The 72,089-nt window shown below is 45.2% G+C and overlaps 1 protein-coding gene and 1 long non-coding RNA gene across 2 annotated transcripts; one reads left to right on the forward strand and one right to left on the reverse strand.

The window, feature by feature from the left end:
- Positions 1-343: 343 nt before the first annotated feature.
- On the reverse strand, positions 344-8,240 carry LOC141983234 (uncharacterized). Its single transcript, XR_012638319.1, has 4 exons — positions 8,124-8,240; positions 4,635-4,728; positions 1,823-1,929; positions 344-580 (listed from the first exon to the last, which is right to left on the reverse strand). It is a non-coding gene; the product is annotated as an uncharacterized LOC141983234 (long non-coding RNA).
- A 12-nt stretch (positions 8,241-8,252) lies between these two features.
- Positions 8,253-41,745, forward strand: RAB18 (RAB18, member RAS oncogene family). Its single transcript, XM_074946137.1, has 7 exons — positions 8,253-8,412; positions 21,861-21,916; positions 34,690-34,751; positions 37,169-37,241; positions 38,371-38,489; positions 38,566-38,632; positions 40,645-41,745. The coding sequence occupies exons 1-7, from the start codon at positions 8,345-8,347 to the stop codon at positions 40,818-40,820; spliced, it is 621 nt and encodes a 206-aa protein (XP_074802238.1). The 5' UTR covers positions 8,253-8,344; the 3' UTR covers positions 40,821-41,745.
- The last annotated feature ends 30,344 nt before the right edge of the window (positions 41,746-72,089 follow it).

The raw sequence follows: 72,089 nt of genomic DNA on the forward strand, positions 1-72,089 counted from the left end.
CAAAAATTTTGTTCCTGTTGAAGTCACTGGAAGATTTTCTATTAGCTTCAATAGGAGGAATCTCAAGCACTGTGTAAGTAGATAGAGACTGAAAATAAGGAGCTCTATACTGGGAATGTTAGGTGCTGAAATTCCCTGATTTCTGGTTTGTAGACCCAGATGTTAAAAAAAAACCAAACCAAAAAAAAAACCAAACCCCATGAACAAGTTCAGGCATCTGTAATTCTACCAAAAAACCACTAAGCAATCCAGATCACCATGTGAAAAAATAAGAACTGAGTTTTTGTTCTAATATGGAGCATTCAACAGCAAGCATATATTATTCTTCAGACACAAACACTGTACAATTGTGTTTTATTTCTTTATTGAGGTATTGTAAACCCAGAACCAATACTGCAACTAAAAAACTGGATTAGGGCCTTGTCTTGCTGACAGTGAAGTCAGAGATTTGTCCCATTGACCTCAATGGAAGCTGGATCAAGCTCGAAATGTGGAACCAGTATAACTCATGATGATCACTAATAACACAGTGGTGCTTTTTCATCTTTGACAGCCTCCAAATAAATGAACAACCGCAAAGCTGAAATTAAGTTAAAAAATAAGGTAATAGATTGCCGAGGGAAAATTCTGGAAACAAATTTGTTCAAATACAATAGGAATGAGTATTTATATATTGGCAAATCTCAGTAAAGCTATGTTGTATAACCCAAAAAGTTGATAAGGAAATGTTCTGTATGAGGAAGGCATCAGACTGTTAAAAGTTTAGAGACAGCAGGAAATGATTCATATCACAGTACTGTGGAATCTAGAATCACTTATATTGGTGAACATACTGTGCCTCACCAGCTCAGATTATCATGAAGAATAGTTTATGTTTAAATCATCTTGTTAAAACAATTGCTAATAGCTAAAGATACTTAAGAGTCCCCTAGAAATTAGGGATCAAACAAAGGCATGAAGATCTGCAAAAGTGCTTCCAAAGTTCAGTATGCTCTAAGCACTCTATGTACAAAAGCTCAAATGACAAATGAAAACCAGAGTCTTTTGAAGTCCATAACAAATACTTCATATTGACACATAATTGAAATACTCATCGAAAAGCTATCCAGACACAATGGATTGCATGTGATATGAACAGGAGAAGTTAAAAACAGAATACAAGACTCTGGGGACTATAGTGAAGACTATCCAAAGGCTAAATGACAAATCTAAAAAACTCTAACTGCATTCAAGTTACCAGATGCTTCATAAACAGACAATTGAGCAACGGAATCCAGAGAATCAAGGGGGAATACTACCAAGATGCAGGAAACCCAGTGGAAAAGTAATCTTTGCAAATTAACAAGACACAAAAAAAGTACATGTAACTATATATACTTATAACAGGGATGGAATAGGTAAAACAGAGAATAATCCTCTCAATGCCAGGAAAACTCAGTCACCTAATTCAAACTCCTGATACAGAAGAAATGTCTTGGTTTATTTGTAAGCATTTTGGCTTACATGTTGTTATGAAAAGATGAAATTGCATATGTTGTTCTTGAAATTAGTACTGTGCATTGTATCACCACCAGGATTGTGACTGGGAATGTGAATGGGGGACAGGGAATGGATCACTTGATTACCTGTTCTGTTCATTCCCTGTAGGACACCTGACATTGGCCACGATTGGAAGACAGAATACTGGGCAAGATGGACCTTTGGTCTGACCCAGGATGGCTGTTCTTATCTCATGAGTTAAAGAGGGTCAAAGCCTGGTCAGTATTTGAAGGAGCAGTTCACCAAGAAAACTCAAGGTGGCATAGGCAATATTATTCCCTACCTAATAGATGGTGCTTTTCTCTCTGGATCAGCTCTTCAGGACATAGACCTGTGGCCATACAGCACCTAAACACAGTAGGGTCCAATCCCGATGCAGGCCTCTGAACACTAAAGCAATAGAAATATTAAAAATAATAGTAAACCAATATCCCAGCATGGTGTGAAAAAGGATTGTTTAATTAGTAGGTATTTTACATCAAATAAAATGCAAAAACAAGGCTTTGAACATTAGTTGTGACTAAGGCTACATTTTAGTCACAGTATTTTTAGTAAAAGTAATGGACAGGTCACGGGCCATAAATAAAATAACAAAATAATTCCTGTCCATGACTTGTACTATACCCCTGACTAAATCTTGAGAGTGCCGCGGGTGCTTGTGGGGTGGGAACGGTGGTGGTGGGGGGGGTTGTATTTTTCTTTGCTCCCTGTCCTAAATGGTACTGCAGTGTGCTGTTAAACAGCTGCTTTCCTCTACAGCGGGGATAGCTTCACAACAAGCAGTTGTTAAAAAGATTCCTAAGGAGTTTGCAAATCACTTTGGGATTAAAGGCATTATGTAACTGTGAGACACTATAATAATAACTACAACTATAATAGACTTCATTTTGAAGGGTGAACACTCCCACTTCCCATTGAAAGGGAGTTGCAGCTGCTAAGAATGCTCCAGCATAAGCCCCCAAAATAATAAAATATTATAAATGAAAAAGTAACATGATGAAACAGAAAACATAGATACTCAATAGCTATATAGAAGGAAATCTTTTCAAGACTCTTCATTGCTGCAATTTTTATAGGGGAAGATGTAAGAAAGGATATACAATATGTGCTGTTATGCTGCCATGGCTACTTAGTGATGAAAGGGCATAGGAGAGAATTGAATAATGGCAGCTGACTTGGGCCAGCCTCGGCATCTAGTATTGGCCTTTTACATAATACACAGAAACTTGGGTTCCAATTCCCAGTCCTTGCTGTCTAAGCCTGGAAATATATGGATGCAGCATTATCTGCAACTACAGGAGAGAGAAGATATATTACTCAGGCATCCTTGCTTACGCTACACCTTCCATCCAGCACCTGAACTTTAGGGGCACTGCATTCAGACTCTCAACCTGTCAGACACAGCACTGCCAGACAGATGGCCCATTCCCTCTTGTATCATGGGCCCTCGTCACTTCCTCACTTTCTCACATCCATATTCCTGTGCCAGAAAAGGATCTCTTCACTTGGTTGGTTGTATTCCTAACTTACCAGATGGCTTGTATGCTATGGCAGCCTTTGAACCATATTTTGCAGACATATATGAGGGCAAAGGCTCTTGTGAGGTGCTGCATTATCCTTATTAAGACATGAGACCAACTGGTAAATGAGGGTATTTGTTCTCAGGCCCATTGCTGACTTTCCTCCTTTTAAAAACCTCTAGTCCAGGGTCAATCTATTTTTTAAAAAAGTGGTGTATTTCTCTTCTTTCCCAGAACAATTGCTCTCTAAGAAATGACTTGATTTGGTTTGCTTGCAGACACATACCAGCCTCATCTGCACCCACAAGCAAGGGTTTCCTATAGTCAGAAAAATATTCTCCACCCACAAGCAAGAGTTTCCTATATTCAGAAAAATATCTCTTGCTCTACCACCACCATTATAAATCTGCAGGAAGTCTTGAGTTAGCCTTTCAGAAATGAATGCAGGGAGGTGGAGATAGTAAGCTTTGGAAATGTGTTACTAATTCTTTTTATAACTCATCAAAACCCATGCATATATACGCTATGTGAAATTGACTTGTCATCTTGGTGTGTTCTATGAATAGTTCCTTCTTTAACTTCTACTTTTTTATGGTGTTAGGTAAAATATTTCTAAGATTACTGTACTGGATAAAAATATACTTGCTATGAACAAAGAAATGTCATCACAACCCTAATTGTTTCAGTATGCTTACAAGGTGCACACCTCTGCCTTACTGACATTTGGCTACCGTTCAGAAGTAGCCACGTGTGTCATTGGTCCCTCTGTGATCTTTTACTGATTGTTGCCCCATCCTTTTCACTGTTGGTACTTTTGTTGTAATTAAAAATATAAAAGATATTTTGCTCCTTTTTAAGATGTAATGAATTCACAGCTGAAATTGATGCCTAAACAGAGGTACACTTGTGCATTGCTATGTTTATGCCTTTTTAATGATAGCTTTAGAGATATTTTTAAAAGTGTATTTAGTGCATCCAGTCAGTGTCAAAAGTCAATTCTTGCTTGAGCTGAAAGGTTATTGACACAACGCTGAAAAAGTGACTTTGAGTTTTAAAATTACTGCTTGCACTTGTTGGGATTAAATGATTAATCCATTTATTTGAACAGAATTCAATAGAATGGAGAATTGGTCAGCCTTTTACAAAATCTTCCAGCTGAGATAAAAAGTGTGGTGAGTCGCAAAATGAGCACTGAAGACTAAAATTTAGTTAGTAAATTTGCCACATTTAACAGCACACAACTAAACTTGAACACATGTAAGGTAACCAAATTCCTTTAGCACAAAACCAGGATAGTCTATAAATGATTAATATAGAGTACCTTTTTAATTATCTTAAAAATGGTTGATTTTCACTACCAGCAAGAACTGAGTTTTCCTGAAAAATGTTCAAAGTTATGATGTCACTATCAAAAGCAGCCTTAGCATTTTTGGGTAGGCCTGCAACACAATTTTTCCTGTTACCCACCTACCAAATAGCCAGTTCCTGTCCATCATTATCACAACAGTGTGTAATCCATCTCTTAAAAGTGTGTTGACTATGAGCAGTTTACTTTAATTGCTCAATGTTACATGCCTGGCTCCTTAGTCCTCTGTGCTGGTCACGGAAACTCATTGAGCATGTGTAGGCTTGTGAATCTCTGCAGGAGAGGCAGTGCTCAGTCTGGCTGCTGACAGCAGGGAGAGAAACAGTATTATCATGAATCTCCTTCATAAAAATAGGTTGGAGCCTTCAAAGGAGAGGTCAGCCACAGCAGGCTCATTTTCATTATACTCAGGACTCCAGAAAAGGCCTGGGCCCCAGCTGGGCCTCCTGAATGTTCCTCCACTCCCTCCCGAGGGGAACGCCCCACAATTTGGGGACCTCTGCTTCAGAGGGTTTTGTGTGCAGCCCGGAGCAAATGCATAAATACTACCTAATCAATTGCTGGAACATCCTCTGAGGTAAGTTTTATTATCCCCACTTTACGGATGTAGCAATTAAAACAGAAAGGTTAAGTGATTTGGCAAAACTGTCAAAGGAGTCTGTCACACCCAGGACTAGAATGCAACAGCCCATTGTTGTTAATCCCATACTTTACATTGCATCTCACCTTACTGAGTCACCTATCCTTGTGGCTAGAAGTTACATCTTCTGCTCAGCATAGGAGCTGGTCCAGCTGCAGACAGCTGGCTTAGAGTGCCTCACAGAGTGGCATCAGCATTAAATCAGTAGTGACCTAGATGGCACTTATCCATGCAGCCATCAATCAAGGAGTCCAGTGGCCCTGTTTTTCATAGATCAGCTCTAGGTAAAGGGGTGGAGAGGCTGTCACTGGCTTTCAGAAAAATAAGCAACAAACCTTCAATCCTGGTGATCAGTTTACTTTTTCAAAGATACCTTTGAAAGCAAAACCGCTAGAAACTTTCTTTTATTTAAATGGAAACTGAGATGCAAGGTCTGATTCTGTGAGGTGCTAAGAGCCTTCAACAGGCCCAGACTAACCAATGTGCACTCAGTGCACTGGCATATGGTTCCCATCTCAGTGGAGCCCCCAACCACCGAAGGAAAAAAACACCCTCCCACACCCACACACAAAGCAACTCAGGACCACAAAGGGGATGTGACAGGGCATCACATCACAGGGGGAGTGTCACTCCTGAACAATGTGGAGAAAGCCAACAGGTCAGAGTGAAGAGCCAGGCCAGCCAGGAGCTGCTGTTGGATGAGGGCAGGGAAGGCTTGCTCTCTCACCCTCCGGGAGCTCCCACCCTCCAGAAGCAGGGAAGGGGGGAGGACAACTGCCCCAGTGCACAGGGCCCCAAAATTCTATGGATTTATATACATAATATAATAAAATAATATATAACATCTTCAACACATCTCAGAATATTATTATAAAGAGAGACAGCCATAGTAATCTATTTGCACAGGTTTAAATAAGGGATGTGCCTGTAACATCTAATAGTAAGATAATGATTGTTTTTGTGCTCATACAGTACAGTCATTGGGAGTTATGATCCCTGAGGGAATTACAGAACTTTAGGACTGAAAGGGACCTCAAGAGGTCTTTTAGCCCAGCCCTCTGTGCTGAGGTGAGAGACCAAGTAGACCTAGATCATCCCCCACAGGTATTCGTCTAACCTGTTCTTAAAAACCTCTAATTACAGGGATCCCACAACTTCCCTTAGAAGCCTATTCCAGTGCTTACCTATCCTTATAATTAGAACGTGTCCCCTAATGTCTAAGCTAAATCTCCCTTGCTGCAGATTAAACCCATTACTTCTTATCCCGATCAAGTGTCTCCCAGGGAAGGGCCTGTGTCATCAAGTGTGTCCAGAAGGGGGATGGGTCATGTTAACCTGAAAAAAAAGATATCTCAAAATATACAATATGCGCGACACAGGAGATGGGGGAAGTGAATGGAGAACATTGGGAAACCAATACATTTATTGATATACCTGTAACCAGCCCTGAAAAGCAGATACTGTATAGGCAAAGAGGTACAGTTGGTATAGAAAAGGTATTGATACAATATTGTATCATGTCCATGTAACTTTTATATATGAGCTTGTATGCATTTATATTCATAGATTCCATGGCCAGATGGAACCATTGTGATCATCTAGTCTGACATTCTGTATAACACAGGCCATAGCCCTTCCCCCAAATAATACTTAGAGCATCTCTTTTAGAAAACATCTGATATTGATTTAAAAATTGTCAGTGATGGAGAATCCACCACAATCCTTGGTAAATTGTTCCAGTTAACTACCTCGCTGTTAAAAAGGTACACCTTTTTTCCAGTCTGAATTTGTCTAGCTTTAACTTCCAGTCATTGGACCGTGTTATACCTTTCTCTGTTAGATTAAAGAACCCATTGTTAAATATTTGTTCTCTATGTACATACTTATAGACTGTAAACAAGTCACCCCTTAATGTTTTCTTTGTTAAACTAAATAGATTGAGCTAAATACTGTCTATCACTGTAAGGCAGGTTTTCTAATCCTTTAATCATTCTTGTGGCTCTTCTCTGAACCCTTTCCAATTTTTCAATATCCTTCTTGAACTGTGGACAACAAAATTGAATTCAGTATTCAGTATTCCAGCAGTGATTGCATCAATATTAATGTTTGTAAGGATAGGATGACCAAATGCTCCAATTATGTACTGGAATATTTCAGTTTTGAGGGGTAGCATGGGTGCCCCAGCTCTTTGGAAGAGGTTTCATTCTCCATTTCAACATGATTTGCTTGCTAATCTCCATTTGGTAGCCCTGAGAATATCCTCTTGGGAGACTTGTCATCCACCCTTATCCCCAAATTTATCTAAGTAATCTGGGGAGGTGAGAGATCATTTAGACCTTATTTTAAAGCAAGAAAATAATTTATTCTCAGTTTTCAGATGAAACCCTGAAGACAGGCAGGTATGGATGGTAATCCCTCCTCACTTTTAAAGGAATCATGGTGCTAAACTGCTTCTCAGCTGGACCCTGAAACTTCAGCCAGTACAGAATGGCTCTGTGAGAGCAGGATGGAAGGGGTCTGTCTATATATATATATATAAAAAAAGAAAAGGAGTACTTGTGGCACCTTAGAGACTAACCAATTTATTTGAGCATAAGCTTTCGTGAGCTACAGCTCACTTCAGCTGTAGCTCATGAAAGTTTATGCTCAAATAAATTGGTTAGTCTCTAAGGTGCCACAAGTACCCCTTTTCTTTTTGCGAATACAGACTAACACGGCTGCTACGCTGAAACCTATATATATATATATATGCACTTGCCCTCTTGGGTCTGAGTCAGGTGACTAGCCCAAGCTGCCACCCTCGTCATAACACCCATGCTGCAATTTTTGGCATGCTGGAGCGGAGCTAGCGCGAGTTTGTTTATGGAGGGGTGGGGAGGCTGATCCCCCAGCCGCAGCGCAGCCATACCCCCAGGCAGCACCCAGGCCAGGGGCAGAGGGGCAGCAGCCAATGGCCCCAGTCTGTGCGCGGGTGACGCAGCGCACGGGGCTGTTCGCTGAGGAGCTGAGCGGGGCGCGCAGACCCCGCCGCGCAGTAACAGCGCGTCGCCGAACGCACCTGTCTGTAAGCTGCAAAAGACGTTACCGTCAGCCTTCTCTGGCGCATGCGCCGCAAGGGAGGCTTCGGAAATTCGGACTCAGATTGGAGGCGGGTCAAAGCGCATGCGTAGAGGGCTGCAACAGAAAACAAAAAGGGTTGAGGGCGCATGCGCAATCTCGAGCGGAGTAAACTAGGCTGCGCAAGGAGACGAGAGTTGGGGTCGGCCGGGCTCGCTCGGGATGGACGAGGACATACTGACCACGCTGAAGATCCTCATCATCGGCGAGAGCGGCGTCGGCAAGTCCAGGTGAGGCGGCGGCGCCAGTCTCCCGAGCCGGCTTGTCACGACTGGGCCCGGTGCCGTGCTGGCCACCCCCTCCCGAGGGGCCCGGCGAGGCCTCCGGGTGCGGGGCTGCCGGTCTCGGGTTCCGTCTCGACCCCCCCCCCCCCCCGCGGCCTGTTGACAGCCTGCGCGGGGGGGCCCTAAGGTCCGGGCCCCTCCCCTCCGGCCCTGGTGACAGCTAGCGGCCCCCCCCCGCCCCCAGGTCCGGACCGTCTCCCCTTCAGGTCCGGGCCCCTCCCTTGTTTACATTCAACGGGAGGATCCGGGCCCCTCCCCTCCGGCCCTGGCGACAGCCAGCGGCGCCCCCCCCCCGCCCCCCAGGTACGGCCCCTCCCCCCCGGTCCTGGTCACGTCCTGGCCCTGGTCACAGCCTGCCTCAGGTTTGGGACTCTACCCTCTGCCCCTCCTCATTTAGGTGCCTCCTATGCCTTGTCTGGGACCTTCCTCCTTGTTCCTCCTCATAGTCAGGCTATCCTCCCTCCTGCTTATCCTTGAGGGACCCTCTTACCTATCTGTCTCCTCAGTTTCTGTTCAGAGGCAAGCTCCCTCTTCACTTCCCCACCCACGGTGCTTTAGGTGCAACTTGTTAAATTTCTTCTGAACCAGTGCTTCCCAGTACCCGATGATCATACTAGCATGAACCTTCTGGCAGTGAGTGAGTAGGGGTTCTTTGAACAGTCCCCTGACCTAGTTAAAACAGGGATTAAATAAAAATATCAAAACTGTCCTACTCAACAGATCTGTTGATTTCCCCTCCATTTTACTATGCATGCGTCTTTCAAATGAGATCTGAAAAGAGGGTCCTGACCACACTGTGTCGAAAAGATGTATGTGCTGTACAGGTGAGGTTATCATAGTTAGGCTTGGCAGAATTTGATTTTTATTTTTTATCATTTTGGTGGATAATAGTGTTTTTATTGATTTTAATTTATTTTCACAGTTGTGGGAAATTATGTGGGGTTGGACAGTTGCAGGTGTCACAGTAATTACTTAATGACAGTTGACCTTGAGAGATACAATGTTCAAGCTTTAGAATATTCACTTATTGTGAACATTACAAGTCAAAATGTACAAAATCAGAACTGCTTTTGATTTAAGGATATTGAAGCATCATTTTTTCTTCTTTTGCCTATCTGTAAATTTCTGCTATTATCAATTGAAATATTTTTTGGTTTCTGTTTGTTTTAAATTACCGTTTATTGACATTTACTAATAACAAATCTAATCATTCCAAGCCTAACTATTATTACATTTAGAAATAAATGCTTTTAAAAACAATAACTTAATTCTGCTATCTTGCATCAGATAAAAAGGAAAATTCTTGCCTTCTAATAGTTTCAACAAGGTGACAGCTAGTCACTGCTTCTTTCTAATACTCAATGTAAAGGATCTGTAAAGTTTTGCAATAATCCTGTGATGACAGACATGACTTGAGCAAATTTCTTTTAGATTAGGTAATGTCTTGTTCATGTGACTTTGTGAAAGTTTACACTTAGATAAATAACTCCCATGTCTTGGTTACCTATTATATGTATTTAATATCTTAAAACAGACATTTAAAATCTCTTATTTCTATGTCATAAGGATTTTACTATTTTATATCCAAGAATAGCATTAAAGCCACTTAGCATTTAAAGTTCTCTTTATTTATTTGGAAGGTAAACTGCAACTTTGTGTCAAGTAGTGTTATTTTTTTTACACTAAAAACACTTCTTGTGCTCAGACAATTTAACCATTCCTTAATTAAGCTCTTTTTTTTTTTTTTTTGTAGGTAAAAGAAGCAGTTAGGACTTGCAATACACACACACACAACAGATAAAGTTGAGGAAGTACTGTAGTCATATTTCTGGCCATACCAATACTTTAAGTTCAAACTCTCTGTAAAATAAACTTGGCTTCTATATGTGACAGTATCACACTTCAGATGCCCTATATTTTGCTGCACTAGACAGTGAAATTCAATACAGGATGTCCATCGTAGTTATCGGCTGTCTGCCACATGGTTATAAACTCTTGTCACAAACATGTAAAATCACTGATCAGTATCTTAAAAGGAACTTTTTCAGTGTAGTATTATGGTTAGTATGCCAAAATGAGAATCCTTGTACATAGACTTTAAGGCCAGAAGGCACTATCCTGATCGTCTGATCTGACCACCTGCATATTACAGGCCACAGAACCTCACCCTGTAACAGAAACACAACCTCTGGCTGAATTATTGAAGTCCTCAAATCATGATTTAAAGCCTTCAAGTTACAGAGAATCCACCATTTACACTAGTTTAAGTCTGAAAGTGACCCATGCCCCATGTTGCAGAGGAAGGCAAAAAAATCCCAGGGTCTCTGTCAGTCTGACCCAGGGGAAAATTCCCTTCCAACCCCAAATACGGGAATTCGTTAGACCCTGAGCATGTAGGCAAGACCCACCAGCCAGACACCTGGGAAAGAATTCTCTGTAGTAACTTAGAGCCCTCCCCATGTAGTGTTCCATGACCAACCAATGGAGATATTTGCTGCTAGCAGTAACAGATTGGCTACTTGCCAGTGTAAGCAGTCTTATCATACTAGCCCCTCTGTAAACTTATCAAGCTCAGTCTTGAAGCCAATTAGGTTTTTTGCCCCCACCATTTCCCTTGGAAAGCTGTTCCAGAACCATCACTCCTCTGATAGTTAGAAACCTTTGTCTAATTTTAAGCCTAAACTTGTTGATAGCCAGTTTATATCCATTTGTTTTTGTGTGCATGTTGGCACTTAACTTAAATAACCCCTCTTCCTCCCTGGTGTTTATCCCTCTGATGTATTTATAGAGAACAATCATATCTCCCTATAGCTTTCTTTTGGTTAAGCTAAACAAGCCAAGCTCTTTGAGTCTCCTCTCATCGATCATCCTAGTAGCCCTTCTCTTCACCTGTTCCACTTTGAATTAATCTTTCTTAGGCCTTGTCTACACTACGAAATTAGGTTGAATTTATAGAAGTCAGTTTTGTAGAAAGCATTTTTATACAGTCGATTGTGTGTGTGTCCACACAAATGCTCTAAGTGCATGTAGTCGGCGGAGCGCGTCCAACCGAGGCAGCCGTCAGCTTCCAGAGCGTTGCACTGTAGGTAGCTATCCCACAGTCTCTGCTGCCCATTTGAATTCTGGGTAGAAATCCCAATGCCTGACGGGGCTAAAACATTGTCGCGGGTGGTTCTGGGTATGTATCTTCAGGTCCCCCTTTCCTTCCTCCCTCCCTCCGTGAAAGCAACTGCAGACAATTGTTTTGCGCCTTTTTTCTTGGGTTACCCGTGCAGATGCCATACCACAGCAAGCATGGAGCCCACTCAGTTAACTGTCACCGGATGTCTCCTGGGTGCTGGCAGATGCGGTACTGCATTGCTACACGGCAGCAGCTTATTGCCTTTTGGCAGCAGACAGTGCAGTATGACTGGTAGCCGTCATCGACATAGTCCAGGGTGCTCTTTTAACCGACCTCGATGCGGTCGGGGGCGCCTGGGAAAACATGGGAGTGACTCAGCCAGGCCATTTCCCTTTTAAGTTTTGTCTCATGGAGATTCAGTCCTACTGGCAGTGTGCTGTCTTTTTATCAGCAGCCAGGAGAAGACGATGGCCAGCAGTCATACTGCACCGTCTTTTGCCGAGCACCCAGGAGATGACTATGGCTAGCGGTCATACTGCACAGTCTGCTGCCAGCAAGATGTATAAAGATAGATGAAGTGGATTAAAACAAGAAATAGACCAGGTTTGTTTTGTATTCATTTTCTCCTACCTCCCTCCATGAAACACATGGCCTGCTAAACCCAGTTTTATCTATCCTCTGTCCTTGAGGTTTTGAGTTCTATCCTTGAGGGGGCCATTCTGTTTCTCGCAAAACCACCCCCTTTGTTGATTTTAATTCCCTATAAGCCAACCCTGTAAGCCATGTTGTCAGTCGCCCCTCCCTCCATCAGAGCAACGGCAAACAATCGTTTTGCGCCCTTTTCCCTGGATTGCCCAAGCAGGAGCAGACGCCATAGCACAGCAAGCATGGAGCCCGTTCAGCTCACCGCAGCAGTTATGACCATTGTAAACACCTCACGCGTTATCATGCAGTGTATGCAGAACCAGCACCTGAAAAACCAGGCAAGGAGGCGACGGCAGTGTGGTGATGAGGACATGAACACGCTTTTCTCTAAAACCGCGTTCCCCCGCAATTTGAAGATCATGGTGTTAATGGGGCAGGCTCATGCCGTGGAACGCCGATTCTGGGCCCGGGAAACAAGCACAGAGTGGTGGGACTGCATAGTGTTGCAGGTCTGGGGTGGTTCGCAGTGGCTGCGAAACTTTCGCATGCGTAAGGGCACTTTCATAGAACTTTGTGACTTGCTTTCCCCTGCCCTGAAGCACAAGAATAGCAAGATGAGAGCCGCCCTCACAGTTCACAAGCAAGTGGCAATAGACCTGTGGAAGCTTGCAACGCCAGACAGCTACCGGTCAGTCGGTAATCAATTTTGGAGTGGGCAAATCTACTGTGGGGGTTGCTGTGATGCAAGTAGCCAATGCAATCATTGAGCTGCTGCTGCTATCAAAGGTAGTGACTCTGGGAAACGTGCAGGTCATACTAAATGGCTTTGCTGCAAAGGGATTCCCTAACTGTGGTGGGGCTATAGACGGAACGCATATCCCTATCTTGGGACCAGACCACCGGAGCAGCCAGTACATAAACTGCCAGGGGTACTTTTCAATGGTGCTGCAAGCACTGGTGGATCACAAGGGACGTTTCACCAACATCAACGTGGGATGGCCGGGAAAGGTTCATAACGCTCGCATCTTCAAGAACTCTGGTCTGTTTAAGCAGCTGCAGGAAGGGATTTACTTCCCAGACCAGAAAATAACTGTTGGGGATGTTGAAATGCCTATAGTTATCCTTGGTGACCCAGCCCATCCCTTAATGCCATGGCTCATGAAGCCGTACGCAGGTACCCTAGACAGTAGTAAGGAGCTGTTCAACTATAGGCTGAGCAAGTGCAGAATGGTGGTAGAGTGTGCATTTGGACGTTTAAAGGGTTGCTGGCGCAGTTTACTGACTCACTCAGACCTCAGCGAAACCAGTATTCCCATTGTGGAACACACAGCAAGCAGCAATAACAATCTCTGTGAGAGTAAGGGGGAGATGTTTATGGCGGGGTGGGAGGTTGATGGAAATTGCCTGGCAGCTGAATATGCGCAGCCGGACACCAGGGCGGTTAGAAGAGCACAGCAGGAAGCGTTGCACATCAGAGAAGCTTTGAAAACCAGTTTCATGGCTGGCCAGGGTACTGTGTGACACTTCTGTTTGTTTCTCCTTGATGAATTCCCGCCCCCTTGGTTGCCTCTAAATTCCCTGTAAGCCACCTGCCCTCCCCCCTTCGATCACAGCTTGCTTGCAAAGGAAATAAAGTCACTATCGTTTAAAAAAATGTATTCTTTATTAATTGTAAAAATAGGGAGATAACTCACAAGGTAACCCAGGTGGGGTGTGGGAGGAGGGAAGGAAAAGGCCACTTTAAAACTTGTTGAATGCCAGCCTTCTGTTGCTTGGGCTGTCCACTGGGGTGGAGTGGTTGGGTGCCTGGAGCCTCCCACCCCGTGTTCTTGGGCGTCTGGGTGATGAGGCTATGGAACTTGGGGAGGACGGAGGGCAGTTAAGCAGGGGCTGCAGTGGCAGTTTGTGATCCTGCTGCCGTTCATGAACCTCCACGAGACGCCAGAGCATGTCTGTTTGATCCTGCAGTAGCCCCAGCGTTGCCTCATGCCTCCTCTGATCTTCCTGCCGCCACCTCTCCTCACGTTCATTGGCCACTGTCCTGTACTCTGCTATTGTGTCACTCCACACAGCTCTGTCAGTGCCGGACGACTGCATGAGCTCAGAGAACATGTCATCGTGTGTGTGGTTTTTTTCGCCGCCTTATCTGAGAGAGCCTTTGGGACGGAGGAGGGAGGCTTGAAACATTTGCAGCTGCTGGAGGAAAAAAGGGAGTGAAGTATTTAAAAAGATACATTTTACAGAACAATGGCTATACTCTTTCACGGTGAACAATACTATTCACATTACATAGCACATGTGATTTTGGTACAAGGTCGCATTTTGCATCTTATATTGAGTGCCTGCGGCTTTAGTGTTAGAGATCACACACGCAGGGCCGGGCAGCAGAATTCGGCTTGCAGGCGGCCATGGTAAGCTATGGTCTTTTGGCTTCTGCAGTCTTCATAACAGCAGTCCCCTCCTTTCCCATACCAAGCAAAGCCCATTGAATTGGCCATTTAGTGCTGCAGTTTTCCTGTTAACGTGCAGCAGCAAAAACCAAACTAACCCCCTCTCCCCCCCCCCCATCCAATTCTCTGGGATGATTGCTTTTTCCCTCCCCCCACCACCTGGCTGGCATCAGGGAAGATCCCTGCTAGCCAAACGTGAACAGCTCAGGGCCAAAGCGCCTGCCGGCCGCCCACCCTCACCCCGGCGCGTGGCTAACTGCAGGGAGGATTTCTTTTTAGCCAAAGGCAAACAGCCCAGTAGGAACAGGCACCTCTGAATGTCCTCTTAATTAAATTTCCCCTATTTCAACCAGGTGACCATGAACGATATCACTCTCCTGAGGATAACACAGAGATAAAGAACAGATGTTGCTTGAATGCCAGGAAACACCAGGACCATACGCTGCCAGGTTTTGTCATGCAGTGATACCAGATTACTTGCTACTAGCATGATGTGGTAAAGTGTCCTACCATGGAGGACGGAATAAGGCTGCTCTCCCAAAAACCTTCTGCAAAGGGTTTTAGAGTACCTCCGGGAGAGCTTCATGGAGATGTCCCTGGAGGATTTCTGCCCATCCCCAGACACATTAACAGACTTTTCCAGTAGCAGTACTGGCCACGAATGCGTCCCAAGTCCTCAGGGCTACTTAATCATGTTATAAAAGCAAGCGTTTTTTAATGTATTATATTTTAAAAGGTACACTCACCAGAGGTCCCCTCTCTGGCTTCATTGGGTTGGGAGGGTATTTCAGTCAAGGTGATAAAAAGATCCTGGCTGTCAGGGAGAATGGTGTGCTGTGTGCTCTCCCCAAGCTCGTCCTCATCGTCGTCCTCCTCATCTTACCCATCTGCAAAATCCTCAGCCATGGTGGAGAGTACCCCATCATTGGAGTCCACGGACAGGGGTGGGGTAATGGTGGCGGCCCCCCCCCAAGAATTGCATACAGCTCAGCGTAGAAGTGGCATGTTTGCGGCTCCATCCCAGAGCATCAGTTTGATTCTTTGGTTTTCTGGTACGCTTGTCTGAGCTCCTTAAGTTTCACGCGGCACTGTGTTGCGTCCCTGATGTAGCCTTTGTCCCTCATGGCCTCTGAGATTTTTTTGAAATGTTTGGCATTTTGTCTTTTGGAACGTAGTTCTGATAGCACGGATTCCTCTCCCCATACAGTGATCAGATCCAGTACCTCCCACTCGGTCCATGCTGGAGCTCTTTTTCGATTCTGGGACTGCATGGTCACCTGTGCTGATGAGCTTGCCTGGCCAAATAGGAAATGAGATTCAAAAGTTCCCGGGGCTTTTCCTGTACACCTGGCCAGTGCATCAGAGTTCAGAGCGCTCTCCAGAGCGGTCACACTGGTGCACTGTGGGATAGCTCCCGGAGGCCAATATCTTCGAATTGCATCCACACTAACCCTAACTCGAAACGGCGATGTTGATTTCAGCACTAATCCCCTCGTTGAGGAGGAGTACAGAAATTGGTTTTAAGAGCCCTTTATGTTGAAAAAATGGCTTTGTTGTGTGGACGGGTGCAGGGTTAATTTAATGCTGATAAGTCTGACATAAACTTGTAGTGTAGACCAGGCCTTAAACATGGGAGACCAGAATTGCATACAGTATTCCAGATGAAATCTCCCCAGTGCATTGTATAATGATACTAACGCTTCCCTGTCTACGGAAATACCTTGTCTGATGCATCGTAGGACTGCATTAACCTTTTTCACTGCCACATCACATTGGCCGCTCATAGTCATCCTGTAATCAACCAGTACCCCCAGGTCTTTCTCCTCCTCTGTCACTTCCAATGGATACGTCCCTAACTTATAGCAAACATTATTTTTGTTCACTAAGTGCATGACTTTGAACTATTAAATTTCATCCCATTTCTATTAGTCCAGTTTCAAGGTCATCCAGATCTTCTTGTATGATATTCTGGTCCTCCTCCATATTGGCAATACCTCCCAATTTTGTGTAATCCACAAATTTTGTTCGCACACTCCCACTTTTTGTTTCAAGTTTATTAGTAAAAACGTTAAATAAGGTAGGTCCCAAGACTGATCCCTGAGGAACTCCACTAGTAACCTCCCTCCAGCCTGACAGTTCACCTTTCATTATGACCCGTTGTAGTCTCCCTTTTAACCAGTTCCTTATCCACCTTTCAATTCTCATATTAATCCCATCTTCTCCAGTTTATCAAGTATCTTACTGGAACCAAGTAGATTAGATCTAATGCATTTCCTTTGAGATGTTAACCGAGTTTTTAGACAAAGAAGGAAATCAGGTTGGTTTGGACGCTCTACCTTTTGTAAAACCATGTTGTATTTTATCCCAATTACTGTTTACCTCTATGTCCTTAGCTGCTTTCTCTTTCAAAATTTGTTCCAAGGCCTTGCATCGGTGGATAAAAATCAATTATTTTTTTGTTTAAATAAAATGCTTTTTCAGGAAAAACTTATCAAAAAAATCCGATCTAAAGATATCTTAATTAAAACTACATTATAGCTCAAAGATATCTCATCATGGAATAGGGATTATAAATTCTATAGGATGAGACAATATATTCATGTAATGTTTAAGAAAAGTTTTATAAATGAGTTCCAATAGTTCATGGATTAGGGACCCAATCTTATGGGGTTCCAGGGGCTTCTGTATAGATTATTTAGGTTAATCTTTCTATGTACCCAGTGGGGCTCAGTGTAGAAGATACCATCAGAGATGCTTAGTTTTGCAGTTCTCAAACTGTGGATTTGTGATCTCCAGAGAAAACATGCTTGTTAACAGCAAAAATGTTTTAAATAAATAATAGACCTCTGCAAATTTGTGTACACAGTGTCAATCCTTTACCTCTCTCTAAAAGTACAAAGGTTCAAAAAGTTCAATGAATAGAAGATTGAGGGTAGAATAGATCTGGACCAGGAGAAGAAGTCTGGAGATAAATGTGAGAAGGGGCAGACAGGCAGTAGAAACAAAAGTGAAACTGTTTGAGCAGCATATTCCAGAAATCTAGAGGTCTGAGTGTAGCCTTCGTTGATTTGAGATCTACCATACCATTCTCTCACGAGAAGGGAAAATCTATAATGGCAGCAGGCCGTAAAAGAGACCCAGTTTGGGAATAAGAACCATTCAAGAAATATATATTTGCTGATGATCATTTAAAGAAAGTCACACCAGTGAACTGGTAGAAGTCACTTAAGAACTTGGATTTAGAGACTGAAGTGATGATCTCACTTTTAACAGTAGTAGCTGCTTCTGCCGGTGTAGAAAGAATATTTTCTTCCTTTGGACTAATTCATTCCAAATTGAGAAATTGTTTGGGACCTGGAAAAGCAGGAAAGAATGTTTTTCTTTTCCAGATTATGAGCAAACAGGAAAATGAAGGTGAAGACGACTGAGTTAACTGCAGAAGCCAATATTTTAAGTTTCTCATGTTGACCTGGCTGACAGTCAATTTAATTTTTGTTTTTCATTAACTATTTTAGGTTTTTTTTAACAAAAACAAACCTGATTTAAAAAAAAACTTGAATGTTAAAATAACTTCTTGTTTGTTTTGTTAAAATATGATATGTTTGCAGTTGAAGAAAAAAATCCAGAATACATAATGTTGTTTGTTTTTAGTTAAATAAAACAATTTAAATGTCTGTCTGGTGGTGATCTAATACAGCATGGCAAGAAAATCCTCCAAATAATTATTAACCTGTTGAATTGGAGATAGTTCACCTCCCAATGAAATAACCAAACAATCATTCATTTCAGATTAGTTTTACAGTTATATCAGAAAATTTTCAAAATAAATCACTCTAAAAATGTATCGTGTGTACCTTCTAAAAATGAAACCTACGTCTATCTCTGAGTTGTGAAGAATATGTATTAAGGTTATAACAACCAACAAGAATGCACTTTTATATAGAAATCCATGATTAAATCGAGTCTTCCTGACTAGTTATTTAAATCAAATCCACCCTGCCTTGCATACAGTTCAAGTCAAACTAACAGCCCTGTAGTTTTCCAGATCTCTTTTTTTTTTTACCCTTTCTTATAAATAGGAACTGTATTAGCAATTTTCCAGTCATAGGATATAACCCCCAGGTTTACAGATGCATTAAAAATCCTTGCTATTGGGCTTGCAATTTCATGTGCCAGTTCCTTCAATATTCTTGGATGGAGATTATCTGGGTCCCCAGATTTAGTCCCATTAAACTATTTGAGTTTGACTTCCCCCTCGGATGAGGTCATTTCTACTTCCATATACTCATTCCTATTAGCCACCCTGCCGTTGCCCCTAAGCTATTCATTAGTCATATTAAAAACTGAGGCAAAGTATTCATTTAGGTGTGAGGACATGTCTAGATTATCTTTAATCTCCACCCCATACTCTATGCTTAGCAGTCCCACTACTTTCCTTTTTTCATCCTACTTACAGGGTTATAGAACCTTTTTACTATTGGTTTTAATTTCCTTTGCAAGGTCCAACTTTGCTTGGCTTTTGACCGTTCTCATTTTATACCTACACTTCCTGACCTCCAAGAGGTAGTTTTCCTTGCTCATCCATCCCATCTTCCGTTCCTTGTAGGCTTTCTCTTAATTACCTGTTTGAGATGCTTGGTCTGCAACTCTTCCCTACAAAATTTTTCCCCTTGCTTGGGATGCAGGCTTCAGATAGTTTCTTCAGCTTTGACTTAAGGTAATTCCAAGCCTCCTCCACGTTCAGATCCTTGAGTTCTTCAGTCCAGTCCACTTCCCTAACTAATTCCTTCAATTTTATTTAAAGTTTGCCCTTTTGAAATCAAGGGCTCTAGTTGCAGATCTGTTTTTGTTTACCCTTCCATTTAGTTTATACTGGGTTAGCTCATGATCACTTGAACCAAGGTTGTCCGCTACAACCCACTCTTCTATGAGGTCCTCACTATTTACCAACACCAAATCTAAAATGGCATCACCTCTTGTTCATTCAGCAACTGTTTGGTGAATAGATGTGTCAGTTAACATATGCAGGAAAATCTGGGCCCTACTATAATTAGTAGCAATTGTCCTCCAGTCTATATCTGGGAAGTTAACATCTCCCATAATCACGCAATTCCTAGTAGTATTTATTTCACTAAAAACATTAAAGAGATCTCTATCTATATCCAAATTGGATCCTGGAGTTCTGTAGCATACCCCTAGTACTATCCCAGGGAAACCTCTAGTAGCTTTCTTCCCCGAAGTGATTTTGACCAAAACAGATTCTGTCTTAGTCATTCCATCACTTCTAATTTCTTTACAGTCTACCTCATCATTAGCATACAGTGCTATTCTACCACCTTTACCTTTATTTCGGTCTTTCCTGAACAACATGTACCCTTAAATACCTATACTCCAGTCATGACTACTATTCCACCATGTTTCTGTTATCCCTATAATATCTGGTTTCACTTCCTGCCCCTGTCATTCTAGTTCTTCCATTTTGTTACCCAGGTTCCTTGCAATGGTGTACAAACTTCTTAGTTAGTTCTACTTGGCTTCACCCAGATTCCTCAGCCAAATGCATAATCATTCTACTTTTACTATCCTCTACCTAACTGTTAGCTTCATTGGTATCAGCACTGTCTTTCCTCTTAATGTCCATTCTCCAGCCGCTGCTGTTCCTTTCTCCATTCCTGTATCCTTCCTTACTTGATTTTCCTCCTCAAAGTTCAAATCAGGCATGAAGATTACATGAGCATCTCCCAACTGTCTCCTCCGAGTTCCTATTTTAAACTCTTAATCAGTTGTGCCAGCACCCATCCCAGAAGTTTATTTCCTTCCCTGCGCAGGTGGAGTCCATCCCAGGAGAACAGTCCTCTGTCCACGAATGCCTTCCAGTGGTCAAACATCCCAAAGTCGTCCTTTATAACACCACTGCCTGAACCAACTGTTGATCATCCTCATCTTATCTCCCCTTCATTCTCCCACTCTAGGGGCAGGTAGAATCCCACTGAAGATCATTTAAGCCTCCATTTCCTTAAGCGTCTTTCCCAGCCTCACATAGCCTCCCTGATTACATTCCAGCGAGAATCTTACTGTATCATTTGTTCCCACATGAAGGACAATCAGTGATTCTTTCCTGCTCCCATTAGGATCTTCAGCCTCAGGTCCACATCCCAAGTCTTAGCTTCTGGCAGACATCACACCCTTCTGTTTTCTGGATCAGCTCTGGTGACAGGCCTGTCTGTTCTTAGTAGGAAGTCACCAATCACATAGACCTGCCTTTTCCTGGTGATAGAAGAAACAGGAAGAAGGCCAGAGAATCACACTGACTCCAAGTTCTCTTGTCTTTTATTCTCCCTTGCAATCTTCTGCAAGTCATCACGTATTCCTCCAGGGGCTGTGAAATCTGGGTGTCTTCATTGACTCTTCCCCTCTTCTTATAGGACAAGCTGCTCTTGGATAATAGATTTTAGCTGGCCCAGTTACTGAATTTTATAGAATTTGATGTGCCATCCACACCTGTTCAATGTAAAATTTAACTTTAGTGCTCACAGTTTCATCAGAACTTTAATTTGTGTGAGGTTGCATTTGTATTTTTCAAAGTATTTTGGAACCTGTACATGAGGAATAGAAATAATTTTGGGGTTTTTTCGTAATACTTACCACTAAAGTTCTGTGGCTAAGAAGTTTTGCACATGTGTTGTTCTTTAGATTCTTCCTACTGTGGTAAGTTAACTTGCACTCTGGAACCTTCTTTCAAACTTGGAAAAATGTTGTGCTTTTTTTTTTTTTTTTTTGAAGTAGTTTTAACTCCCAACGAGTTTTAGGAGACTTGAAATAGAAATAAAATATTCTGAACAGTAAAGGATGTGACATTGTTTTGGACAACCCTAGTCAGGGACAGAGATTGAGGCCTAGCTTCAAAGAGGCTTACTCGGTATTGGAATTGAAAAGTAAAAATAACTACTACTTTTCTCAAAACATAGTTAATGGTAGTTATACAGCAAGCTGACATGCATTACTTTTATTTGTACTGTCTTGAAGATGACAGTCAGGTCTACCTTGTTTTATATTAATGTAATGTTGCTTTCCGATTTGTAGTATACAATAATGCATGCATCTGGCAAGCTACAGTTATGCTGCAACAACAAAATACTTAGTGTTCTAATAGTATCTTTTTTTTCTCCCTCCATCAGCCTTTTATTGCGGTTCACAGATGATACATTTGACCCAGAACTTGCAGCAACAATTGGTAAGTGGGTGCTAACACTACTTCATAAAAATTCAAACTAACTTAGGTAGAAGACCATGACTTGCTGTGCTTGCATAACTGGTAATGAGGTTCAGCCTCATCTGCCCTTCAGTAAAGGGGGAGGGGATGATCTTACTCAGTCATTAGCCTGGTCTACACTAGAAATGAAGTCGGTTTAACTACATTGCTTGAGGGTGTAAAAAAATCCACACCCCCAAGTGGCGTAGTTTAGCTGACCTAGCCCCCACTGTAGACAATGCTAGGTTGACGGAAGACCTACCTACTGTCTGTTGGGGAGGTGGATTACCTACGCCAATGGGAGAATGCTTCCTGTCTGCATAGGTAGTGTCTACATTGAAGCATTACTGTGGCGCAGACGTGCTGCTGAAGCCTTTTAGGCGTAGACATACGCATAGCGTATGGAGTTAAACATTACAGAAGTTGAGTGCTGTAATACTTTGCACAAAATTAGTTCAGAATTGAGACAATGTTATCCTGTGTAATCTGTATTCTTGAAGATGGAAGCTATAGACATGGACTGTCACTGAAGGAGGCCTGCATCTGTAGGCACTATAACCACATGCATGGTGTTAGTGAATTTATTAGATCCGTGTGCAAAAGATTGTTGCTAACCTCTGTGAGAAATCGGTAAAATCTCTCAAAAGTAATAAGAGATTGGAACTTAGTTTAATACTCATAAAAGTACTGCACAGGATTCCTGTTAGAGTAGGTTGCATAGATGGCCACCTAGGGACCTGAATATTTTGGAGAAAGATTCAAGCACTCTAGATCCAAGGCAGGTAGTTTCTCCTGCTCCAGAGAAGCTCTAAGTTATACTGGGCACTGAACTCCTCTCTCCCACTCCTCCCCCTTCAAGGAACAGATGTCTGAATAGTAGGAAGTGGCTCCTTCCTTACCTACCCCAAAACAACTATTAGCTCCTAGGCTGATGGCCCAAGAGGAGAGGGGAGTGCCCAGAGCTGCTAAAAAAACTGTGTTCTGGGAGGGTGTGGATGATGTGGGCAGCAGTAAGGGCCCAGCATTAATTGAATAGTATTTAGGAGGGAGAGGCAGACCCCAGAATGGGAGGGATGCTGGTGTGGATATTGAAGTTTGCAAAAGGCAGTAAAATGCCTACAACCCATCCTGCTATTATGTGATATATCTCATGACCCATAATCCAAGCTAAACAAATAACTGATGAACTGGGAGTACATTAAGGTAACTTTCCAGCACAAAGAACAGGAGTACTTGTGGCACCTTAGAGACTAACATTTATTTGAGCATAAGCTTTTGTGAGCTACAGCCCACTTCATCGGATGCATAGAATGGAACATATAGTAAGAAGATATTTTCATACAGAGAACATGAAAAGGTGGAAGCACCCATACCAACTGTAAGAGGCTGTTTAAGAGAGGCTATTATCAGCATCCGATGAAGTGGGCTGTAGCCCACGAAAGCTTATGCTCAAATAAATTCGTTAGTGTCTAAGGTGCCACAAGTACTCCTGTTCTTTTTGCTGATACAGACTAACATGGCTGCTACTCTGTTTCCTGTACAAGGTATTAGAATTCTAACATTAGACTTACTGCAATGGAGGTTCTAACTAAAGACCTTGAAGACAGCAAGTAATTTTCCTTAAACTCTTGATCAGTCAAGGTGGCTACTGAGAGAGAAACACTAATGTAAAGCCAAAAATAACTGTTTAGTTGTCTAATGTATTTGACTAGCTAAATTAAATATTGGCGGGGTGGGTAGGAAACTATTTAACTGAATTATTGTTTAGGGATAGCCATGTTTTAATTCCAACTCCTATTGCAGAAATACTAACACTTCATTTCTTTTGGGTGTCCCAACTACTAATTTGGGTAATTGAGACTTGTTGACAAGGCATTGCTTGATACCCTCCCTTGAATCTACCTTCTGTTAATGGCTTGTGGAGTGAGAAAAAGCCGTACCTTTCTTTTCAGTGATAACCCCTGGCACTAGCTGCCATCTCTAGCACAAACTGTATTGTTAGGTTAAGGTTGCAAGCCAATTACATATAGATTGTAGCAAAAATATATGCATAAGGAGGCAGAATTAAGGTTCTGTGGATAACCTTACCTGTCACTTCCTAACTTCTGAATGCCTTTCAATCTTAAAGTCTGTTACAGTGGAATATTAATGTTAGATTAGCATACAGAGACCCTGATAAGAGCTGGGGCCCTCATGCTAGATGCCACTCAAATATGGGAAGACACAGATTACTCTTTTGAGCTAGGACCAGCTCTTGAGTTTCTTTTTACTCAGGGCTACCGGCCGGATCGACAGGCAGCAATCGATCCAGCGGGGGTCAATTTATTGTGTCTAGTATAGATGCGATAAATCGACTGCCAATCGCTCTGGTGGCTACTCCGGTACTCCACCTCAATGAGAGTGCAAGGGGAATTGACGGGAGAGTGTCTCTCGTCGACACACTGCAGTGAAGACACGGCGATAAGTAGATCTAAGTACGTTGACTTCAGCTATATTATTCATGTAGCTGAAATTGCGTAACTTAGATCAATTCCTCTCCTCCCCCCCTGTAGTATAGACCAGCCCAAAGAAAACTTAATTTTTTAAAAAGTTTTCCTACCATCTGACTTGACATGTCTGACCAGCAGTACAGTATTATGGACAATCATCAGTGTGATGACAAAAATGTCAGTACTTTGTCAGCTCACTTGCTTTCATTTGGGTAGTGAGTATAAATATATTTCCACATCAATTAAAGAACTGCTTGAGCTCATCCTAGCAAGAAAAAAGGAGGTATTTGAGCTCCTGCTGCTTTTTCCCTAAATAATGCAGGCCCTGAAGGAAGCCATTAATGGAACATGCATTGAGGATAAAACTCATGATGCAGGTCAACTTGTCTGAGTTTTGAAAATGTCTCTTCTCAAGGGGCCAAATCCATATAAAGCTGATAGTTGTCAACTATTGCATAAACTCCCAAATATTAAAACTTTTCAGTAAAAGAATCAAAAATTGATTCTGTATCAACCTAAAGTTAACAAAGTTGAACTTGAAGCATATTGTTTAACTTCATTAACTATATCATTAGTTGATGTAGATTACTAGTTACAGTTTTACTACTACATTCTGCTGCTAGCCCCGTGGACACTATAACTCCACAGTTGTATAAGGAGCCACAGTATCCACCCTTTACTCTGGAACAAAGCTTGACTTTAATAACACTGATGTTCTAAACTGTTTTGCAAGAGAACCTTCCCAACAGGTGCCTAGCATAAACCAAAGAAATACTATGTAAAAACAGACTCAAAAAAATTTGTGAGAGCCTTCACTGTTCATCTCAATGAAGTGTTGACTCTAAAATCTAATAAAATCTAAATAGTTAATATGGAGATCTATATCACCATTTCACTGCTGATTTCCTAAGCAGACACAGCTATCAAATGTGTGTTTTAGCTGCTTCACATACATTCTTGGGCACCCAAACATCCAGCTCTTTCTTTTACAAAACTTAATAATGAAGTCTTCAGTATTAAATTCTGCAAAAAGTCAGTTAAACTAAAGCATTTCAGTCCTCGGGAGACTAAACTGTTATCAGAGTAACAGCCGTGTTAGTCTGTATCCGCAAAAAGAAAAGGAGTACTTGTGGCACCTTAGAGACTAACAGATCTATTTGAGCATAAGCTTTTGTGAGCTACAGCTCACTTCATCGGATGCATGCAGTGGAAAATACAGTGGGGAGATTTTATATACACAGAGAACATGAAACAATAGGTGTTACCATACACACTCTAACGAGAGTGATGGGGTAAGGTGAGCTATTACCAGCAGGAGAGGGAAAAAAACAACACCTGTTGTAGTGATAATCAAGGTGGGCCATTTCCAGCAGTTGACAAGAACGTCTGAGGAACATTGGGGGGGGGGGGGGGGCAGGAGGGAATAAACATGGGGAAATACTTTTACTTTGTGTAATGACACATCCACTCCCAGTCTTTATTCAATCCTAATGTAATGGTGTCCAGTTTGCAAATTAATTCCAATTCAGGAGTCTCTCGTTGGAGTCTGTCCTTGAAGTTTTTTTGTTGAAGAATTGCCACTTTTAGGGCTGTAATCGAGTGACCAGAGAGATTGAAGTGTTCTCCAACTAATTTTTGAATGTTATAATTCCTGATGTCTGATTTGTGTCCATTTATTCTTTTACGTAGAGACTGTCTGGTTTGGCCAATGTACATGGCAGAGGGGCATTGGTGGCACATGATGGCATATATCACATTGGTAGATGTGCAGGTGAACGAGCCTCTGATAGCGTGGCTGATGTGATTAGGCCCTGTGATGGTGTCCCCTGAATAGATATGTGGACACAGTTGGCAACGGGCTTTGTTGCAAGGATAGGTTCCTGGGTTAGTGGTTCTGGTGTGTGGTTGCTGGTGAGTATTTGCTTCAGGTTGGGGGGCTGTCTGTAGGCAAGGACTGGCCTGTCTCCCAAGATCTGTGAGAGTGATGGGTCGTCCTTCAGGATAGGTTGTAGATCCTTGATGCGTTGGAGAGGTTTTAGTTGGGGGCTGAAGGTGATGGCTAGTGGCGTTCTGTTATTTTCTTTGTTGGGCCTGTCCTGTAGTAGGTAACTTCTGGGTACTCTTCTGGCTCTGTCCATCTGTTTCTTCACTTCAGCAGGTGGGTATTGTAGTTGTAAGAATGTTTGATAGAGATCTTGTAGGTGTTTTGCCTCTGTCTGAGGAGTTGGAGCAAATGCGGTTGTATTGTAGAGCTTGGCTGTAGACAATGGATCGTGTGGTGTGGTGTGGATGAAAGCTGGAGGCATGTAGGTAAGTATAGCGGTCAGTAGGTTTCCGGTATAGGGTGATGTTTATGTGACCATCGCTTATTAGCACTGGAGTGTAAGGAAGTGGATCTCTTGTGTGGACTGGTCCAGGCTGAGGTTGATGGTGGGATGGAAATTGTTGAAATCGTGGTGGAATTCCTCAAGGGCTTCTTTTCGATGGGTCCAAATGATGAAGATGTCATCAATGTAGCGCAAGTAGAGTAGGGGCATTAGGGGACGAGAGTTGAGGAAGCGTTGTTCTAAGTCAGCCATAAAAATGTTGGCATACTGTGGGGCTATGCGGGTACCCATAGCAGGGCCGCTGATTTGAAGGTTCACATTGTCCCCAAATGTGAAATAGTTATGGGTGAGGACAAAGCCACAAAGTTCAGCCACCAGGTTTGCCGTGACATTATTGGGGATACTGTTCCTGACGGGTTGTAGTCCATTTTTGCATGGAATGTTGGTGTAGAGGGCTTCTACATCCATAGTCGATAGGATGGTGTTTTCAGGAAGAGCACCGATGGATTGTAGTTTCCTCAGGAAGTCAGTGGTGTCTCGAAGATAGCTAGGAGTGCTGGTAGTGTAGGGCCTGAGGAGGGAGTCTACATAGCCAGACAATCCTGCTGTCAGGGTGCCTAAGATGCCTGAGATGATGGGGCGTCCAGGATTTCCAGGTTTATGGATCTTAGGTAGCAGATAGAATACCGCTGGTCGGGGTTCTAGGGGTGTGTCTGTGCAGATTTGTTGTGCTTTTTCAGGGAATTTCTTGAGCAGATGGTGTAGTTTATTTTGGTAACCCTCAGTGGAATCGGAGGGTAATGGCTTGTAGAAAGTGGTGTTGGAGAGCTGCCTAGCAGCCTCTTGTTCATATTCCGACCTATTCATGATAACGACAGCACCTCCTTTGTCAGCCTTTTTGATTATGATGTCAGAGTTGTTTCTGAGGCTGTGGATGGCATTGTGTTCTGGGGCAAGTGATGTTGCTTTTCCACAATTTCAGCTCGTGCATGTCGGCGGAAGCACTCTATGTAGAAGTCCAGTCTGTTTCGACCTTCAGGAGGAGTCTGCCCAGAATCCTTCTTTTTGTAGTGTTGATAGAAAGGTCTCTGTGGGTTAGTTTGCTGTTCAGAGGTGTGTTGGAAATATTCATTGAGTTGGAGATGTCGAAAATAGGATTCTAGATCAACACAGAACTGTATCATGTTTGTGGGGGTTGAGGGGCAGAAGGAGGGGCCCCAAGATAGGACCGATTCTTCTGCTGGGCGAAGAGTATAGCTGGATAGATTAACAGTATTGCTGGGTGGGTTAAGGGAACCACTGCTGTGGCCCCTTGTGGCAGGTAGTAGTTTAGATAGTTTAGTGTCCTTTTTCTTTTGTAGAGAAGCAAAGTGTGTGTTGTAAATGGCTTGTCTAGTTTTTGTAAAGTCCAGCCATGAGGAAGTCTGTGTTGAGGGTTGGTGTTTTTTATGACAGTATCCAGTTTTGAGTGCTCATGCTTAATCTTTCCCTGTTTGCTGTATAGGGTGTTGATCAGGTGGTTCCGCAGTTTCTTTGAGTGTTTGGCACAATCTCTCCTGCTCACCTTACCTGATCACTCTTGTTACAGTGTGTATGGTAACACCCATTGTTTCATGTTCTCTGTGTATATAAAATCTCCCCACTGTATTTTCCACTGCATGCATCTGATGAAGTGAGCTGTAGCTCATGAAAGCTTATGCTCAGATAAATTTGTTAGTCTCTAAGGTGCCACAAGTACTCCTTTTTCTTTAAACTGTTATGTGTCACAGACAGAAAACAGGATGGACTGAGGTGTCACCAGTGCCTGAAGTCCCTGTAATAGTGGGGAATTGACTTGGTGAGAGATTAATACCTTCCATTAAATCTTGCTGACTGGCATTAATCATATTTTTAACCTCTTTGTTGATGGTCCTGGATTAACCATTCCGTTATAGTTATGACTCTGCCCATGCAGAATTCCAGATCTTGTCTTTATGCCCACATTTTCTGTTCTTATGAAAAGCCTGCAAGTGCCCCCAGAGAAGGAATGATTTAGTCTAGTAACCAGTCTTTGGGAGCCAATAGGACCAAATTTCATGTTTGAAATTTTGCTATCACTTAATATGCACAATTGGCCTGACTTCTGGTTCTAACGTGCATCTTTGTAGACTGTTCACTTTCTGAAGTTGGTGCACGTACCATGTAACAATGCAAAACGTAGTATCAATGAAAGATTTGAGAAATATGGAGCAATCAGTTCAGAAAATAAGGAACTTAAAGAAAGTGGCAACATTAATGCCAAGCATAGTAGAGCTAACTTACATTGTAGACTACATAGCAACAAATATAGCCTTACAAAGGACAGGAATACATTAGAAATGCTTATATGTAATTAATTGGCATAAGCTGAAATCTTAAATTATCAAACTCCTAACTCAAAAGGTGACTTCTCAACCTGAGCATTGCTGACTTTTGGCACTTAATTTATTTGCTGGGTGTAATAGCTCTCAAAAAAAGGTGGCTTGAACTATGCATGGCCAGTGTTCTGAAATGCTCTAAAGGGGAGGGGGAAAAGCAAATTCTAGTGTATGCGTACATAAACGCAGACTAAAGCTTCAATGTGCTTAGTTTAAAAAAATCCTGAAACCACTTTTCCAGTAATGGATATAAGACTCTCTTAATGGATGGAGGAGGGAGAACTGAGGTTCCAAAGGGTTGACTTACGTGGCTAACGTTATTGTAAAAGTATCTCCTTTTATGCTCTTGTTCCATTGTTTTGGGACGGGGTGGGGGCTGTGCTGAGCTAACAGAAATGTAGGAGCTGAGCTATTTTATTGTGCTCTTAGAACTTTGTTCCATTTTTGGAATGGGGGTTTAAAAATGTTAAGACCTTCCTCCTGGGAATGAACTCCACTTGTGAAATACATACAAAGTGCAGTGCCGTGTCCACTTTGGAGCGGGATTACATTGTGGAAATAGTTAGCTTTCTTTTCTCTTAGCCTCTGCTAAGGCATAACTGCTATTGTCTGCATATTTCTATGCATACCAATGATCATGCTCAACTCAGGGAAGGCCTTTGAAATTCTAGGCTGAACTGTGGCATGAGGTCTTCCGTGGCTATTGCCCTTTGGGGGTCCTAGCTTGTGACGCTGTCAGCTTGGTTGGTCGGAGAATAGCTCTGCGGATCTGCAGGGCTCTACTGATCCAGTAAACATCCAAATATCGAATTTATATTCACAGATATCCACATCCGTGGACCATTTTTGTGGATTGTGGATGGATGCAGATCCAAATTTTATATCTAAAGCCCTGCAAATCTGCAGATGTCCATGGATCACTTTTTGCAGATCACATGCAGATACCATTTTTGTATCCTCGCAGGGCTCTATGGACCAGTACTCCAGCGTGGTGTTGTATAGTGTTATGAAGCTGAGACATTCCATTGTCATGTACTAGCTCAGGGTTCTCAAACTGGGGGTCGGGGCCCCTTGGGGTTGTGAGGTTATTACATGGTGGGTCAGGAGCTGTTAGCCTCCACCCCCAAGTCCTGCTTTGCCTCCAGCATTATAATGGCGTTAAATATACTAAAAGGTGTTTTTAAATTGTAAGGGGGGGGGTCCCACTCATAAGCTTGATATGTGAAAGGGTTTACCAGTACAAAAATTTGAGAACCACTGTACTAGCTGGTGAGTAGCACTGCCTTCTACTGGATTAAGTGTCAGACTGCTTTGTTTAGTCACTTATGATGATTACTGTCAACTCTCCGTCAGCTCAAATGGCTGAAGGCTGGGAGTAGAAAGTCCAGAGTTACTAATGTGCTGCATATGTAATTACTGTAGATGAAATCATGGCTCCATTAAAGTAAATGGGAGTCTTTCCACTGACTTCACTGGGCCAGGATTTCACCCTATATAGCCATGTATTTGTACATAGTCTTCTGGTGGCACTGTGAAATGAAAGCCCGAACAGATTCATTAACTATCCAAAGATACTCTTTTATAAGAAGAAGAGGAGTACTTGTGGCACCTTAGAGACTAACAAATTTATTTGAGCATAAGCTTTCGTGAGCTACAACTCACTTCATCGGATGCATCCGATGAAGTCAGTTCATCGGATGCATCCGATGAAGTCAGTTGTAGCTCACGAAAGCTTATGCTCAAATAAATTTGTTAGTCTCTATGCCACAAGTACTCATTTTCTTTTTGCGGATACAGAGTAGCACGACTGCTACTCTGAAACCTGTCTTTTATAAGAGTAGATTTTCCTGGCCAAAGTCCAACCAGAGGGCAAGTTACATTCTAAATAACTTAATAACCCCCAGTATTTCCAGCTGGATAAACCTTTTGCTCACTTCCTCATCCTACCATCCCCCCGCACCCCACAATTGCTGTGTAGCATGGTGTCTCACATGCACTCTTAGACAACTTACTTCAGTAGTGGATGAAGTAATATTTGCATTCATTTCAAAGTTCTTGAGATCTTTCTGGATGAAAGGAACTAGATACAGTATAAATACAAATATCTTTTATGTGTTCTGAATCTATGCTGGTGGATTGCACGTTTGCTGTGTTTATACCAGTAGACTTTTTTAAATTGTTAACCCTTTTTGCATCAGTCTGTCTGTGGAATCTAGCTATGTTACAAATGTGCTTTTCAGCAATTTCACTTTTTTTGTATTAGGCTTCTTATCAAATTAATGAAGACTAAAGTAGCAACAGCTCAAATATTAATGTGTGTCAGTGATACATTTACAGAGATCATAGCTATGTTTAGCGTTATAACGGGTTTCTTTTGTACAAGTTAAGGTGATAGTCTTGTTGCATCAAGAGCCCTGCAGTTTGTTAGAAACAAAGGTCAATTTATTATTTATTTCTTCTGCTATACTGTAACTATGCTCTCCTTCCCTTTATCACCTAAAAGGGTTAAAGTATACAGTTTGGTGTAATGCTAAGCAGTATGCTTAATTTAAAAATACTTTTTCTTATGCAATTTATTTAAGCAGGGGTGGCCAACCTGTGGCTCCAGAGCCACACGCTGCTCTTCAGAAGTTAATATGCGGTTCCTTGTATAGGCACAGACTCCAGGGCTGGAGCTACAGGCGCCAACTTTCCAATGTGCTGGGGGGTGCTCACTGCTCAACCCCTGACTCCACCCCTTCCCACCCTCTCCCCTGAGGCCATGCCCTCACTCCTTCCACCCGCCTACCCCAGAGCCTCTGGCACACCACGAAACAGCGGATGGTGAGGGAGGGGGAGGTGCTGATTGGCAGGCTGCTGGTGGAAGGGAGACGCAGGGAGCAAGTGGGGGGAGCTACTGGGGGCTGCTGACAAATTACTGTGGCTCTTTGGCAATGTACACTGGTAAATTCTGGCTCCTTCTCAGGCTCAGGTTGGCCACCACTGTATTAAAGGAAAACAGTATTATAATAATAATAAAAACAATGAGGAGTCCTTGTGGCACCTTAGACTAACAAATTTATTTTAGCCCACAAAAGCTTATGTCCAAATAAATTTATTAGTCTCTAAGGTGCCACAAGGACTCCTTGTTTTTGCTGTCACGGACTAACACGGCTACCACTCTGAAACCTGTATAATAATAGTAAATATAACACTAAGTTTACATTTTTAAATACCTCCATCAAATTCAAAATTAAGATTTTTGTTAATCTTGATTGGCTTGTATTGCTCAGAAGGAGCATTTCGGATTCAGTTTAGAGTAACTGATAATGGGGATAAATAATGTCAAAGATGTGTGTGTGCATCTCCAGTTGAAGTTGCATAACTATATCCAGGAACAAAATCTTGGGCCTGTTTGTGGAATGTGAGCAAGGTGCCATTACATCAGAGTTCACTTAAACTTTTTCTAGCGGTATAGACAAGCTACACTCACTTCCTGAAACTTATTATTGGGCTGAGAATGAAAGAAATTTCACCTGAAGTGGCTTGGTTTTTTGTTTTTTGTTTAGATGGTCATGATCATGTAAAAAAACATAATTGTAGCTTAAAGTATATTAGGCTCTCCAAATATCTGTTTAAAAACCTATATGACTTAGCTGTTTGTTAAGGCTGTCATGGCTCTTCTTAGCAGAGGTGCTCTTTGATGCAGCTTGGCATAGAATGCTATTAGTTTTAAGAGCCAGCTCTTTTTATGTTGAAAGCTGAAAATTGACAGGGCAGCAGGTTATTTAGGCTTAATCTAAATCAGATTGTAAGCATGGCAAGTTCCTGTTTTACCTACTTACAGCACATTTGCCACTGACTTGTAGCTGGAGATATAGTGATTAGAATTTCTGGCTCTGCAGCCTGTTCATTCAACAGTAATTATGTGCTAAACCAATCTTAATAAAACATGTGGTACTGTTATAAACTGTCAATTATGGATTAAGAATCTTCATTTAAAAAACACTTAATTAAACTAGACCTTAGTGTACTTTTTTGTTATAAAAGTAGTTTTAATGCCAGAGTAAAACAAAAAACAAACAAAAAAGCCTCTTTAATGTTCAGTGCATTCTAAAATCATGATCGAGATAAATGTTATAGCCATAATCTAGGTGCTTCACACTGCAGTGTGCCTAGAAAATTAATGAATCCAAGCTGTGGAGCACTAAAGCAAGGAGAGAGTTCCAAAGTAGAGGACCCATAAGAAAATTGAGTTAGACTCCAGCTGTAGTGACTCCACTGATTGTAACAGCAGCATCCCCACATGAAAGCAGTGTGCCAGGTAACCAGGCTCTCATTTGTGACTTGATAAACTGAAAATACCTTGAACTCCATTCAAACTTATTAGCAGTGTATGTGACTTAGGAAGCATATTACATTAGCATTTCCAATGTGAAGCACTGCTTCATAAAATACATTCCATACTAAAGTTTCTAAAAGGTATGGTTGTAATCCCATGTAGAACAGTCTAATCTAGTCTGTAGGTGACAAATCATGGGTAATTGAGCCCAGGTCTTCATCAACTAGGAACTGATCCACTCTCCTAGCCAGGGGTGGAGAGGAAGTCTTGACCAAGCCAATGCCTAGGCATTCAGGAGCAACCCAGAACCTAATAGTACTCAAACTGTCGTTGAAGGTGACATGCATACTCTTCCCTCACAACCTAGTAATATTATTTCCATTTTATCTGGACTGAGCTTTGGGCAGCTTGCCCTCATGCAAACAATAAGCCATTAGTTCCACTGCAATAGCTGGGTCAAATGTGTGGAAGACTGTTGAGTGTCATCAGCAATGAGTATGCCACAAACCATCTTTCCTATTTAATCCTCCCAGTAGCTTTCTAAGCAAGAAGTAATAGAATAGGCCCAGGTGATATCCTTGAGCTTCCCTGGGACAGAGAAGCAATTGACCAGCACTGTCTGCCAGGACTTTTCTAAGAGGCATTATAGCATCTTCATCTGAATGGTCTTTAACTGTTAGATTGGTGTCCTAGATCTTAAGGCCAGAAGGGGGACCATTATGACCTCCTAGTCTGATCTCCTGCATAACATGTGCTATAGAATTGCATCAAGGCCATAGCTTCTGGTATAGCACACTGGGGAACGGTGGAATGAAAGGGTAGAAATCAGAATCTAGAATGGAGCAAGCTATGTGGAGGAGGGAATTTGGAGTTCATTTAAACAATTAACTTTAACAGCATACTCAAGAATACTACACTTCATGAAGGAAATATTAGCACCTGCTTTACTTCCATGATATGCCTGTTGGCCCATGGCCCAAGGTTACCTGAAGACTCTTCTAAGCTCTAACTTCAAAGCCTGGTGTAGGACCATAGAGGGAAAGTAGGAGAGGTAAGGGGCTTGGGGGGCAAATAGTAACTGATTAAACTAATCCGTTCCTCCTGCTACTGTCAAAGCACAACTTCAGTTCTGATTTACTTGGATTTTTCACTGTCTTTCCATCTGACAAAATTAATCACAGCACATGTTTGAAGGAAAATTTAAAACTTTTTATTCTTCCAGGTGTTGACTTCAAGGTGAAAACAATTTCAGTTGATGGAAATAAAGCTAAACTGGCAATATGGGTAAGTTCTGAACATAGTAAAACACCAGAGCTTTACATAGTTTATCGCTTTGTACTAGTGGTGATGGTTTTTATGGAAATATGCAGTTGAAGGGATTTGCCATGTTAATAGGCTTTGTTAGTAGTGGGGTGGGTTTTTTTTTTTGTACTGGGTCATTCATGAAAACGTTACTGATGGGATTTTTCCATTTTCAGGATAGGTAACATAGCTATTGTATCAGCTCTGGTATCTGAAAGTAGAGGATGGGACTCTTCTGTAGAATTCTTTTATGGGAAGAGACTTTACTGATATCAAACAAAATTTAGACTCCAACAAGTATACTGGAGAATATGGAGTTACATTAGAAGGAAAAGTCCTTAATTTGACTACAGATAAATATTACCTGTGCCTCTTATAACATTCTACTTGAGTTTTATGATATATCAGACTATACAGTTTAAGCCTGATAACTAAGCATGTTAACTTAGGTATAAAGCTTCTCACGCTGAATATTCACGTTTCTAAAGAAAACCTCTTCTGAACTACGATTTTTACATTTTCTGTACGTAATACTAATACTGCATAAATTACATAGCTTGAGAATTACCACAATTGTGCATGTTTAATTTACATTAGTAACTTTAATGTAACTTTAAAGTGACAAGAAAATGGAAACACCCAGGTGAACCAAAAGGCGTTTGCCTGCTAAGGTTTGAGTTCAGGATTGCCTCTATTAACATAGCAGCTAAAATGGACCAAGAAGCTTTGTATCCTGCATAACTCAGTTTAAGTACAGTACTTGTGATGACTTTGACTGTTGATGGGAAATCTCAAACCTTGAACTATGGAAAGTAAGGGAGGGAAAAGTTTTTCCCAATAACTCTTGATAATATATTTGCTTTTTAATCCGTAAGCAAGGCTCATGTTCTATAGTCACAGAATCCACCTCTGGTATGGAACCACCACTGGAATTCCAGGGCTGTGTCAGTTGCTCTGTACTGGCTGGCTGCTTGAAACTCTCTCACTGCTGAGCAGAGTGGAGCAATTCTGCTGATGCCTGGTCTGCCTGAGCAAAGAAGCAGAGTACAGGAGGGAGAAAAATACAGATCAGGGATACTTCCCTTGCTTTGATATCAAGAGTGCTTCATACCTCAAGTACCAAATTGTAGCCTCTCAGGTAGGCAATGACAGTCAGATCTCGAAACGCATCCTCAATCAAGCAAAGCAGAGTGGATATGATGACTGAGAAAATGGACACAGCCATATAAGAAGGAACAGAAGCCAATGGAACATTTCCTCTCTGCGGTAGAACAGAGCAGCAGAACTCTTTCCTGAGAGGAAGAAAATGAGCCAGATAGGACACCTGCATACTCTTTCCTGAAGAGACAGGGTGAATCATTCACTCCTCTTTTCGTGGAGAGAACCTTACTCAAAGGGAAAGATAACTTCTCTTTCCTCTTATGCCCTGCATCTCAAAAACTCTGGCTCTAGTTTGAGAGGGAGAGTATAGGGGTGGGGGTAGACTTCTCTTCACCAAAGTGTTCTGCACTCCACTCTCACATAGAGCCTGAATATTCAGGATCTGTGGAGTGAATTTTGAACCTGAATGAAAAACGTTGCTGATATCTTAGTTATTGGAATAACTGCTCTTTTGGAGGTAGATTGGGTGTCATTTACTTTTTTATTTGTTTGTAAGCAATATGCTTCTAAACTGAGACAGAGTTTGAGTGAATGAGCTTCTCTGTCTCTGATGCATATATATTCTCATGATCTGTGGTGCTTATAGTTCACTGTAGTTTCAAGGATCTACAACAAAGCATATGTAATCAGCATTTTAATACATGGTTTCTGCAGACCCATTCATCCTTTAAGTTCATAAAGTCCTAAGATATAAATCTGATTTCACAAGCTACTTCAGTTTAAGAAGAAACATGATCAGTTTTTTGGTACTTCTGCTGCAGCTGGGTTTGCTGTAATTCATGTTAAACATATTTTCTGTGGTTTGAAGCTAATTATAAATACTGGGCAGTGAAAAGCCATATATCTTGTCTTATCACAAGACCTAAAATGTTCACTTAGAAACAAGTGCAGCTGTTGCACTGGTGTCTCACTTTATCTGCTAGCTGTAGAGCAGCAATAGCCTCAGTGGAAATGTGAGTGCCCTATATCGTTGTAGAGTGGCTTATTTTACTTATATGCTAAGATTTTAAAAGCCACTTCCTAAAGCAAAAGTCAATCAACTCTGCATCTAATCTTAATTGTATTGCATCTAAAGTTAATTAAACTTGATTCCTTTGGTGGTGTTATATTCCATGATTGTTCTGAAGTTTCTTTTTTATTGTGTTAATTAGATCTTGCAGATGCTGTACTTTCAGTAGCACGTAGAGTAGATTATTTTGTGAAAGTACAGTAATGGAAAACGTTCTGAATATTTTTAGGATACCGCAGGTCAGGAGCGATTCAGAACATTAACGCCCAGCTACTATAGAGGAGCACAGGGTGTTATCCTAGGTAAGTATGCTACTCAACGTACCACTTTGTACTCATAGAATCTCAGGGTTGGAAGGGACCTCAGGAGGTCATCTAGTCCAACCTGCTGCTCAAAGCAGGACCAATCCCCAATTTTTGCCCCAGATCCCTAAAGGGCCCCCTCAAGGATTGAACTCACAACCCTGCGTTTAGCAGGCCAATGTTCAAACCACTGAGCTATCCTTCCCTCAAAACTTTAGATTTTTTTTTCTAGTTTTACGAAAAAGTTAAAGACAAACTAATTCTTCTCCAACTACATTTGGCTGTTCAATACTGAAATTCTTGGCCTCTAGTTATATACACTCATACTCCCAATTACTGGAGTATCTAAGCATCTTGAGCATCGCTTTCTGTCAGGAAACCACCTCCCATCTTTCCATCGCTCCTTGTATACGCAGCGCCACAGTTCTGACTACAAGGATGTGAAATGTAGAGCACACTGAAATGTTGTGTTCTTGCTATCCCATGTAAACTCTGCTGGCACATGCTAAAAGGTACCAACAATACACACTCCCCCCATAATCTGGACGAACAGTGCCAAATAGACAATTCTTAATGTTTTATTTTACTAAAATATATCATCCATTGTGCTCCCAACATTGATGACCTTTTTATCATACCCCCAGTGTCATTTGGAAAAGACTGTGCATGAAATTGAGAAGTCTGTGCTTCAGATAGAAGGAAAGGAGAACAGGGCCAAAAAAAAACCTTAACTTCAGAGGGCAGATGCAAGAAGTAACTGTTGTTTTGCTTTTGGGTATTTGCCTCACTGTGTGTTGGAAGCCTCCTTGCTAGGCACTTGGAGCTCAATGTCTGTTTCACTGTTCTGGAGTTGAGTGGTAGATAAGAAATCCAGGGGCAAAAATAATTTTGGTGCTTTGTATGTAAGGCTAACAATCACCTTGGCTCTAAGAGGATTCTCAGCCTCATTCGTGTCCTACTGTATATGCAATAACTTGAAATTAGGTCTGTCTACAAATCAGCATATCTTTTTAAAAGTAATTCAGATTTTGAATGTCTGCAGTCACTTAATAGTTGCAATAAATTATTTGGAAACCTCTTTAAAATAATATGTTAAATCAGGTTAGTGACCATTGGCAATATTTTTCAGTTTATGATGTCACAAGAAGAGATACCTTTGTCAAACTGGACAATTGGCTAAATGAATTGGAGACATACTGCACAAGGAATGACATAGTTAAAATGTTAGTTGGAAACAAGATTGATAAGGTAAGCAGACTTATATAACTACTGAAGGTAATTTTTCCATCTGTCACAGAATATAATATACTGTTTCTTCTTGCAGGAAAACCGTGCAGTTGACAGGAATGAAGGTCTCAAATTTGCAAGAAAACATTCCATGTTGTTCATAGGTATGCTCTTGAAGATGTATGTAAAGCCTACATGATACTTTAAAATATCATTATGTAACAAATAACACTGTGGCTGGATTCCATTTTTACAGAATTGCCAAGGTGACAATTCTACTGTATCAGCTAAGTAATCTAATAGTACCTTTCAGCTGCAGTGTTCAAGTGCTTTACAAAATTAATTTAAGCCTCAAAATAGGTATTCCCATCTTGTTTAGACTGGTCTTAAAATGACTCTATCCAAATTTATAGACTCATGGCAGATGAGTAAAATAGACACACAGTCTAAAGATGAAATCCTGGCCTCATTGAAGTCAATGGGAGTATTGCCATTGACTTCAGTGGAACCAGGATTTCACCCTCTGACAAGTGCCCAAAGCAACATATTGACTTGATGGCAGAATCAGAACTAGAGAGAGAAAACTAAATAAATGGCCAACCCTCAGCATATCAAAAAGATTAGATATATGCCAAGGATCTGTATTAGGGTTGGTGTCTAAATGTATTGATCTGTAAATGAGGGATGGGGTAGAATAATGAGGTGGCAAACTTGCAGATAATTAAGTTTTTTGGGACTGGAGAAAGCCATTGCACTTCAGGGGGACCTGACAAAGCTATGGGCAGCACAGGGGCAAACAAGCTAGTATTGACAGATATAAAGTAATTCAGGTTGGAAGGAATAACTTCTTCAGTGCTCTTGCCCATTGCTGAGTTCTAAATTAAATAACCACTGTCGGTGGGGACCTGGATGTCATTGTGGCATAACATGGTCAGTTAAATTCTCTGCTTTATGTAGCAGATGTGACCAAAAAATCAAATCATGTTACGCAGGGATGGAGTGACATGTCATAAATAATGGTATGCCTTCATCTGGTTCCTTGCTGTGTTCAACTCTGGTCACACATACTCAAAGATATTGCAGAAACAAAGCACAGGAGATGGGACACAAACTGTTATAATCACGGAAAACTATTAAAATCAGGGGACTATCTAAAGGGGACACCAGGGGAAAAAATGAATGGCATAGAGAAGGCAAATCAGATGCTTATGTATACCTGCCCTTGTAATACAAGAACAAGGGAACACTTAATGAAACTGAAAGGTAACAAATTTGAAAACTGTAAAAGTACATACTACGTTATACAACACATAATAAACCTGCAGAACCTGTTGCTACAGGATATCCTAGAAGTCAAGATCTTAAGTTGTTGAGAACATCCACTCTGAAACAATATATTTTATTTAATTTAATTTCCTGTAGAAACTCCCTTAATGCAAGGCATAAATCAACCAGTAGCGTGTGAGGCTAGGAAGAAACTTAACATAGGCACATTACTCCAGAACTGTCCAGTATGGAGTTTCTCCAAGGTACTGGCCACAGTCAGTAAACGGAAATAGATTGAGCTCTCACCTGATCAGCACCTAGAAACAGCCTGACTGGAGCTGGAGTCATTCTTTTCAATCTGTACACTTCCAGTGCATCCATCACCTTAGTATCTAAATGCTATGGTCAAAATAAAGGCTGTTTTAAGTTCCTAATCACATTCTCTATTCCACTCTCCCATATTAAGAGACCTCTCTAAGTGGCATTAAACTTGGTGGTGTCTAGTAGAAACCTCAATGACTCTGGCTACTCTGACTGAACCATATATCCTGCTAACTCAGTACCACTAGCTTATTACAAGACTTATCTTATGTCAGTACAAGGCTTTGCTGTAAAGTATAATAGACCCTTTAACATTGCTAGACTTTCAAGTTAAAAAATATTGAACATGCCAATTGTTAGAATAACATTTCACATAGCTTGTCAAAGCTCATATCTGTCTGTAGAGAGTACAAGTCAGCCTACTGCCTTAAATACTAGGACTTGCTGTTCATCTGTGGCTACTTTCCCTTCTATACCGAAAGTGTAGGATACATGTTGAGACTAACACCTGTTGGTTCTCTCCAGTTAATGTATCTTCCATCTTCTTACTTTAACACTTGCTTGACTTCTTAAATCCCTCTTCCCCCAGAGGCAAGTGCAAAAACGTGTGATGGTGTACAGTGTGCCTTTGAAGAACTTGTTGAAAAAATCATTCAGACTCCTGGACTGTGGGAAAGTGAGAGCCAAAACCGAGGCGTAAAGTTATCAAACCAGGAAGAAGGCTATGGAGGAAGAGCCTGTGGTGGATATTGCTCTATGTTATAAACTCTGGGAAGTTTATCCTCTTGCATATTTAAACAGATAGTGTCACCTTTCTGTAAATTCATTAACTGCTATTTTTAGGGACCTTGCAGTTTGCACATATTTGTTTTGTATCATGGCGATGAACATTTGTAAGAAAACATGCTCAGCAGCTTTCCCAGTTGAAAAATGTTATGGTTAGCATGCCCAACGTGCAATCTTCAGGTTTTTTATATGTAGCATAAGATAGTGTGCAAGAACGAATGCACTCAAATTTTATGACCTTATACATTCATCATGTAACTATTCTTTAAAAAAAAAAAATCTATCTAACAAATATACATTTCTGCATTCTGTCTGCTTTTTGTCTGGATTATTTTTTTGTTTTTTTTTTTGTTTAAGTATTGTTGGAATTCTAGAATTGCTTTATATGCACACATCCTAAAAATGATGCAAGCTAAAATGTGATATCTTGTACTGGTAAATGCTTGTCCTTGTTGATATAACAACATAAACAGTATGATTACACAATTCTTACTGCCAAGTCTGTTAAAAATTCTTTCATTAGGCAGAGCTATTTAAACTATGGCCTCTACCAGTTTATAGTTAATCTGAACACTTTTTGAAGAGATTTCTAAAATTTCCTGTGAGAAGTTGAGCAAACACAGTAGATGATTTTTTTTTTTTTTAAAAATCATCACTTCAGTTGATAACTTGATTGCTTAACTGGAGTTTTAATCCTGTCATATTTATATACTAAACTCATGGCATTCTTGCACAGTAGTCTTTATAATGCTGCCCACTATAGTCCTGCTGTAGAGTCTTCATTTTTTGGCCATGGATTTGAATGGTGTCTTTTATTCTTTCATTGTGAATCAGCTTGCCACACTTAAGTACAGACGCTCTTTTCCTAAACTTTGGTAATGTACATGTATCTCAAACTGTAGCTCACTTACAGCTATGAAGTTCTATATCACACAACTGCTGTGTGTGGCTATTTGTTCAGAAACATAATTTCCTGTCAGACACTAAATATGGGGGAAGTCATGCTGCTTTTGGCTCTCTGGGGAAAATACTACTGCAGTGAGTATTTCACTTGGGTTTACTGTAAACAGTCAATGGTTTATCTGTTTCAGAAGACTTACCTGTATAGACTAATAAATTTTTTCCACAGTATTCAATTTTTCTATCCTCTTCCTATTGTACAATTGTATATTTTCTAGTACACTTTTTGTGGAGGGATTATTTCTGGTGCATTAAAACAAAAACAAGCCTAGGCACATCCTTCTTAAAATTAATCAGGTAACTGATCTCCATATTGGAACACACTGCTAAGCAGTTTCTTGTAAATATACATTAAAATATCTTTAATACTGCATTTTGTGTAGATGTCAGCACTCCATTATAGTAAGTCTGTATTTTGCAGCCAATTGGGTTGTTTCTGTTTAAATACACTCATTCATCTATGGAAACCTTGCTTTCTACTCTTACACTTGGTAGAAAACATTACAAAAATTTGAAGACTTAAATAGACTAGCTGTTTTTACCAAATATTGTATCTTGAGTACTATTACTGTAAGTAGGATTATTTAAATATGTAAATGTAATCAATAATTTAATACACTTCCATGTTGCATTAAAGCTTTAGATGTGTCTTCCTGTGTCTTGATACAGCATACGTTTGCTAACCTAATCTTAATTATTCATCAGTGGTGAGGTTGTCCTGGCTCTACCCTAATCAAGCATTCAAAGCATAGGTACACATTTACAAAAATATTAACCTAAAATCTCAGCTGCTGAAATGCAACTTTCTGATAAATGATACTAATTATGTAACTTTTAGCTACTTGTCAGTTTCAGGGCTAGCTGCCGGCTCTGTCCTGTCTGGGCCGTGTGCATCCCCTCAGGTTTGCAGGCATTGTGCCTTTTTTACATTCCAGCATAGAATTCTGCCACTTCGCTGAACCCTAGACTACAGTACCCTGTGTATCAACTGTTACCCTGCAGGTCTGACTGTCTTTGGGAGGCTGTGACCAGTGGGCTACAGTGATCAGCCAGCTCCTTTAAAATTATTTTTATTTTCCCATTTAAAAAAAAAAAAAGGAAAGATTTTAAACTGGTGTGCAAGCATATGTACCTTACCATCCTCTGCTAACTTAGGCAGGCCTAACTTCTTCAGCTACCCTCTCAGTAGGTTTCAGTGTTTCAGTGCAGTTTTGAACAGCAATAATTAACCCCCAACACACATTTAAGTGCCAATTTTTAACCCTGCTATAGTCCTTTTGATCTTCTGTGCCTGTTTCCTGAGGGGTGACTTATCTTAAGCCATTCTTTCCCTTCCTCATTTTTCCTGACAACCCTCTGTTAAACTATACCAACATTTATGCATTAAACTTCTCAATAACCTGGACATCATACTGTACCATCTAGTACAGAGCAGCTCCAAATCCTTCATACCAGTTAACTGAATAAAAAAATCCCACTCTATCTTGCTTACATTGCTGGTGCTTGCAATTGTGTTGCAAATTAGACTTGTCATCTGCGCTCTGACTTACATGTGTTGAAAGCTGTTTAGCAGCTATTTGACAGTCTGTATGTTGCCACCATCTACCTCTATAGGAGCGGTGTTCAGCAAATCAATTTGCAAAATGAAGGATTGTGCCTAAGCTATAATGCTAACTCAATCAATAGTCTATACTTCATGTTTGTGGGAGCTCTTGGATAAACTCTGGGTCCAGCAGCAACTGCTGAAATGGTAGGATTTGTGAAGTTAGTATGTGGTGGGGAGGAGATAAAGGGGGCAACATAGGTCTTAATTTGGAATGGTCTCACTTTGCATTCTTGGGAGGGTGTGCTTGAACTAGTCTCCCCGCTCCATAAACTGGGAATTTCAGTGGCCACAACTAATGGGAGTTCTCTGTTGTGCTGAGAATTATGCAGAGGTTGAAGGCTCCAGCAATACCCAGTCAAGCTATTCTGGGCAGGAAGCCACAGTAACTGGGCTCCCTTGTATTACAGAACTCAGTACAATTGTTACCTGTGCCTATGGTGGACTATTTTAGTGACTCGATTAGCCAGCCATGTGCCTAGCTTATTGCTCTCTTCACAATTTTGCCTACCTATGTAGGACATCCAGTAAACACTGAAGAAAATGCAAGTCACCACTTGTGACTCTTTTATTGTCTCCTTTGTGACTGAAAGACTGCCTGAACCTTCCAGTAACAGACTGCACTAAGGAAGGATTAGAAGTCTACCTCCCACCTTAAAATTTGCTATTGTCTGACCAATATGCAAGAAATAGGTTCTTGATGCTACATATCTCACTACTATCTGTCAGTATTTTCCATTCCTGAGCAAAGTCTGGAAGTTCACATATTCTCCATGGCAGTCAGAAAATGGTCCAACAAGGCTCTAGACCAGGCCATGGCACAATTGTTTTGTATATTAGTGGAAGATAACTATCACTGAAAACTGCTTAATACTTGCTCATTCTACTGGATATCTGCAGAATTTCAGTCTTAAATTTCTTTTGCCACTGGATGGTGCTAAGAATAGGTGGAGATGGTTCAAATACCTTTCTCTCAGACCGGTAGAAGGTTGAGATGGGCAGTTACACCACTACTTGTAAAGCTTACATTTGTGGAATACCACAAAGCTTCATTCTTTCACAAGATTCAACCTTTCTACCATAACCTCCTGCGGGAGACTGAAAGCATATCTTGCAATGTTTCTACTGGTGGTGCTAAGCAGCCCATGAGGGAAGTGAGTCACAGAGCCCATGCTCCAGCCTGAGTGGGAACATTTACACTGTAATTTTATAGCCCCACCCCCCAAGCCCTATGAGAGAGTCAACTGTACTGCAGGGTTTTTTAACTCAGTGTGGACATACCCATAGCAGTGGTGACTGCATCAGTGCTAAATAAGGCAGTGTCATCTGCATATTGTTGGCAGCTGAGTCCATAACATCTTGCAGTATTTCCCAGTGGTTTCATGTAGATATTGAAGAGGGGATCACTGTGGGATAATGCAGATGATGGCCTGCAGAGACTATGAGCAATTACCCATCACCACTTCGAGTTGTGCTGGAGAGGAATGATTAAAGCCACTGCAGTGCTGGACCATCTTCTGTTGTTTGATGTAAGCAGGTTAACTTCTGTGTTTTATTGTGTCAAAAGCCAAAGAGAAGTTGAGCATTATGAGCGTGGAGATTTTGCCTGTGTTCACTGACTGAGGTGCTCCTCTAGGGCCATTAGTGTTGTCTCTGCATTGTGCTCTGCTCTGAACCCTGATTCGTGAGGCATCCAGGATGTTGGCTGATGTCACATGTTGGAGCTTGCTGGCTTCTATTTTCTCAATTATTTTGTCCAGGAATGGGACATTGCAGGTGAGATGGTAGTTGGACTGGTCTTTCAAGATCAAATGATGGTTTCTTGAGGGTTGATTAAACTATTGCATTTGAGTAAGGGTTCTTCCCTGGAAAAGGCATTGAAAACTTCTATTAATAGTGAGCGTAGCCGTTCACTGGCTTTTACCAGCCAGGAGAGGTATGGATTTGTTTCACAGGTTGTGGCACTAATATTGTTTAGGGTTCCTTGAATTTTGACCCTTGTGTTGGGGTGTGGCAACTCAATCAAGGGTGATGGGGTGAATAATACAATTGGATTGGGGTGGAGTTTTCTTTCCCAGTTAAGATCAAATGAATACACATGGAACTATCAAAGTGTGCTGATAGTTTTTTCACATTGGTTGATACTTGGGTTGGATTTCTGGGCTATGCAGATTGGGATGATGAGCTAGTTCTCTGTGCTAGCTGTGAGTCTGCTGCATTGACTGTGGGCGGGGAAGTAAAAGGTTCATTTTTCCTCCTTTACTAGAGTGGCATAGTTCTGGAAGAGTTGTTTATGCTACTGGTAGGTATATTCAGAATTTACAACAAAACTGGTGTTGTGACTTTCTGCCTGTGCGTTTCATCTGCCATAGTTCATCTATGACCCCTGGTGATCCTCTAGGTCAGTGTGGAGGGAGTGGGTGGCTTGATGCCAAGATGTCTATGGTAGTGGACATTAGGTGATTGTACTGTTCGCATTAACTCATCAGCACCTTGGCCTTGTATTCGGGTAACTGCTTTCCCATGGTTAATTGAAAACCTAGAGGGCTCCAGAGCTTTCATGGGTGGACCAGCTTTGGCTGTATAGTTGTATTGATGTAATCTACCAATACAACTCCCGAAGTAGAGGCTCATCTTGAGGATCCCCAGTAAGTCTATTCTTACTCTACAAATGTTAAAGGATTCTACAAATGTTAAAGAACCTATACCCAGGAGAAAGAGACTATCAAGCATTTCATGGGGAATACTGGCTGTGATCAGCTGCTGACAACATTGCCTATAAGCCTGGGTGTTACTAGAGTTCACCAGAACATATGGCTAACTGACAGAGGAGTCTGGCATGCTGGCGGAGAGATACTGGCCTAAGTGACAACACGCTTGAGTGTGGATGCAGGGTTACCAAAGGGCTAGTGTAGAGATAAAGAGGAAATGGACTCTGCCATGGGTGCAATAACTAATTACTTAGCAGAGTTATTCAGGTTGAGGGAGTAGTCTGGATACACCAAGCAGGTGTGATGGCTGTGGCCATTCTTCTATCTTTGCTGACTCTCGTGCCAGAGACAACCAGAGCAAGGAAACAAATTGCCCCTGCTAGGTTTCAGCATCACCCCAGGGCGTACCTCATGAGGGTGTGGAAGACTAGGTTTGCCATTCATGGGTGAGAGCCTTATTCCTCCCGGTTTATTAAAGTAGGTAAGGAATATCTCATTGGATAGGATCTACTGTCTCCTGAAAGGGAGAATAATTGGCTAATATACCCTAAGGTTTGGTAGTTAAGCAGATGTCATTGAGAACCTATCCATCTACAGCCCTACTTTAACCCTCCTTTCTTTCACTAGGGGAATAAAGGAGAATGCTGATTGGAGAACAATAAGACCATTTAAAAATTTGGTTTCAGGTCTTGACACTGGCAACTGTGTTGAACTCCAGGATTATCCTTTTGAGTGGATGTACAACATATTGATCATAAAGCCCTGCTTGACTGGCATAGAATGATGTGTGAGGATGCATGGGGTCTGCTCATGATGTAAACTTGCGTAAACTTTACTTTTTGAAAAGGTGGAAGCGGGTAGCACTTGTTTATGGTAATGAAGTAGTTACTAAAGGAGCATTGCCTGCCTTCTGTATGGAGCCCTACAGCTGCAGATTTATTTATTTCTATTTTGATCTATACTACATGTGGAGCTAAATGGAAATCTGATAATGTAGCGTAACAGAGCTCCAACTTTGTCCCCATGGGTCCCGCACTTCCAGGCGGTTTATGCTAGCTTCAGAGGCTCACTGCAACCCTCCAATTAGCCCTTCTCTCTCTAGGGCCAGGGTTACAGTCTACTGAGCCCTTTTCATCATAAGCCAGCAATGGAGGTTGGTGAGAGAATTCCCACAGTCTCTGTTGCTCCTACGGCCTCATGCCAAAACAGTTTAGCCTCCTGTCCTGACAGAGATCTGTTTTCCCCTCCCAGGAGGTGTTTCTGTAGTGGTGGGTTGGGGGGAACCCAGGTCCGCCCTCTACTCCAGGTTCCAGTCCAGGGACCCTAATGGTAGCAGCTGTTGGCAGCCAACCTTTTACTGCCAGAGTTGCTACATTTCCCTGGGCCACTTCCCCACAGTGCTCCTGCTTCTCCCTTCTTCATTCTTACCTTAGGGCTCCCTTACCAATGACTTGAGGGTGTCTTCATTAACCAGCCCTTCTGCCCCACTTCCTCTCCTCTGGCTCCTCTCTGCCTGACTGGAGTGAGCCCTTTCATATTATCAGAGGGGCCTTAGTCAGGTGGTCACATTAGCTTAATGGCCTCACCTGACTCTTTGCAGGTTAATTGGAGTCAGGTATTCTCATTAGCCTGGAGCGGCATCTGCTCTGGTCAGTTGGGGAACAGAAAACTGTTAATCCAGTGGCCAGTATATCTGCCTTCTGCTACTCTGCTGTACCCAAGTGGCCTGGGTTTATCACCTATCCCTCCCCCCTGCTCAACACCACGGGGTTGGGCAGCTTAGGATGCGAGATGGTGTAGGAGTGATAAGCCATCAGCATTGCCATGGCAACTCCCTGCTATATGCAGAACTAGAAAGGTTGGAGGGATAAGAACCACCTGGTTACCCTTGTGTTCTTTTCCTTGTTCCGTTGCATCCATTAAAGAGGGACATAGTCACAAGGATAAATCTGCGCCCCAGTAGGTAATAACACAACGTTTCCATGGCCCATTTTACAGCGAGGCACTCTCTCTCTACCACTACGTATTTTTGTTCCCTCGGAAGGAGTTTCCTACTGAGGTAGAGAATTGGGTGTTCCTCTTCCCCAACCATCTGCAACAGGACGGCCCCTAATCCCACCTCGGATGCATCTGTCTTTAGGATGAATTCCTTGGTGAAATCCAGGGCTAGCAATATGGGGTTACTGCAGAGGGCAGTCCATAGGTCCGCAAATGCCCTCTCTGCTGCATCGGACCATCTGTCTGGATCAGGACCATGGGCCTTCACTAAGTCCATTAGGAGACTTGCCCTTGTGGCAAAATGGGGGATGAAACACCAGTAATACCGCACCACCCTTAGGAATGCTCAGACCTGCTTTTTAAGACTCAGCCGTGGCCAATTTTGGATGGCCTCTAACTTATTCAGTTGGGGTTTTACCAGACCTTTTCCTACCACATAGCCAAGATATTTGGCCTTATGGTGAACCCTGTTAAGTGCGCCGTCGGGTTCACGGTAAGGCCAGCTCGCCTGAAGGTATCAAGGACCACCCGCACTTTTTCCAAGTGGGTCTCCCCCTCTGGGGTATGTATCACCACGTCATCCAAGTAGGCCACAGCATAACTGGCATGGGGGCATAATAACTTGTCCATGAGGTGCTGAAAGGTAGCTGGGGCCCCATGTAGTCCAAAAGGGAGAACCGTATATTGGAAGAGACCCTCTAGTGTAGAAAACGCCGTCTTTTCCTTTGCATCTTCAGCTAGGGAAATCTGCCAGTACCTCTTTGTCAAGTCTAGGGTTGTCAAGTACCAGGCATTCCCCAGACGGTCCACTAGTTCATCTATGTGGGGTATAGGGTAGGCAAACTGGGATATCTCATTTAGTAGATGGAAGTCGTTGCAGAACCTCATGGTGCCATCAGGTTTGGGCACCAACACTATTGGGCTGGACCACTGACTGTGGGATTCTTCAATGATCCCCATCTCCAGCATTTTCCTGACTTCCACTTTTATTTCCTCCCTTTTGGCTGCTGGCAACTGGTAGGGCCTCATAGTTACTCTGGCCCCAGGGTTTGTGATGATGTGGTGATATGTCCTGGTTGTGCGACCCAGCTTTGTTGAGAATACATCTTGATATTGGGTGATCTCAGTTCTCTCTTTCTTCTGGGCTTTCGTTCGATCAGGAGACACCCTCACCTGTTCAGGATTTTTGTTCCCTGGGTGCAGCTCTTCCCGAACCACTCTGCATGCCTCTCACGCATGCCAGGGTTTCAGAAAGTTGATGTGGTATATCTGCTCTACTTTTTGACGTCCCGGTTGTCACACCTTGTAATTTACTTCCTCTACGGGTTTGACTATTTTGTAGGGCCCTTGCCACTGGGCCAACAGCTTACTTTCAGCTGTGGGTACCAGTACCATTACTTGGTCACTGGGTTGAAACTGACTAACCTTGGCTTGATGGTTGGAGTAGGTTCTCTGGGTCTCTTGGGCCTTCTCTAGGTGCTCCCTCACTATGGGAGTGACCCAGGCTATCTGGTCCCTCATCCATAGCACATGATCTATTTCATTCTTCCCCTCACTGGGTTCCTCCTCCTAAATTTCCTTGGCTATGTCCAGGATACCTCGGGGGTTGCATCCATACAATAGCTCAAAGGGGGAGAATCCAGTGGAAGCTTGGGGGAACCTCAGGTACGGTAGTAGGTTGTCCCAATCTTTCCCATCCTTGCTTACCACCTTTCTTATTATGGCCTTGAAGGTCCAGTTAAATCTTTCCACCAGACCATCGGTTTGTGGATGGTAAACCGAGGTCCGTAGGGTCTAGACATGGAGCAGGGAACACAGGTCCTTCATCAACTTGGACATGAATGGTGTTCCCTGGTCTGTGAGGATTTCTTTTTGTAGCCCTACCCAGGCAAAGATTGCCACTAATTCTTTGGCAATGCTCTTGGAAGCTGTGTTTTGTAAGGGGACAGCTTCTGGGTACCTGGTTGCATAGTCTAGGATGACAAGCACATACTGGTGGCCTTGGGACGTTTTCTCTAGCAGCCCCACAAGATCCATGGCAATCTGCTCGAATGGAACTTCGATGATCAGCAGGGGTACAAGAGGAGCTCTTAGATATGGACGAGGGCTATGCAGTTTGCATTCAGGGCAAGAGGCACTGTACTGTCGGATGTCTTCATGTACCCCTGGCCAGAAGAATCTTTGTAAGTTTTGCACCTGGGTTTTCTCCACTCCCAGGTGCCCTCCAAAAAGGCGATTGTGAGCGAGGCTTAATATTGCCTTCTGGTGTTTCTGGGGTACTAGGAGCTGGTGTATCTCTTGCTCCTGCATTTGCATGAGCCGGTATAGGAGATTCCTCTTGATCACAAAATAAGGCCCTGGCCCCTGGGTCTTTCCTTCTATAGATACCCCATCTATCTCAGCCACCTCCTTCCTGGCATTCTCATACCTTGAGTCTTCCACCTGGTCCTGTCCAAAAGTCTCTCTCCTGGGGCTTATCAGTCTGAACTCTGAGGGATCTGTCTCTGCCCTCTCGGCTGGGTCCCTGAGGTTGGGGTTGGAAGCGGTCTCTGACCCCTCCTCCATCTCGGAGCCCTCCCCTTCGGTTGCCCACGTATGTCTGCCTACACAGGCTGCCCTGTCCTTGTATCAGGATTCGGGTACCCAAGGCCTTGGCCGCCCTTCTTTCTCTCTTGGTCTTCCTGCCTTTCCCCGGGACAGAGAATAGCTCCTGGGGCATTTCTACAAAAAAGGGAGGTGACATTCTGCTGCGGAAGCCTCCTGAAGTTCGGGGAGCTCCTCTCTCTCTCCCCAATTCCTCCGCTGGGAGCAAGTTTCCAAACCGAGGGAAATCTCTGCCTATGAGCACGGGGTATTGGAGGTTTGCTTTCACCCTGGTGACATTTCCCTGAATTTCAATTTTCACTGGTATGATGGGGTAGTAACTAGCGGTCCCATAGACACAGGTTACCCCCGTACACTTAGCCTACATTAACTGGCTACGCTTCACTAATTTACCAGAAATTAGGGTGATAGCACTCCCCGCATCTACGAGTGCCATGCTTTCTACCCCATTCAACTTTATCTGCCTTGTATATTTATGTGGGGTGACTGCAACCCCTACAATATTGAGTAGGCTGCATGGGTCTGTCCTGTCCCCCAGGTTACACTGCATGGGCTCTACAACATTGGGACACTGGGTCACTATGTGCCCCAACTCCCATAACACTTATAATAACTTCTAGTCACTCCCCTATCACGTGGGTTAAGGGGTTTAGTCCCAGGGTTCCACCCACTCAGGCCTTTTCCTTCCTTCTGGGTTCCCTGCTGGTTTTTGGTCCCACTCTTCTTCCACCTAGGACTCCCTGGGGATTTAGCCACCCAACCCTCCAGGGTCAGGGTCGAGTGTTTGCTTCATGAGGGGCCTTCCTTGGAGTTTGGTCAATTCCCTGGCTATCCTCAGTCTTTCCACCAACGTGATCATTTCATCATAGGTGGACGGATCATTCTGGCATACCCATTTGTGGAGATCTGGCGGCAGTCCCCACATGTAATGGTCCACTACCAAAGTCCCCAAAATCTTCTCTGGGCTGCATGCCTCGGGGCGTAGCCACTTCTGAGTGAGGTGTATGAGGTCGAATAGTTGGGACCTCGGAGGTTTATTCTCCCTGTATTTCCACTCCTGGAACCTTTGGGCCCATACTGCTGCTGTCACCCCTGATCGTGCTAGGATCTCTGCCCTCAGCCGGGAATAGTGAGCAGCGTCCTTGGTGGGCAGATCAAAGTAGGCCTTCTGGGCCTCTCCGCACAAAAAAGGGGCGAGAATGGTGGCCCACTGCTCCTGGGGCCATGCATCATGCTGAGCAGACCTTTCAAATGAGGAGATATGCCTCTACGTCATCCTCTGCTGTCATCTTTGGCAAACAACTGGTGGCCCTCAGTGTTCAGGTCCCATCAGACCTGAGTGGTGAGGATCTTCAGCTGGTCCATTACCTCACGCAGGAGGCCTTGATCTTTAATAATTGGTTGGTTTTCTGCTGTAGACTCATGCAATCCTGTTGCGCCATCGCCTGAGCCCGGGTTGTCTCCTGCTGGGCCGCCGTGGCTTCCACCAGCACTCTCACCACCTCCTCCATTGTGGTACAAACAAAAACCCAACACCAAAAACCCTAGTGCACTTTTTTACCCTAGTGCACTTTTTTTTAAACTTCTTTGTTCTGCCACGCTCTGAACAATCACAATCCCACTGCTCACAACAGTTGTGGCAGAGCTCCAACCTTGTTCCCGTGGGTCCCATGCTTCCAGGCAGTTTATGCTAACTTCAGAGGCTCACTGCAACCCTCCAATTAGCCCTTCTGGCCCTAGAGAGAGGGATACAGTCTGAGCCCTTTTCATCATAAGCCAGCAATGGAGGTTGGTGAGAGAATTCCCACAGTCTCTAGTGCTCCTACAGCCTCATGCCAAAACAGTTTAGCTTCCTGTCCTGACAGGGATCTGTTTTCCCCTCCCAGGAGATGTTTCTGTAGTGGTGGGTTGGGGGGAACCCAGGCCCACCCTCTACTCTGAGTTCTGGCCCAGGGACCCTAATAGTAGCAGCTGTTGGAAGCCAACCTTTTACTGCCAGAGTTGCTACATTTCCCTGGGTCACTTCCCCACAGCTCTCCTGCTTCTCCCTTCTCTTACCTTAGGGCTCCCTTACCAATGACTTGAGGGTGTCTTCATTAACCAGCCCTTCAGCTGTACTTCCTCTCTGCCTGACTGGAGTGAGCCCTTTCATATTATCAGAGGGGCCTTAATTAGAATCAGGTGGTCATATTAGCTTAATGGCCTCATCTGACTCTTTGCAGGTTAATTGGAGTCAGGTGTTCTCATTAGCCTGGAGCAACACCTGCTCTGGTCAGCCAGGGAACAGAAAGCCTTCGGCTCCTTTGCTGAACCCAACTGGCCTGGAGGGATGAGGGAGACTACTGCTCCTGCTGGGCCTTAGGCCCTTGCTGCTGCTGCTCCCCCTCCCCCTCCCCCTCCTGGCCGGGCCGGACCGGACACCACCCACCCCCCTTCTCCACTACCTGGTTGCTGGCTAGCTGCTGGACTCACTCACTCACCCACTCACCCTTGGGTGCTGCTGTTACTGCTCCAACTACAGCCCCTTTGGGGGGGGGGCTGCTGGCCTGCTCCCCAGAGGGGGGGAGTGAGGGACCCCTACCCCAGCCGTTGTTGCTACTGCTCCTGTGGACAACACCACCACCATCAACACCACCTGTGAGGGGTCCTCTCTGCCTGCCTGGCCACCAGGCTGCTGCCTGGAGCTGCTGCTGCTGCCTGAGAGCTGCCGGACCCCGAAGGAGGAGGGGACGAGGCCATTTGCTCCTGGGGGAGCGCACAAGGACTTTGTAGACCACTGTGGAGGGGGCTTGAAGGCTGAGTAACTTTTGGACTGTGCTCTTGTGGTGGGGGTTTTGACTGTGTTTGTGGGGACACAGGATGTGTGTCGTGGAGCCTGCCCCCTAGTCCATCAATGTGTCCCCCCCAACCACCGTCGGCGCTGACCCCTCCACCACCCCCAGTGGACACTTACCATCTGCCTCAAGCTCCTGCTTCTGGGACTCCGCTGCTTGCTTGGCCTGCTGCCCCCTTTTACCACCTTTTGGGCCTGCAGCAGCAGCCAGCCCACACTGACTCTTTTGCAAGCGCACGTGCCCCCCGCCCCATCCTGGACTGACCCCCTTCAGCAATCCCCAGCTTTGTCCCTGGCTCCCTGCCCCATTTTTCCCCTTGCAGCCTTTTTGCCCTCCCCTTTACCCCAGCACTTCGCTGGCTTCAGTTTGTTTGCCTGCCCCGCCCTTCTCCCTCTGCAGCCTTTGCTTGTTTGCCCTGCCCTTGCCTCTGAAGTCAGCCCCTAGGTTCCCTGTCCTGCCTCCAGCCTGGTTCTCCCCCCCCCCCCCCCCATGTGATACCCCTGCCCTGATTGGCCCCTTACTCGGTGCGCCCATGCCCCCTCCCATGCGCTTGTGCCTTTCCCCTGTTTGAGTTTGCCCCTATCTCACTGCACCCCCCTAATGTTGTTATGACCCCCCTCCCCTAGTGCAGCTAGAGGAGCCGGATTCCTATCCTGAGTTGGTGGCTGTCCCCCACAAGCCCTTGATAGCCCCCCTGTCCAGCCCACCCCCCTTTGGTGCCCTCCTCCCCTGCCTGCAGCCTAGCGGAGAGCTGTGGTTGGCCTGCCTCCCCTTTCCCCTCCTCTCTCTGGTGTTTTCCCCTCCCTCCCCACTCATTATGGCAGGGGACACAATGGGTGGGCCCCCCCCCCAGCAGCCCTAAATACCCCTCCCCCGCTTGCCCCTCCGTCACCCCCCCCCAAGCCTCTACCTCAACCGCCGCCGCCAAACCACCTGCCACGGCCCCCGCTGGGGCGCAAGCCGCGGCGGGCACTGGGGTGACCTCTGCTGCTGCCATGTCCCTCCCCCGTTCAGATTCTGGGGGAGCCCCCCCAGCCGGCAGGAAGGGCCAGGGGAAGGGGAAGGGCCCCACCAAAAAGACCAGGCCCTCCATGGCAGGGACTGCCCCCACTGTCGCGGCCCCGCCACCGGCCATGGCGTCTCTACCCGCTGCTCCCTCCACCAGCTCTGCGGGTGTCCCTCCTCAGGGCGTACGCCCAGGTGGCGGCAGCCACCCTGCCTGCCGCTATGTCATCTCTCCCGCCCACCGCCTCCACTACCAGCTATAGCGGCCGGGGCCCCTTTCCCACCATGACCAGGAAGCACGGCGTCCGTTGCCTCCTGTTGCCCGCCTCACCCCACGTGGAGACCTAAGTGCGGGCGTTGGTGAGGGCGGTGGGGCCCACGGCCATTGTGGCGGCCTCCAAAATGTACGGGAAGGTGGTCTTCTTCTTGGCATCGGAGGCCGCCACCCAGGAGGCAGTGGAGAAGGGCCTGGCGGTGGGGGGCGTGTTCGTCCCCCTGGAGCCGCTGGATGACCTGGGTGTCTGCCTGGTCCTGACCTCCGTCCCTCCCTTCCTTCCCAATGCTGCCTTATTACCCGCCCTTTCGACCCTGGGGAAGCCCATCTCTGTCCTGAGCTCCGTCTCACTGGGCTGCAAGGTCCCCGCCCTCTGTCACGTCCTCTCGTTCTGCTGGCAAGTGCAGCTTCAACTGCCGCCGGCAGCGTGGGATGGAGAAGCGCTTGAGGGGTCATTTTTAATCCCCTACCAGGGGGTCCATTACCAGGTGCACTATTCCATGGGGGAGGCCCAGTGCTACCTCTGCCAGGCAATGGGGCACGTCCAGAGGGACTGCCCCTTGGTCCGGCAAGGAGAGGCATCCGGGACCCCTGAGCCTCGGCAGGGCGCCGGCCCCGTCATCACTGGTGCCCCTGGCTGCCCGGCGCCCGAAGCCGCCCCTCCTCCTACTCAGTCCATCACTGCTCCCGCTCGGGCCCAAGGGGCGCTACCCTCAGCATGCCCAGACGTGCGGGAGAGCCCCGCCTTTGCTGCCTGCAATCCGGCGGGGCCCCTAGAGGAGGGTGCGGCAGGGATTCCGCCAAGCATGGGAGAGGGCCCGCCCCAGGGGGAATCTTCCCTCTCTCATGCCACCCCACCGCTGCCTCCTACGGTGCCTGAGCCATCGTCCCTGCCCCCCGACCTGACCCCTGTTAACCGGCCCCCCGATGATGCCATGGAGGGTTGGGCCCTAGTCCAGGAGAAGCGGAGCAAGTGGAAGGCTCGAGCTCCACTCCTTTCCACCGATGCAGAAGTCTCCCGGAAGACCAGAAAGGGGGGCACCGATGTCAAGCCCTCTGCCTTGCCCGCCGGCGCGTGCCATCCCCTACTACCGGCTGGGGAAAACGTGGCAGCATGGGAGGGCAGTACAGTCCCTCCATTGGAGTCCCTTCCCTCCAAGGCCCCCGATGGAGCTCCTCCTGCCCCGTTACCATCCGGAGCCCCTGTGAGCCCTGGGGCGAGCGTCGCTTTGGGCACTGGCGGGGAGACCTCCGTGGTGGTGGAAGGAGCGCGCCCCTCCATCTACGAGGAGATCGAGACCCTGAGTCTGATCCCGGTCACCCAGGAGGAGGATGACCCTCTGCCAGCGGGCCTCGATCTGAGCGACCTCACCCCGGCCCCGCCTTCTCTATGCTCCCTCCCCCTAACCGCTGTTTCTGCTCCTGCCTCCAAGGGTTCCCTGGGCTCCTCCATCTTCCCGGCCACGGGTGGCACCCTGCTGTTGGCCGCCGAGCCCACCGAGGCAACTGCCGGCACCGTGCAGTTGGGACCCGAGCCCCACGAGCTGTCCCTCGTGGGCGTGGGGCGACCACCCTCCTTCCCGGGTGGGAACCCCACTGAAGATGCCGTGGCTACTATGCTGGCCATGGTGCCGGAGCCCAGCGTCACGGAGGGCCCCCTTCCCCGCCTCCAGCTCCCTGAGCTCAATCGAGAGGGGCCATTTCCCAGCCGCCTGGCTACTGGGGCCCAGGATTCTGCCTTTGCCCCTCTCCCTGACTCTGCACCCAATCCCTGTCTTGCCCCTACTCTGGATCCCTGCCCTGCCCCTGATGTCAACCCCGTCCCTGTCCCCTCCGCCTCCCGTGATATCATTGCCGTCCCTGGGGCCGTCATCTCCTCGCTCCTAGAAAATAGCCCCCAGGGAGCAGCCTCTGTATTTCCCAGTCCCGACTCATCAGGGGCTGCTATCTTCCCTCCGCTGCCCCCAATCGAGCCGGGGTTTGAGGGGGCTGCATGGCGGCAGCCCATCGGGTGCCACGTCGGGCATCCGCTCCTTGCCTGCCCATTTCGGTGGGCCATGGGGCTGTGTCAGTGGTCCCTCCAGAGGAAAGCTGGGGGCTAGTGACCCCAGCCCCCCATACGCTGCGAGAGGAGCTGTGGGAGTTCCTGAGGACGTCCGGAGCTCCCATAACAAGATGCAGCTCGCTCTCCAGCGATGGGGGGACTTTCATCAAATCCTCCGGGCCGCGAGGGCCCTCATGGGGGAGGGTAAAAGGACCAGGAAGCAGGCCTCTGCGGCCTACCAGCAGGTCCGCCTCTTCCATGACTCCCTACTCACCTACGGGGTAGGTCACGGATTGTTGCGCGGCCCGTTGGGAACCGCGAGCATCCCTGCCGGCGAGGATCCCCCCACAGCCCTCCTCATGGCACCTCTCACCATCACAACGTTGAACACCTGGGGCTGTATGATGGGTCTCTGCAGGTGCCAGCTGCTCTCCTTCCTTCGGGAGGGGGCGTACTCTGTGGTTTTCCTGCAGGAGACCCATATGGATTCGGCTGCCGAAGCTAGTTGTCGGCTGAAATGGGGGGACAGGGTCTACTTTAGCCATCTCACAGTTCATACGGCTGGAGTGGCGACCCTGTTCTCCCCCAATCTACAGCCCGAGGTGCTGGGGTCGCCGAGGCTGTGCCGGGCCGCCTGCTGCACCTCCGGGTCTGTTTGGAGGGGCTCGTGGTCAATCTTGTCAACGTCTATGCTCCGACATTGGGCCTGGAGCAGCTGCGTTTCTTTCAGCAGACGTCTACCTTCCTCGGCACTTTGGATCCTCACGAGTACCTGGTCCTGGGCGGGGACTTTAATACGACGCTCGGGGACCGAGCAGTGCCCGGCTGCCGCGGACGTCCTCCGGGAGATAGTTGACCATCACTCCCTGGTGGACGTCTGGCGCGACCACCACCCGGATGACATCTCGATGTTCACCTTTGTCTGGATGGAGGCCCATCGGTTGTGCCACTCCCGGTTGGACCGCATCTACTTATCATGTTTCCACCTTTCACAGGCCCACTCCTCCAGCATCCGGCCGGCCCCATTCTCCGATCATCATTTAGCCACCGTGACAGTCTGTCTCTGCGCAGAGAGGCCGGGACTGGCCTATTGGCATTTTAATAACAGCTTGTTGGAGGATGTGGGCTTCGTGGCATCCTTCCGGGAGTTCTGGCTGGCCTAGTGAGGGCAGCGGCATGCCTTTCCCTCGGCATGGCGGTCGTGGGACCTGGGGAAGGTGCGCACCCGGCTCTTCTGCCGTGACTACACCCGGGGCGCCAGCCGACGGAGGGATGCGGCAATAGGGCAGTTGGAACGGGAGGTCTTAGAGCTGGAGAGGTGTCTGGCCGCTGGCCCGAGGATCCATCCCTCTGCGGGGCATGCCGGGAGAAGCGGGAGGAGCTCCGGGCCCTCGAGGACCATCGGGCCCGGGTGCCTTGTTCAATCCCGCATCCATTTCCTTCGGGCTCCCGCTTCTTCTACACCCTGGAGAAAAAGAGGGGGGCCAAGAAGCACATCACCTGCCTCCTCGCAGAGGACGGCACCCCCCTCACAGATTTGGCGGAGATGTGCAGGAAGGCCAGGGCCTTCTATGCAGGCCTTTTCTCCCCGGATCCGACAGATCTTAATGCTTGCAGAGTGCTCTGGGACGAACTCCCAATGGTCAGCGCGGGCGACCGAGACCGGCTAGAGCTGCCTCTCACTCTGGCCGAGTTCTCGGAAGCCCTCCGCTGCATGCCCACCAATAAATCTCTGGGCATGGACGGGCTGACCGTGGAGTTCTACTGCGTGTTCTGGGACGTCCTCGGCCCAGACCTAGTCACCATCTGGGCCGAGTCTTTGCAGAGCGAGGTCCTCCCTCTTTCATGCAGGCGAGCTGTGCTTGCCTTATTGCCAAAGAAGGGGGACCGCCGCGATTTACAAAATTGGTGTCCTGTCTCGCTCCTCAGCATGGACTACAAAGTCGTAGCAAAAGCCATCTTGCTGCGGCTAGGGTCTGTGCTGGAGGACGTGATCCACCCAGACCAGACCTACAACGTCCCGGGCTGCACAATATTCAACAACCTGTATCTGGTCTGGGACCTCTTGGACCTCAGGTGTAGGGACGGTCTGTCATTCGCCCTCCTGTCCCTGGAGCAGGAGAAGGTGTTCGACAGGGTGGATCACGGGTATCTCCTGAGCACTCTGCGAGCGTTGGGCTTCAGACCCCAGTTTGTGGATTTTCTCCAGGTGCTGTATGCCTCTGCAGAGTGTCTGGTCAGGCTCAACTGAACCCTGACCGAACCGGTCAGCTTCGGGCGAGGAGTACGGCAGGGGTGCCCCCTCTCGGGCCAGCTGTACGCTCTGGCGATCGAGCCCTTCCTCTGTCTCCTCCACAGGAGTTTGACAGGGTTGGCGCTGCAGGAACCAGAGCTACAGCTGGTCCTGTCAGCATACGCCGACGATGTGCTCCTCGTGGTCCAGGACCTGGGCGACTTGGTAGGCCGTTTACTCGGCAGCCTCCTCCGCCCGGGTCAACTGGGTCAAGAGCTCTGGCTTGGTAGTAGGGGATGGCTGGCAGGCGAGCTCCCTCCCACCTGCGCTTCAGGGCATCCGGTGGAGCGTGGGTCCGCCGCTCTATCTCGGCGTTTACCTTTCTGCCACGCATCCATCTCCACCGGAGAACTGGCACGATTTAGAGGGCAGGGTGATAGGGCCGCTCAACATCCTGGTCCCGGCCCCGGGTTTCCTCCAGACATCAATTCTGGAGTTCTTCTGGTCAGGACTGCACTGGGTCCCTGCAGGGGTTCTCCATCTACCCCTGGAGGAGGGAGGGCAGGACCTGAAGTGTCTGCACACTCCTCCAGGCCCTGCAGAGGCTCCTTTATGGTGCAGGTAATCCGGCTTGGAGCATACTGGTGCATACCTTCCTGCGTCGCTTCTGAGGGCTCCGATACGACCGGCAGCTCCTTTATCTCCATCCAAGAGGTCTTCCGCGAGACCTCTCTGGGCTGCCGGTTTTCTACCAGGACCTCCTCTGGACCTGGAAACTGCTTTCAATGACCAGGTCCATGGCAACCACTGAGGGGGCAGATCTCCTTGTGGAGCCCCTGCTACACAACCCCAGCTCCGCGTGCAGGTGGCGGAGTCCCCTTCGGTGCATCAGAGGTTGGTCCTGGCAGAAGTCACAAGAGTTGAAGACCTCCTGGACTACGACTGGGGAGACTGGCTGGATCCCCTGACACTCGCTCAGTGCATGGGGCTCTACAGACCTCGTACTCCCCTGCGCGTACTTCAGGAGGTGAGGGTCACTTTGCCACCCACTGCTTGGGTTTATCTCGACCGGGTCCTAAGAGAGGGCGCGCCCCACTCACCCTCCACCCCAGGCCCGCCGGACCTTTTCATTAGGCACCTGCCCCATGGACCCAACCAACACCCCCGGCCCCTTCACCGAGAGCCGGCTACACGAGCTGCAGCCGGTCCACTTCCAGACCGTGCCAAGGAAACATCTATACAAACTCGTGCTCCACACCCTTCATGTCCTCACCCTCGTGTCCCGCCCCGATAAAAAATGGCAGGACCTTCTGCCACCTCTGGAGGGTGAGGAGCCCTGGTGGGCCAGCCTATACTCCACCTTGGTCCCAAGGCCCGCCGGGGATATCAGTTGGCGGCTCCTTCATGGAGCCATGAGCATGGGCATGTACTTGGCGCGGTTCACCCCTATCCCAGACACCTGCCCCATTTGCGGTGTGAGGGAAATCCTGGCACACATATACTTGGAGTGTGCCAGGCTGCAGCCCCTATTCTGCTCTACCTTTGTCCAGGTGGAGGCCCATAGGTCGCGTCACTCCCGGTTGGACCGCATCTACTTATCATGTTTCCACCTTTCACGGGCCCTCTCCTCCAGCATCCAGCCGGCCCCGTTCTCCAATCATCATTTAGCCATCGTGACGGCCTCTCTCTGCACAGAGAGGCCGGGACCGGCCTATTGGCATTTTAACAACAGCTTTTTGGAGGATGTGGGCTTCGTGGCATCCTTCCGGGAGTTCTGGCTGGCCTGGCGAGGGCAGCAGTGTGCCTTTCCCTTGGCGCAGCGGTGGTGGAACCTGGGGAAGGTGTGCGCCCGGCTCTTCTGCCATGACTGCACCCGGGGCGCCAGCCAACGGAGGGATGCGGCGATAGGGCAGTTGGAACGGGGGGTCTTAGAGCTGGAGAGGCAGCTGGCCGCCAGCCTAGAGGATCCATCCTTCTGTGGGGCGTGCCGGGAGAAGTGGGAGGAATCCCACCCTGTGTCGGTGATTGACCCCTAGCCGCTGATTTGCCCCCCCATCCCACCCACCCCTTTTGGTGCCCTCCTCCCCTGCCTGCAGCCTAGTGGGGAGGAGTGGTTGACCTGCTTCCCCGTTCCCCCCCTCTCTCTGGTGTTTTTTTCCCCTTCCCTCCCTGTTCATGATGGCGGGGGATAAGGCGGGTGGGACCCCTCCAGAAGACACTGCCACCTCTCCCCCACCTGCCACCCCGTTGCCCCCCCCCCCGAGCCTCTATCTCCGCTGCCACAGCTACTGGGGCACCAGCAGCAGTGGACACCGGGCTGACCTCCATTGCTGCCATGTCCCTCGCCCCTTCCGACTCTGGGGAAGCCCCCCGAGCCGGCAGGAAGGGCCAGGGAAAAAAGAAGGGTAAGGGTCCCACAAAAAAGATCAAGCCCTGCATGGCAGGGGCTTCCCCCACTGCTGCCGTCCCGCCATCGGCCACGGCGTCTCTCCCTGCTGTTCCCTCCACCAGCTCTGCAGGTGCCCCTCCCCCGGCCCACAGGGCGTGCATCCACGTGGCGGCAGCCCCCCCCCCCACCTGCTGCTACGTCATCTCTCCCGCCCACTGCCTCTGCTACCATCGATAGCGGCCAGGGCACCTTCCCGACCTTGACCAGGAAGCATGGCGTCCTTTGCTTCCTAGTACCCATTTCGCTCCACATAGAGACCTATGTGTGGGCGTTGGCGAGGGTGGTGTGGCCCACGGCCATTGTGGTGGCCTCCAAAATATATGGAAAGGTCTTCTTCTTTTTGGCATCGGAGGCCGCCACCCAGGAGGCGGTGGAGAAGGGCCTGGTAGTGGGAGTGTGGGGGGGCGGTGTTCATCCCCCTAGAGCCGCTAGAGCACCTGGACGTCCATCTGGTCCTGACCTCTGTCCCTCCCTTCCTTCCCAATGCCGCCCTATTACCCGCTCTCTCTACCCTGGGGAAGCCCATCTCCGTTGTCAGCCCCCTCCTGTTGGGCTGCAAAGACCCCGCCCTCCGTCACGTCCTCTCATTCCGCCAGCAGGTGCAGTTTCAACTGCCACCGGCGGCACGTGACGGAGAGGCGCTCGAGGGGTCATTCCTGGTCCCATACCAGGGGGCCCGTTACCGGGTGCATTATTCACGGGGGAGGCCTGGTGCTACCTCTGCCGGGCGATGGGGCAAGTCCGGAGGGACTGCCCCTTGGCCCGGCAAGGAGGGGCATCCAGGACCCCCGAGCCCTGGCAGGGCGGCGGCCCCATCATTGCCGGGGCCCAAAGCCATCCCTCCTCCTTCCCAGCCCACCACTGGTCCCTCTCGGGCCCAAGGGGCAACTCCCCCACTATGCCCAGACAAGCAGGAGAGCCCCACCTCCGCTGCATACAATCTGGCGGGGCCTGTGGAGGAGAGTGCGGCAGGGACACCCCCGGGCATAGAAGAAGGCCCGCCCCAGAGGGAATCTTCCCTTCCTTATGTTGCCCCACCATTACTTCCCCAAGTCCCTGAGCCATCGCCCCTGCCTCCTGACCCGACCCCTGCTAGCCAGCCCCCAGATGATGCCATGGAGGGCTGGGCCCTAGTCCAGGGGAAGCGGGGCAAGCGGAAGGCTTGAGCTCTGCTCCTTCCATCTGATGCAGAGGCCCCCCGGAAGACCAGAAAGGGGGCACCAATGCCGAGCCTTCCGCTTTGCCCACGGGTGTATTCCACTTCCTAGATCCCAATAAGGCTCCTCTGCTGAACCCAACTGGCCTGGAGGGAGGAGGGAGCCGGGGGGGTGGATCCTTTATCCACTTCCTGGATCCCAATAGGGCTACTCTGCTGTACCCAACTGACCTGGGTCTTTCACAGTAGTTAGAGGCAGCTCCACTATTCTGCTGATGCTTTGGTGTCTGTCACAGTGCTTCTGTCTTGGCACCTGGCTGGTTGAAATCAGAGTGAGCAACAATGAAGCTGTAACGTTTAACCTACTTAAGCAGAGCCAAGATCATTAGGATCTTGCATGCTCAGTGGAATGAGACCCCCACCCAGGCTAACATTCTTCAAATAAGGGGTCAGTTATTTGAGATCTAACATGGGAGCTCAGTTTTCAGGCTAGTATTTTCACTTTTTTTAAGTTGCAACCTTAGAGTTGTCTCACAGATCTAACTTCCTGAAATGTGCTCTTGTTGGGACTGCCTTGTAACTGCTTCTGGGTCTTTGCTTATAAATCAGTGACATCTGGCTGCCTCTTCTTCAGTAGGAGCCTTTCAAGATCTCTTAATGTATCACGTTTCAGCACACAGGGCTTTTCCTGGGGACAGTTTATGGACCCTTTATATCATGGCAGTGACTATTGCTGGATGGCAACTGCTGCCTTTTCTTTGTCATAATCTCAAAAGGATTTGAACTGGAACCTTTGAGGATTCCTTTCTTTGAAACAAACTGAGAAAGGGTTTGGGAAGCCAAAAGTGATGTGTATCGTATGATAATCTTGAGGGCAAATCAAAGTTTCCCCCCAACCCAATGGCTCATTGGGCTGACACAGTTAAAGCATGTTAGTTTCATGGCCAATGGTATGCAAGGGAGTGATGTGGCCAGCATCACATCCAACTGCAAGGAGAAGAGTTATTTTCAATTCTGTCCCAACAGGTTATATTGCTCCTTCTTTCCAAGAAGGTAGATGCCCATGGCCCCTAGGGTCAAAGAGCTATAACGAAAACTTTTATTACAAAATGCAAATTCCTCTTTTAAATTGAAGTAAACTTCTAAATTTTAACTGACTTGTATAATTTGCCTTAAATTCAAATGTCTTGGCTAGAAATAGCAGATCTAGAAACTATTAAAAATTGTTGTAAGCTTCCCTTAACTAAGAAATCTAATGTGCAGATGAACTCGCAAATGACCAACTTAGTATTTGTAACCACAATCCTACTGCAAACTAATTACAGTAACAGCACTACTCTCTTTCTAGCTTAGTTTTAACAACACTCTCCTTTCAAATGCATAGGGCACTAGTCTGTAAAGTATTCCTAATCCAGCCATCTGGTGGAACACTGTAGAAAACAAAGACTTGTGAGGTTACAGTTAGGGTAGGTAGGTTGATACCTGAATTACTGCAGGTTCTTGTTTTGTCTCAAGAAGGAAATTGCTCCTTTATATATAAAAAATAGATTTAATAAAAAAATCATTTTTCCCCTTCAAGATTGAGGGGATTCTACATGTATTCTTTCTGCTTATGTTAAGTGTTAATTTACTGCTCTATTTTTGTCTAGTAAACTGGACAGTAGACTACTGCACATGTTAGTCTCATTTTTAAAAACAGTGTCTCTATCTGACTAAGTAAATATGGATGTCATTATACAATCTTTCTTTTATACAAGACCTTATTCCATTAGCATGCATTTATTCACTGTACTGGGTACTGATACAATGATTAAACTGACAATCTGTTATTAGCCAATAACAAATACCCTGTTCATACTATCAGCTAGTCCCTCCCTGGTGTGCGCACATCCATACTTGTCAATTTAGAGTGAAATCAATGAGAATTCATTGATATGGTAAGTTATATAAGTGTTGTGAAAGTCTGTGAATAAACTAAAAACAATCCTATTCTCTGAGCCAGCTGTCAGAGGTAGATATGATCCACCTGCGATAGGGATACACTGTGGGTTTGGAATCTGACCTGTGTCAATTTACCATTTCTGTCTATTCCTGATCCAGTGGCAGCTTGCTATGTAGGACGGGCCATCTCTGCCATCTTTTTCCTTTCTTGTAGCATGAGGTACAGGTTTTTCTCATCATTCACCTATTAATTCACTACTCCTAACTCTCAATAAAACCATCACCCCAAATGCCTGTGAGAAAGGATAGGTCTTGGAATGTGATTGGAAGGCTTATAGATCTAGACTATGATGGACTAAACCAGGAAATGAGTTCCGGAGCCAAGGGGTCTTCATGCAGAGCACCCTGTCGGCATCTCCTTTCTCTCTCATAGCAAGAGAACGCCATTTTCTGTGCCTCTCCTGATTTCATCTGTGGCAGAATGACGTGAGGAGAGTCAGTTCCTCAGTAACCAGCTCCCAAACTACTTAGGGCTTTAGCAGTTAAAACTAATGCACTGAATTTCCCCTGGCAACTCTGAGGTAATAAAGCATTGAGGCACCTGAAGCATTGGCCTGATGTGCTCACAGTGTGAAGGTCCATTCAACCAATGAACGGTAGTATTCTGCCCTCATTGCTTTCGAGGTGGAATTAAACTGTAGCTTCCCTAATGTATACTGTACATTAGCCATCTGAAAGATGTCAAGGGCATGGGGAAGAGCAGCAAGCTCTATATTTCAGAGTAGTATCACTTGCCTCATCAAATGCAGATTAGAGAAAAATGCCTTCATGCCTGGGTCTGTTCCCTGAGTATCCGGTAACAACTTTGAGTCTAACCATGGCCCTAATTTGCAAACCTTAGTAACAAGTAAAAAGTGTTCTCCTTCGACCAGAGCTGTTGCTATAATCTTCTGTAATGCTTGCACCGAGCTCTGTCGTTCCAGGTGTATTTTTCTATAGTGTGAGAGCTCTTCATTGATTCCAGTTCAATTTTATATAAGTCATCAAACTGATGACTGGATGGGAAAGAGCATTGCAGAGTGATGTTTAAAACTTTTACTGTGGCCAGTTTAACCTTTTCCCCCTTGTCAGGCAATACAGTACTGAGCCTGAAAATATAGTTTGCCACTTACACTAAGCGCGCGCACACACCCACCCACACACACACACCCCCACAGAGACACGGTCCTTGCAGAGATTAACCATAGTATAATAGAGTTTAAACCTGAAAGTAGGTAGTGAATTCAGTTTTGTATGACTGTGGGGAAAGCCCCTTAGGGCTATCGTGGTAAAGAGAGGCTATTTTATGCAGAGGGAAGGCTACATCTCAAAGGTGTTATGAGACTTAATTGTTAATAAAAACACCTTGACTTCTTTTAATTACTCTATAGTAAGGCAACTGTTCCAGGATATCTTCCCTAGAGTTCTGCTTCATAACTGAACTCAGACAACTAGCAGCTGGATGACTGGCTTTCTAGGGGCTGTGCCTGAGGTCAGGCCTATATAGGGGATCACCAATTGTGCACTGCTTAGTTGAAGTAGGAATCATAGGGCAAGGGAACCTGGAGCCACATGGAAATATGTTAAGGGAAAACAAATGCTGGAGACACCATAATTTGTATGGCAGATGGTGTTTTAAGTAGTTTGAATGTTTTTTCCATCTAAGTAAATTATACATTTTAAAGTCATTTTACTTTAGTTTTTAATTGAATGTTTTCCCATTCCTTCTGCAATTCCGTTGTGTCTTGGGCCTCCACATTAAAATGCTCCACAAATCTGGGCATCTAACTGCAGAAGTTAGCCCTGTCAACACTGTATAGTTGAAACCATACTAGAATGGTTCTATTAATACACTAGCAACCGCATGCCAGTAATTAACAGTAGTGCGGTTTTCCCTATACTTAATGGAAAATTTTAGGTCTAAATTTAATTCAGTGGTAAGAAAGTATCAGACAGGAAACATTTCAGGGGTGCTCAACCTCATAGGCATGGCTTGAGCATGTATAGTGGCTAAAGATGAGAAAGGAAAAAAATTATGTAGCATGATGACTGTAATTTAGTTTATGAAAGGGAACTAAACTTGCTTATTTGGGGAAATACTGAGATATTCCCTAATTACCGGCAAGCGCTTAATGCCGACATTTGATTGGAGATTCCTGCAATACCTGTTTAAACACAGTTGCTGTTATCATTGTTCTCCTGTCCATTAGACACAGGATTATTTTCTTTCTGAACATTGTGCTCACTAAACCCTGCTCCCAAAACTACTATCTAACTCATGCAGAACACTGGCTCCTAGCACAGTTCTCGGGAAAAGAAAAATGTCCCCACTGGTCAGAGAAACCAGAATGGTAACAACCCTGCCTAAGATAGTGCTCCTAGCATCGTTTCAGCTGTTGTGTGTAGATAAAGGCTGAAGTATGTGTTCCCCTCCCTGTATTTAACATGCTCCCTTCTGTCCTTGTCCATAAGGTATGCTTAGGCCATACAGTGTGATATTTTTTATTAGGTGAAACAATTCAGGCCTAGAATTTTTCAAGGCTGAGTGAGTTTTAAAGTGCCTTTTCTCTCTACCTCAACTGCTAGCAGAACAGATTAACATAAAGGTCCATTTTTGGGACTATGCCATTGTTCAACAAATGGCAACAATTTGTTGAACAATGGTTCAAATGTTGCAACAAAAATTACATACAACAACTTTAGATTGTGTGTTCTCACCCTCTCTAAGCCCACCTCGCCAGAAGACTTTTTTGTAGCCTTACTGAGGGTTGTAGGAGTTTGCCACCTAGCCTGGGCTCTATTCCTGCAAAGCTTTTGTCTTTAAAAGGAAGGAAAGAAAAACTGCTCCTATGCCTGTGCAGAATTGGTTTGCATGAAGTCCTGTCAAATCTCCTAATCTCATTTTGGTGCTTTGGAACAATTTACTTTTATCCCAAAACCCAGCTTTCCATATCTGCCAAAGAAAACACTGGCACTGTACAAGCCTGTTTCAAAACAAAGCAATTCAGAGGAGCCTGATAGGAAAGAAAAAGTTAAAATGATGAAGTCAATGTGTTTTTCATATCTGTTTAAAAATCATTTTTAATGCTCTGATTACAAGAGATGAGGTGGAGCCTTGAAACTGTAATTTTGTTCTTTACTGAAACTTTATACTGCCCTGTTAATATAGGGTCATGCATGTACTGGAATTTTTATTTAAAAAACACAGTCTGAACATTATCATAAAACATCTGCACATGTAAAAAGAGACTTTACAAACTGATATATGGAGAAAGCATATTATATGATACTTATATGGCACCTATTACCGTAATATGTGTGTGCTTCACAGTCTTTAACATATTTAACCTCTGACCACTCTGTGACATCAGGAACTCATATTATGTCCATTTTACAGATGGGGAACTGAGGCACAGAGAGATTAAGTGTCGTGCACAGAGCAAGGCTGTGGCAGAGCAAGGAACTGAGCCAGCATCTCCCAAGGACCATTTTATTGTTCTTATCACTAAACCATCCTTCCTCTCTAATCCTTTCAAGCATTCCATGCTGCTACCCTTTCAATTTAGCACTAAATGTGCAAAGCCATCAAGGATAATCCACCACTTAAAGATGAAGGTGGGTGGGCGGGTAGGAGGTGGTCTGCAAAGAATTCTGCACTGCTATTTGAGTGCACCTTCCAATCTTCTCATTCATTGTATGAGGGTCTGTTGCATTAGTACCTCTGAGGGCTTGATTGGGACTTTGTCACAAAGCAGGATGTAGTTATGATGCCTCAGGACCAGAGCAGGGCTCAGACTGAGAGTTAGAATCACAAATTAATTCTAGTTCTGTCCCCCCATCAATTTTGCTTTGCTCCAGAAGGGAGGTAATCCGTACCTATACCATATACATCAGTCCTATACCGGTTGCTGATTACTTCCCTCTCCATACCAGCTCAGTTCTGCTGACAGGCAGGATGGAGCCAATACTCCATCCAGTCCCTGCCCACCTATATGGGAAAAGAGTAGCAGCTCTATGGAGGCTGGTCACTGCCTCCCATAACCCCCAGGCATAGACTAACAATATGGGTAGCTCATGTAGGAGTATAAGGTGGCTCCTTTTTCATAGATTCATAGAGTTTAAGGCCAGATGGGAACATTTAAATCTTCTAATCTAGCCACTTATTTAACACAGGCCATTAAATTTCACCCAGTTACCCCTGGATGGAGCCCAATAACTTGTCTGGCTAAAGCATGTTTTCCAGAAAGGTATCCAGCCTTGATCTGAAGACATAAAGAGATAGAGAATCCACAACCGCATCCCTTGGTAGTTTGAGCGGTTAATCACCCTCACTCTTTCAAAAATTGTGCCTTATTTCTAATTTGAATTTGTCTGGCTTCAGCAACGGTTCCAGCCGCTGGTTCTTGTTTTACCTTTCTCCACAAGATTAATGAGCCCTTTAGTATCCAGTATTTTCTCCATGTGAAGGTACTCATACACTGTAATGTCATCACCTCTCAAGCTTCTTTTTGATCAACCATACAGATTGAGTTCATTATGTCTCTGTCAGTCACTTTCTCCAGCTCTTGAATCATTTTTGTGCCTCTTTCCCGCACCTTTTCCAACATCTTTTTTTAAAGTGTGTGTAGAGATATGTTTATGAAAGATTGTGAGTTGTCTCATAAGGGACAGTGCTGTGATTGTGGCAATTTGGAGATGTACCCTGGAGGTGGGGGTTGAGAACACTGCATGGCCTTGTGCAGCAGTTCACCATAGTAGCTCTCCAGTTTGTTTTATCAAAGTTGTATTCCTTTCTAATTCACTGCTTTGTTATTTAATGAACCCCAAGATCACTATAAGGTGTCAGAAGTGCTGAATGAGAAGGAAACTGCAGTCATTTTGAAGTTAACTCCTGTTTTGAAACTGAAAGCAGAGACAAAGGGAGGCAGCAGAGAAGCGTGTGGAGCACCAAGCACAGAGGCTTTTGAATGTATTTGGTGAGCACAATTGTAGCTTGACTAGCTTAAGAAGGGGGAAAGAGCCAGAAATGGATGTGTTGCAATCTCCATCCAGTCTGCAGTTGTCAGTCAATGTTGCAGAGAACTGAAAAAAATTCAGAGATTTGAATTGTATTTAGCAGCCATTGGAGCAAAGGATAAAAATGATAAAGTGAAATCATCTATTTTTTTGGATGTTCTTGGGGAGGAAGCATTGGATATTTATAACAACTTTAAGTTTGAAGAAGGTGAAAGCATGAAGTTAAGTAAAATACAGACTAAATTTGAGGAACATTGCATGCCAAAAAGGAATGAAACCTGTGAGAGAGACACATTTTTTACTAGTATGCAAAAAACTGATGACACCACAGAGCAATATGTCACTGAATTAAGGAAACTCAGTAAAACCTCTGACTTTGGTGAACTGACAGAGTCTCTGGTTGGCAATAGAATCATTTGTGGCATTAAAGACAATGTGTTAAGAGAGCAACAGCTTTGTGCGGGAGACTTAACTTTAGAAAAAGCTCTCCAAATATGTAGAGCAGCGGAAACAAGCCAAAGAGCCGAGCTCACCAGAAGGTTTTATCCATGTCCTAAATACAAATAATACAGCCAGAACAGGTCAAATCAAAGAGTGGAACCACTTGCTATGAAAACCACTGCTGGGGGAAGACTGGGTACAGATGGTTATATGGAAGGTGTGGATCACAGCATGGCCCCAAACGGTTTGTTGCCTTGGGGAAACTCTGTCATAAATGTGAGAAAAATAATCATTTTGCAAAATGCTGCAGATCCCAAATGCAGAAAAGTTACGTGCATCCAGTTCTCCAAAGGCCTTATGAGAAGGTCAGCACTGATTTATTTACCTGGCAAACAAAGGATTATTTAAGTGTCAGATTATTATTCTCTGTATCCAGAAATTTGCACACTGCACAGTACTAATAGTAAATCGGTGATAGCCAGCTGAAGGGAATCTTCTCCAGACATGGAATTCCAGGTGAAGTCTTTAGTGACAAGGGACCACAATTTTCCAGTGCAGATTTTAGGCAATTGGCTATAGATTGGGATTTTCACCACAAAACATCAAATCCAAATTACCCACAATAAAATGAAATTTCATAGAAGCCATACGGAAGACGAAAGAAAATCAGAAGTGGAAGCAGATTTTTTTCTTTTTCTTTTTTTTTTACAAAAGGGCCCATAAGTTCCCGTTTCTTAACCCGGGTGATAGAGTGTGCCTGAAGAATCACACCACTAATGCTTGGGGCCAAAGAGGTACCATTAAAGAACAGCTGCATCCAATGTCTTATGTAGCCCAGATGGACCAGGGGCACTCATTTTAACGTAATTAAAGGGATCTATGAGTAATCCCACAAAGTTCCAACACATTGACAGTAGATGTGGACTTTGGCATTTCCAATCTCACTGATCCTTTTTCATCTGTGCACAGAAGAGAAACTCACAAGGAACAAGAGAACAATGCAGACTCTAATGAAAGGCTGATACTAAGAAGATTAGAGCAGGAGATTAAATGTCCTGAAAGACTCATAGGGATTTGCTAACCTGCCTGGAGAAGGGATATTTGAGGAAAGTGAGTGGTAAAGACTCACTCTAGAGTGATGTGATAGTAACCTCTCCTCTCTAGATAGTTGACACATTGGGTTTATGGAAATGTACTAAATGGGTTGAGAATTTAATGTATCTGTTATTAGATTGTTGTTAACTTTTTTTATTAGAGAGAGAGAGAGAGAGAGAGTTAATTTGTTTTTCATTAAGAGAGTAGATGTAGCGATATGAAAGATTGTGATTTGGAGATGCTCCCTTATAAGGGACAGTGTTGTGAGTGTGGCAATTTGGAGATGTGCCCTGGAGGCATGGGTTGGGGACACTGCATGGCTGTGTGCAGCAGATCACCACAGTTGCTCTCCAGTTTTATTAAAGTGTTATTCCATTCTCTTCTTTGTTATTTAATGAACCCCATTATTGTTACAATGTGGACATCAGAACTGGGTGCAGTACTCCGGTACATATCTCCTCAATGCTGTATAGAGACGTAAAATCACCTCCTGCTCCTACTCGCTACTCCCCCATTTGTACATCCAAGGATCACATTAGCCCTTTTTGCCACAGCATCACACTGGGAGCTCATCTTGAGTTGCTTTTCTGCTATGACCATAGGGTTGCCAGGTGCCCAGTTTTCAAACGGAAAGTCTGTTCGAAAGGGGACCTGCACTTACCAGACACCAAAAGTCCAGTTACCACAGGCAGGGGGAGGCGCTGGGTCATCAACCTGCACCAGGCCCTGTTCAGCTGGGGCCACCTCCTACCTGCATCTCGTGGACAGGCTGGCTCCACGTCAGGGGCTGCAGCTCCTGTCCCAGCCCCGGAGCAGAGGGAGCCCAGCTTGGAGGTGGGAGGGAG

This window comes from Natator depressus, chromosome 2 (assembly GCF_965152275.1).
Source record: "Natator depressus isolate rNatDep1 chromosome 2, rNatDep2.hap1, whole genome shotgun sequence".
NCBI lineage: Eukaryota > Metazoa > Chordata > Testudines > Cheloniidae > Natator > Natator depressus.

Bases quoted from the DNA above. Each gene is read 5' to 3' on its own strand.
- RAB18 (XM_074946137.1), top strand. From the start codon at position 8,345: ATGGACGAGGACATACTGACCACGCTGAAGATCCTCATCATCGGCGAG. The intron at 34,752-37,168 runs GTAAGTTCTGAA...GAATATTTTTAG, and splicing joins AAGCTAAACTGGCAATATGG to GATACCGCAGGTCAGGAGCG. The intron at 37,242-38,370 runs GTAAGTATGCTA...AATATTTTTCAG, and splicing joins AGCACAGGGTGTTATCCTAG to TTTATGATGTCACAAGAAGA.